Source organism: Muscardinus avellanarius (genome assembly GCF_963383645.1).
Source record: "Muscardinus avellanarius genome assembly, chromosome: 13".
NCBI lineage: Eukaryota > Metazoa > Chordata > Mammalia > Rodentia > Gliridae > Muscardinus > Muscardinus avellanarius.
In genome coordinates, this window is record NC_137799.1 from 25404741 (window position 1) to 25476829 (window position 72089).

At 41.4% G+C, this 72089-nt stretch overlaps 1 protein-coding gene and 1 pseudogene across 2 annotated transcripts; one reads left to right on the forward strand and one right to left on the reverse strand.

Moving 5' to 3' along the window:
* Positions 1–14056: 14056 nt before the first annotated feature.
* On the forward strand, positions 14057–41026 carry TXNDC8 (thioredoxin domain containing 8; the record flags this gene model as incomplete). Its single annotated transcript, XM_080709423.1, has 4 exons — positions 14057–14176; positions 23423–23482; positions 26604–26669; positions 40964–41026. 4 exons carry the CDS (start codon positions 14057–14059, stop codon positions 41024–41026), a joined length of 309 nt encoding a protein of 102 aa, XP_080565549.1.
* A 22721-nt stretch (positions 41027–63747) lies between these two features.
* LOC308271953 (zinc finger protein 639-like) lies at positions 63748–65127 on the reverse strand (annotated as a pseudogene). The gene has a single exon. The product of its transcript is annotated as a zinc finger protein 639-like (transcript).
* Between the last annotated feature and the right edge of the window lie 6962 nt (positions 65128–72089).

The following is a 72089-nucleotide window of genomic DNA, read 5'->3' on the forward strand; positions in this document are numbered from 1 at the left end:
CATCTAAAAAAACAACTAGGTTTCACTCAAGATATTGGGAACGTGTGTAGTGCTGTGTGCTGGTCACCAGGCTCGACTGTGGCGGCAATGGGCATTCTTCCTCATCAGCGGGGTGTCAGGAGCCAGCATGATGGGCACAGGGTGACTGCAGGGGTGTGAGCAGCTGACAGTGGCAGGTTTCAAAGTGACTTTGCAGCATATGTTACGGAGATATTTTGTATGAAGGACGGAAGTGGAAGGGGCAAGAAGGGGTTTGGATTGGGCTTCTCGCCCTGAGGTTAGGGAATACCTTTGAGGGAACATCACTAAAATATGGGCAGGAGGCCTTCCATCTTATTTTTTTTCTTTTGGTGGTACTGGAGGTGGAACCCAGGGGCTTTCTACCTCCAGGCTATACTCCCAGACCTATTTTATATTTTATTTGGAAACAGGGTCTCTTAAGCCAGCTGTGGCTGGCTTCAAACCTCTGCGATCTTCCTGTCCCGCCTCCCAAGGGCGGGGATTATAAGCGTGCACCACCACGCCCGACTACCTGGTTCTTTATACCCACACCTATACCCACAGATACCCACACTTCTCACTGTGTTTCTTTTATTGCTTTTGAGACAAAATTAATTAACTTCTTTGGAAAATCTTCCATGTATATGTGTGTGTTTGCACAAGAGGGAATGTGGTCATTTTGTTCAATAGCATGGGAAAGAGAGAGTACATCCCTAGGTCACTGTCATACAGTTTTACTCTAAGGAATGGATAATGAAGGAATCTAATCAGGGAGAGTCCCCAGTTGGAGAAGGCATCCAATGGGCCAAAGGTTAGGCGTGCGTTGCCTGGTTGAGAGAGGATGCTGAGGATGGGGCTTTGGCCATGCTGTAACCCTTTTGCTTTTTGATGTGGATGCTTGGTTCGTACTTGATCTTAATATTTAAGTCATATGCAAGTGTGCCTTCGAGTTCCATTTTCCAGCCCCCTTACTGCTCGTTAACAGGAGTGAACTGCAGAGCACTCTCAGCCCCTTTTATTAGACTCCAGAAGTAAAGAGGATGGCCACTGCCTGGTATTATAATTTATCTGCTATTCTTGAGACTGTGATTGGAGGGCGTCAAACCTGGAGGAGGAGGTATTCACTCCTGGAGGGAGAAAGGGCCAGAGGCAATTGTCAGAACTCTAGCTGTCACTCTTCACTAACCACAGCGTTACCCTGAGTAAGTCTCCCATTCTCTGAGCCTTATTTTATTTATTTATTTATTTTTTTGGTGGTACTGGGGTTCCTGGAAGCCCTTCTACCTCTGGGCTACACTCCCAGACCTATTTTTATATTTTTATTTAGAAACAGGGTCTCCTAAACCAGTGCGCGCGGCTGGCTTCGAACCTGCGCGATCCTCCTGTCTCCGCCTCCCAAGCGCGGGGATTACAAGCATGCGCCACCACGCCCGGCGTGAGCCTTATCTTTAAAATCTGAAAATGAAGGCAGGCCCTGGTCCTTAACGATCTGAAGGACTTTCCTAAAGTACGTTCTTCCTCTGGTTGTAAGGGAGCTGACTAGTGTGCTGACCTAGGGAAGGGCACATTTCCTGATTGAGAAATAGAAGCTGAAGGTAATCATGCCAAGAGAAAAGGGAAGACAGATCCTATCTGCGGTAGGAAGACAGAGGAGGCTGCCCGGGTGGAGTGCAGACTCTGCTGCCAGGGAAGGCAGGCCCACAGCACATGCCTCTGTGATCACCAGGGAGCTTGATGACAGCGGACGGTGGGTGGAGAAGTAGCTTAAGTGTGTGAAAGCGGTGAGTCCTTTGGGTCCAGACCAACCGTAAAGAGTACAGCTCCCTCACCCACACAAGATTTCTATAGAATTTAACAGATCCTCCAGAAGACTGTGCTGGGCAGCTAGGCTTCACCAGGGAATGAACTTCTTACCATGAGGCCTTGCGACTGCTCTGCAGGGAAGTGATTCTGTGGAGTAGGAGAAGGTCCCTGAATCAGGAGTCTCTTGGATTAATCTCCTAATTTCATTTGGGAAAATGTTTGGAAGTGACCAAGGACTCAAAAGCAACAACAACAAAATTCTTTGATGATCAAATGTCATTGCCTTTGTTGGAAAATGTTTTTAATGGGAAAAGACTACACAAACTCCGAAAGAGACAAGGCCACACGTTCTACTTCACAACTCAATCACCACCAGCCAGGACAGGGCATTGATCAGAGAGAATAAGTCATTTAAAAGATATTGTTGATTGGTAAAAAATATTTTCAAAGCACATTTGAGCTGGATGCTTATATAGCATACTCGTTATTTAGTAAATATCTGTAGGCGTGCAGGAAAAACTAGAAAGATACTACATTGACAAGCTAGCAATGTATTGACTAGCAATGTTTGTTGCTTTTCTCTGAGTAAAGGGTTCATTTTTCTTGTTCTTGTTTTTTTGTTTTGTTTTTTTTTAATCTTTTTTATTGGTGCACTGTATTCATACATCATAATGGGATAAAAATAATACTTTTGTAGACATACATGCACACATCACCCAGTTAGCCCCACCCAATCCCCACCCCGTTCCCTCCCCATCCCTCCTTCCCATGCTTGGCTTAGTGGTTGACATCTAGTATTATAGCAATTTATCCAATATTAACGTTGATAATCTCACATAATAGTTTCATTTGTCTGATACCAAGCTTTTGATGACTTAAAGATAACATTTCAATATTTCTTTTTGCTTTCTTTCTTACCAGAGAATATTTCTTTCTTTTTCTTTTTTAAGGTGAAACTATCATATATTTATTTATTTATTTTTCACAAAAAATCTATCCTAATATGGAATATGGACTCTAGATACCCAAAATGATCTCGAAAAAGAACAAAGCTAGAAGATGTATATTTTCTGATTTCAAACCATATAAAGCTATAATAATTGAAACAGTGTAGTACTGTTATAAAGGCTGATATATAAACCATTGGAGTTAAATAAAAGCCTAGAGATAAATTCTTCCATATATTGTCAAGTTATTTTTGACAAGGTTTCCACAAACATTTGGTGGAGGAAATATCTTTTAACTTAATATTGTTGAAAAATAATAATTACATGAAAAAGAATAAAATTGGACCCTTACCTAACATCATATACAAATATTAACTCAAAATATATAAAAGACCTAAATATAAATCTGAAGACTAAAAACTTGTAGAAGAAATTCTGGGTCATAAAACCTCACAACATTGAAATTGGCAGTGATTTCTTGGATATGATTTCAGTGGCACAGGCAACAAAAGGGTAAACAAACTCCCTAAAAAATAAAAAAATATTGTATATCCAAAGACAATGTAAACAGAGTTAAAACTTACTGATAGAATGGGATAAAATATTTCCAAATGTTATATCTGAAGGTATATTAGTATTCCAACTAGAAATCCTAAAAATTAGCAACAATAAAAGCAAACAATACAATTTAGAGATAGGTAAAAGACTAACATAAATAATGAATCTCCACAGATAACCAATCTTAGTTGTCTGTTGGATAGAAAATCTTGTTTCTCTAGTTCTGGTGTGTGTTACCTATTTCTTCTTTGTAGTTAATCTCTTTGAGTATTTTCTCTAGCGCTGGTTTTGAAGACATAAATCCCTTCAGTTTCTGTTTGTCATGGAAGTTTCTTATTTCCCCATCTAATTTGATAGAAAGTTTTGCTGGGTAGGAAATTTTTGGCTGGAAGTTGTTTTCTTTCAGAGTTTGGAATAGGTTACTCCAAGCCCTTCTGGCTCTCATGACTTGGTTTGGGAAGTGTGGAGTGATTCTAATTGGTTTGCCTCTGAATGTCACTTGGCCCTTTCTTTTTGTTGCCTTTAAGATTCTCCACTTGGCTTCCACATTGGTCATTTTGACAATTATGTGGCGTGGGGATCCTCTTCTCCGATCCTGTCTAAAGGGAGTTCTATAAGTTTCCTGGACCTGTGTATTGACCTCTTGCTCTATGTTTGGAAATTTTTCTGCTAATATTTCTTTGAAGATATTACTTATATCTTTGGTTTCACCTTCTTTTCCCTCCTCTATTCCAATTATTCTTAGGTTAGCTCCCTTAAAATGGGCCCATATTTCTTCAATGTTAGATTCCTGCTGTTGGATTTTTTTTTCTAAATTAGAAACTATGCGTTCATTTTTTGAATGATCTTCTTCTAAGATCAAGATTCTATTCTCCATGTGGTCTAGCTGGTTGTTTGTACTTTGAATTGAGGCCTTTACTTCATTAATTGCATCCTTTATCTCTTTTTGGCTCTCTCTGAATTCTTTTCATAACACCTCTATTATTTCTACAGTTATTTTCCTGATTTGATCTTCTAGAAATCTCTGAATTTCTGTGTTATCAGGTTCTGAAGTTGTGGGGTTGTGGGCATTCATTGCTCCATTGTTATTCCTCTTTCCCATGATTTCGGAAGTTTGTGCCTTCTCTGGGTTCTTCCCTTGGGTCACTATGACTTCACTTAAGGTGCTCTGGATCTTGAGTCTGTGGTATCTCAGTCCCCACTACTCCTTTACTAGGTTGTATCGCAGAGTCTCAGACCCTGGGAGTCAATCGAGGCTGCTTTAGACCATGAGGCGTGCCAGGTTGGATGTTCTATGGTCTGATATCTCTGCCACCGCCGCTCCCCCACTGGGTCAAGTCCCTGGTAGTACATTACTGGGATTTCTCCTCCAGGGCCCGCAATTTGACTCACTGTTGTTGAGTGTGCTGATGGAGCTGTAGTGGACTCGGTGAATTAGAGGCTGCTGCTGCCGGTGGCAATATGGCACCGCTGTCATGCCCTCGGCCGTGAGGCTGGCGTGTTTCTTCTTTGTTTTTGAACTCCGCTCTGAGTCCCTGCAAGGTGTGCTGAGTCCAGCCCCTGGGAGCTTTTGATGCTCCCTGCGCCGAGAAATCTGCCAAATTCCTCCCGGCTGTTCCGCAGCTGCTCACCTAGGCTCGCTGTCCGCCACTCCTCTCTGGAGCCTGGTGGGCTGTTGAGTGCGTCGGTCTGTTGCTGTCCGGTCTCATTTTTCTTTTTGTTCTTTTCTGTGTTTCTCAATTTTCCTCTGATAATATATTAATCTTTTAATTAAAATGATACCACATATTGTTTTCAAAAAACTATTTTGTAGCCAGGCGTGGTGGCGCATGCTTGTAATCCCCACGCTTGGGAGGCAGAGACAGGAGGATCGCGCAGGTTCGAAGCCAGCCGCGCTGGCGTAAGAGACCCTGTTTCAAAAATATAAAATAGGTCTGGGAGTGTAGCCCGGAGGAAGAAGGGCTTCCAGGAACCCCAGTCCCACCAAAAAAAAAAAAAAAAAAAAAAAAACAAAACTATTTTGTAACATGCCTGAAGAAAAATAAGCACCTTAAAATTGTTTTCATCCTGAAATGATTTGCCTTTTCTACTAATTACAAGTGCTTTTCTCTAAAATGGTGTGGTGTGTGCCTGTAATCCCAGTACTTGAGAGGCGGAGACAGGAAGATCTCAGCGGTTTTTTGTTGTTGTTTTGTTTTGTTTTGTTTTGCTTTGCTTTGCTTTGCTTTGCTTTGTGGTACTGAGTTTTCAACTCTGAGGCATTCTACCTCTGAGCTACACCCCCAGTCCTATTTTTTTTTATATTTTAAAACAAATTCTCACTAAATTGCAGAGGGTCTCACAAGGTTGCTGAGGCTGGCCGAGAACTGGCTATCCTCCTGTCTCAGCCTTCCAAACACTGGTTTGCAAGCAAGCACCACCATACCTGGCGGCAGTGAGTTTGTGGGGTTACTCTGAAATTAGTCAATAGTGTTACATTTATTCAAAATCAGAGGCTCATAACACTGGCGTTCTCTGACTCTTTCCTGTCCTGTATATCCCTAGGGTAGACAGAGGCTAGGTAAGTATTTATTGAGTCAATACTATTATTTCTACCTTACATGTGGGAAGGGTTTGTCTTCTGCTTGTCTTCTGCTGCATTAATATCCTTGTGCATGAACCTGTAAACATACTAACAACATACTCACTGTAAACATCATCACTGAGTTGCAAAAGGCTCACTAAGTAACTGAGGCTGTCCGTGAACTGTGATCCTCCTGTCTCAGCCTCGCAAATGCTAGGACTACATGCATGCACCACCGCACCCGGCTTAAAGAATATCTTTAAAACATAAAAATAGTGGAAAAATGACAGCATATGTGATCAATAGCTTTTACTTTAAAAATTAATTTCTGCACCTAAAGTAGCATTAATTATTCAAAATTATTAAAAAGAGCATTATTTATATAAAGAACTGCCACTCACAAGTTAACACTCAAACAGTACCCTTAGGGGAAAATGGACAAATACCAACTATTATATTAAAAATTAGAAATATGAGCCAGGCATGGTGGCACACGCTTATAATCCCAGCATTTGGGAGGCTGAGACAGGGCGATTCACAGACAGCCTCAGCTACTACTGACTGAGGCCCTTTGCAACTCAGTGAGAAACTGTTTCAAAATAAAGAATAAAAAATGGGGCTGGCGGTGTCACTCGGAGGTAGAATACCCCTGGGTTCCATCCCCAGTACCGCAAAAAAAAAAAAAAAAAAGAAATATGTTCAGCCAGATTAGTAATAAAAGAAATGTAAATTATGACAAAAGACATGATCAATAGATTTAAACAAAAATTAACTTTTGTACCCCCCAAAATAATTGGTTGTTTAAGACTTTAAAATACAAAGACCCCTTTGTAAGTTTAAAATCAAACAGTTTCTCTAGGGGAAAAATGAATAAATGCTAAATAATTTTCTACTAGGAAATAGAAATATATGCTCAGCCACATTAGTAATTAAATAAATACAAATTAAAACTATAAAATACCCTCTTTTCTATCACCTTAGCAGAAAATGAAATCATAGTAATTAATAATGCTGGTAATGGTATTGTGAGAAGAGCAAGTTTGTGTACTGCTGAGGTGTGTAAATTGGAACACTCAAGAAAAAACTTGGGCATTACACATTCAAACTATTCAAAACAGCTACATTCTTAGGAAATTAGTCAAAGAAAAAGAAGAGTTCCTACCATGACTTATTAGAGAGATATTCATCACAGTGTGTTTGATGACTGTAGGTTGTAAAGAACATAAATTGTCAAAATATAACTAAAACAGGTACCCAAAATAATAGAATGGTATGTAACAACTAAAAACCTCATAGCCCAACCATATTAGATGATGAGAAAATGGCCCTAACATGACATTAAACAGGACCGATGAACACAAAACCATGCAGTAATAGAACAGCAATTCAATTAAGCTAAATTACATATATTTTCCAGTGTGCATGTGCATGGGTATGACTAAGCAAACACCCCCCAAATTTACTAACAGTCTTAGAGACAGTATCCCCAGCTCGTGTTTTTGCTACTTAAGAGTATTCAGCATTTTCCAATGCTTCAAATGTTTACGAGAGTGATCAGAAATATATACTTACCCATAGAGTTTTACAAGAAGCACTGGAGGCTTTGAAACTGACTGGGGACAAGAGAGGCGATACAGAACATAACGAAAACACAGAAATCTTTGAAGAACACAAGCGACGGCTGGATTTTAGCAGAAATTTTTCCTTGCTCTCCATTCTTGGTGATCCCATGTGCCTCAGTTTACCCAAGGGCCTGAGGGAGTCCATTTATGTTTTCCTGGAACGTGTTTGCTATATCATTTTCTAAACCGACCCACCCACAACATCTGCCTCACTCCAAGTGCCTCTGTACAGAAAGACAGGCGTTCTCCTACCCTCCATCTCTACTCCAGCCCTCTTCTGCCTGGAAGATAACGTGTCCATCATCCTCTTCACCAGTCTGTACATCTCACCGTGGTGCACCACACACACAGCCCACAAAAGCCAGGAGCCTGAGTTTCTGTCATGTCGTCAAAATTGCCTATGATGGAAATGATTGCCACAATGCTGAAGAAGTCACAAGTGGAAAACTTGGCCCTGGGCGCATCTTTTTACATACAGAAGTTCCCTGGCTTTCCTAAATGCCTACCGCAGGGGATAAGTGAAGGAAGAGAATGGTCTGTTCTGTGTCTTGGTCTTTATTTCAGTCCTTGAACTTTTGCCTTTCTCCTCCACACTACTCAAGATGTATACTACACAACTTTCCATAGTACCCACCATCATCATGCCTTGAGCCAGTGCCAAGTGCCTTTCTCTTAACAGAACTACTTCCTGCCCTGTCTGAGATTATTAGCCTTTGGCCCAGACATTTCACAGATTTACTTCCCCAGTGTAAAGGGATCACCGAAGGTTATAAATTTCATTATGAAGCCCTATTTCAATGCTGAGATGCCAAATGAATACACTAATATTAAATAAGCATATTTCTTTTCCGACAAATAACTCATTTATGAATGCTACATTTAACTATTTAGTGTCTGAGAAGAGCAGTTGTTAAATTTATTATTAACCTCATAAGGCTGATGTTTACCTAATGTTTACACACAGGAATGGTGATACCAGTGGTTAAAGTGATAAAATACATACTGGGTTGATAACCAGCCCCTCCCCCCTTACCTTATCCCCTTGTCCCACCTCATTGAGGTTAACCCAATCCCTCCCTTAGGACACTCTAGATCTCCCCCAAATCCAGCAAGTAAAAGGGTTGACAGATATACAACTAATGTCTACTCTGATACTCTGATTGCTCAGCACTCAAACCACTCACTTGTAAAATATTTTGAGCGCTATTTCTGCAAGTTATGATGCATCTGACCAATCCATCTGGTTGGTTGGTTGGTTGTTGTTTAATTAAGCCCAGTAGTTTTAAATTTGGGCATGCCACAGAATCCCCTGGAAGGCTTTTTTAAACCTGTACTGCCTGGCTTCACCTTCTCAGGTTCTGATTCAGTGCACCCAGGGAGGAGCCTGGGAATTCGCATTTCTCACCATTCTCAGGTGATGCTAATGCTGCAGATCCATTGGTCCATAGACAACTTTCATTAGAAAGGTGTCTTGAGAGCAGGGTGCTCCACAAGCACCGGTACATGCAAACATCAGAAGGGAATTACTGGATATAGTTTCCTCTTCAATGCCTCTGGGGTGGAGCTTGAAGGTTCTATCAGCTTCACCATGGTGATGCATTTGGGGACATTGACCTTGAATGAAGACAAGGTCCACATTTGACCTTGAATAGTATAATGAAGCCCTCTACCAATGTCCTCTTTTCTCTCTGAATACAATTTTCTTCTTTCCTGTACTATTCTTTTCTTAATTTTTTCACTTTGCCTTCTTTTGCTCTTCTCTTTCATTGTTTCCTCTCACCTGCTTTCTTTTCCTCCCTCCCTCACTTCCTTCCTTCATTTTCTTCCTTCCTTCCTTTTTTCCTTCCTTTTCTTCCTTCCTTCCTTCCTTTCTTTTCTTTGCTTCATACTCTATTTTTACCGTCGATTTTTGGAGATGTGAAATTCCTAACCCAGTCTCAGGACTCCACCCCTGGTTAAATTTAAAACCCAAACAAACAAACAAACAACAACAACAACAACAAAAAGAATGAGACTCCACCCAGTCTGTCCTGGAGCTTCGCCATCCCAACAATGAAATCAGAAATGAGTCTAGGAAAATGCTTGTGAGTTTACATCAGCCAAACAAAGGAGCCGGGCAAGAATGAAGGGAAAACCTGGATGCCTCTTTTCTAGAAAATATTTGGCTAGAAGAATTTTTCCAGCACTAGAAATTTACCCTACTTACTAGGTACTCATTCTAGACAACATAAAGAAAATGCCAGTTTGGGTAAATCTAGCCATTTTCTGGATTTTAATAGCAATTCGTTCCAGTTGGAAATAGACTTCTGTGAGCCACAACCTTGTCCTCTCCCTACCCTTGGGCTAGGCAAGCTTCTTAGCAACAAATTCCATGGACAAGACTACAAGTCCTGACACTAAAGAGCAGAAGTACTAGCCTGGCCTTGCACAACTTCAGGAAGCCAGGACATGGCTGAGGTTGGTTGTCTTTTAGCAGCTGTGTCTAATAGTTAATTATTTCTTTATTTATTATTACTTATTTATTATGTTACTGGGGATTGAAGTCAGAAGTGTTCTATCTCTGAAGATACATCCAGTCCTATTTTATTTTTTTACTTTGAGACAGAATCTCACTAAGTATCGGAGGACCTCACTAAATAGCTGAGGCTGGCTGTGAACCTGTGATCCTCCTGTCTCAGCCTCCCAAATAATAGGATTATAGGCATGTGCCACTGCACCCAGCTCCAAGAGTTAATTTTTATCTACCATCTATCATCTTCCCAAATGCAGAAGAAAGAAGTTAAAGGAAAGCATGTTCTGTTAGAAAGAAGGAAGGTGGAAATGGTAGACATCTTCCTAATGCAGGAAGGAAATGCAATGGTAGACATCTTCCTAATGTAAAAAGAAACTCACTCTAGTTTCGGTTCATCCCATGCTAATTGGCTTCCTAAGGGACCTGCATATTTCAGCTGACCCTGTGTTCCTCCCTATGTGACCAGCTTTGAATTATCAATTAATTCTAGCTAGCATAAAGTTCCCAAACATGCTAAAACTTGATCATCTCATCTGCACAGTGGACACAACCAACTGAATACTTACAAGATAATATAGACGAGAGCGATGCCTACAACCCACCCTCACTCTGAAGCAGTTGACCTCACTTGTGGCAAATTTGCTTCCAGGATACATTTGTGCTTGTCAGCACTCGGGGGTGCTCCCGGTTTCCGATGGGTAGAGGCAGAGAAGCTGTTCCATGAGGCACAAGATACTCCCTCCCCATAACCCACGGTTATCGGCCCAAAATGTCAGCTCACATGAAAAAAATGTTCAGTCTTTGTCAATATCCATCTTTCCTTCTTGAGTAGAAATGAGAGAGATGATGGAGAAATACATGAAGATGAAAATCTTCAACATACAACCATGAATAAAGTTCCTGGTTGAAACAGCAGAAGCACCATAACTGGGGTTTTCAAACTCCAGCGTCAGCGGGGGCCTACACGAGTAATAGAAATGAGTAAAGTGCCTGGGGACAAATAAGTCAAAAATCGGGACAAAACCATTATTAAAAAGACTTCAAATATCATTTATGGTAGTCAAAGAAAAAGAGCTGCATGCCCACAACAAAAAACAGCCTCTTGCAATTCAAAGACTCCTCTTCTAGTTCTCAAAGCAATAGATGAGGAGGAGGATGAGAGAAAAACTGGAAAGAGGAGTTGTTCCCTCCAGGGCCAGCTATTTCTCTCTCCACCTAACAACTATCATCAACACACAACCAGTGATCCAGAAGCTAGATATATGAAAAAACTAGAAAATGAGATTTTTCTGGGGCTTTTCTATTATTTATCATGTTTTTCTTTTGTGTATCGCTCTAAAGATTTGAAGGATGTTGGTCATGGCCATGCTCGGGTTTTTCCTGACAATAACCTCCCCAAACTGGAAATTATCAACCACAGGTTTTGACAAACTCTGTTTTTGTATGACCTTCCAGCTAAGAGTGATTTTTAGATTCTTTTAAAGGTTGTAAAAACAAAACACATGCAACAAAAACTGTATGTGTCCCATAAAATATTATCTGACCCTTTGCAGAGAAGTTTTGCCAAATCAATCTCAAATGAGTGCATCACAAAGAAATTTCTTTACCTTTTTTTTTTTTTTTTTTTTTTTTGTGTGTGTGTGTGTGTTTGTGGTAATGGGGATGGAACCCAGGGTCATCCTACCTCTGAGCTGCATCCCCAGCCATATTTTTTTATTCTTTATTTTTTGAAACAGGGTCTCAGTTGCAAAGAGCCTCACTAAATAGCTGAGGCTGTCCATAAACTGTGATCCTCTGGTTTCCACCTCCCGAATGCTGGGATTACAAGTGTGCACCACCACGCCCAGCTTTCTTTACCTTTTAAATAGAGCAAAATAACAAAAGCAGGGTATCTATGACTCATGAATTTACAAGAAACCTATTATGGGATTAAGGCTTCAGCATTTTTCTCAACAACAAAATAGTTTCTTTGAATTCCTAAATGAAGTTATCTTTTATCTGTTTAATATTATGCCAGTTACCTCCCATTTGGTGCTTTGGAGTGAAGGCTGGAGAAAGAAGGAGGCTGTATGGAAATTAGTCATAAAAGACCAAAGCATAACAGGCCCCCCCCCTTTTTTTTGGTGGTACTGGGGTTCCTGGAAGCCCCTCTACCTCTGGGCTACACTCCCAGACCTTTTTTTTTTTTTTTTGGAAACAGGATCTCTTAAGCCAGTGCGGCTGGCTTCTAACCTGAGAGATCCTCCTGTCTCCGCCTCCCAAGCGCAGGGATTACAAGTGTGCGCCACCACGCCCAGCTAACAGGCCCATTATTGATTGTGCCGTCAAAGCCCTTAGTTTGCTGGTTCTTGGCTGGGCACAGTTAACTGAGTAGTCAGGGAAATACAGTGAAGCTAGATCCATGGTCTGCCTAAGCTCTGAGTTCTGAGGTGGCATCTTCAGTGATGTCATAGAGAAGCTGTCCTTATATTCCGGGCAGGATCCTACAGTTAGTAAGAGACAGCTTCGGAAAATCCACCTGAACCATCAGAGCGCTTCATCCGCAATTCCGGGGGTCAATCATGGTGCATATCATCAAGGACACGGCAAGTCACTTATTCGCTTCTTAGAATACTTCAGAACAGACTTGATAAACTTTAAGAATTATTTCCTCCACCCACTATTCCTTCTTTGCTCTGGAGCAAGGGGAGATTTTAAAATTCTTGCTTCTCACGTTAATACTTGAGGGATAGTACCTTCTACAGAGGTGGCCAAGGGACAACCTCATCAAACCTGTTTCTTCCTCCCTGATTCTTATTTCTTGCTCTGATTCCAGCTGGGCCCAGGCCAGCTCCTGACATCTCCTGCCCCAGGGTTTCTACCTCAATTGTACCTGGAAAATTGTACAGAACTGAGAGTCCACATCTTTTCTTCATCTTAGGAAAGAGCAGAGACCTCAGTCACACTAAAGGAATCAAGCAGAGGCCATATTTTTATAGAGCCACTCTCCAGTCTAATGTTACTGTCGCACAAATCTAAATCTGTACAGCAAGCAGAGATAACTCTTTAAAATGAAGAAAATTGCCTCTAAAAGGCAGATGAAGGGTCTATCTTGTTTTAGGGGTGCTGTGGGTGTTAGAATCTAGATCTGCTTACCTCCAGGCCTTAGCAGATGAGGGTTGGGGGCTGCAGGGAGCAAGGTGGTCTGATGACTGAGCCTCACATTCTCTAGCACCTTCAGATTTAGACTTTGGCTGTTTTCCCTGAAATATGGTTGTATTTAAGGTCACAAGAATGACAATGACCAGATTAAAAGAAGGCATTGCCATGTAACTTTTTCTTTCTCTTTGTTACTGGGAATTGAACCCAGGAGTGATCTATCTCCGAACTATACCCACAGCCCTATTTTATGTTTTATTTTGAAACAGCGATTTGCTAAGTTTGCTGAGGGCCTTGCTAAGTTGCTGAGATCGGCCTCTAACCTACAGTCCGGCTGTCTCAGCCTCCCAAGTACTGAGATTACAGGTGTGTGTCACTACACCCTGCTAGGCCCCTGTTTTGTTTTTGTTTGTTTGTTTGTTTTTTACTTTTTTAGAGGATTTTTATTTCCACTTGGAAATAAAACAAACATTCATATCTTTGGTAAACTAAGAAAATAAAAACTTTAAAGTCTAGTCTTTGTATTTTTTAGAGAAAACTAAGAGAAAATAACACTAATAGGCCCCTGTTTTTAAAAACCAAGTGTCTATATCCACTTTCAGAAAGTAACTCATCCTCACCTTCTACTCTCATTTCTCCTTGGCCAATCTTAGTTTCTTCTCAAACATAATCACTACTACCAACCTCTTTCACCAACCCATTTTGTGACCAGACTTCTAATTTTGTGTGTGTGGATTTATTATTGTTTATGTGCTCTTACAAAGAGATACATCTGACCTCACACACATTTAGAAAAGGTTGGGTTGGCTGAGAACAATGGGGTAGGCTCCTGGCTAAGGTTTTAAGACCTACCCTGTCATTTTCTTCTCTGCGAGGCTCAGTGAGGTCAGCAACTACACCCATTTCCTCATTCATGTTCTGGTTTCAGAATGAATGGAAAACGTTTTTGAAAGCCGCTGGACACAAACTTGTGGTGGTTGAATTTTCAGCAAAGTGGTGTGGCCCCTGCAAAAACATGTGTCCTCTTTTTCATGTAAGTATCCCCAGTATCAAGCTCACAGCTCTCGACAGAAATGAGGTCCAAAAAGAGTTTTCTCATCAATTCTCAAAAGTTTGGCACTTAGCCGGGCATGGTGGCGCACACTTGTAATTCCAGCATTTGGGAGACTGAGACGGGAGGATCACAGTTCACGGACAGCCTCAGCTACTAAGCGAGGCCCTTTGAAACTGAGTGAGACTCTGTTTTGAAATTAGAAAGAATAGAAAAAAATAGGGCTGGGGGTGTCGCTCAGAGGTAGAATACCCCTGGATTCCACTCCTGGTGCCACAAAAACAAAAACAGAAGTTTGGCATTTATGAGCTATAGAGTTTTAAAACATCCTGATAACCCCAAAGATAATACTTCTGAGATCTCAGCTAGGAATAGTGCTGCACACCTGTAATCCTAGTACTTGGGAGGCTAAGACAGGAGGATTGCAGGTTTTAGGCCAGCCTCAGCAACTTAGTGAGGCCCTCAGCAACTTAATGAGAACCTGTTTCTTTTCTTTTTTTTTTTTTATTGGTGCACTGTATTCATACATCATAGTGGGATGAGAGCCTGTTTCAAGATAAAAATTAAGATAGGTCTGGGAGTGTAGCTTAAAGGTAGAATGCCCCTAGGTTCAATCCTTAGTACTGCAACAATAACAATTCTGGGATTTTAGTAGATGTCACAAGGTTTATACTACTTGTCTATAGATAATTCAACAAGAAACATCAAGATGTGCAGAAGAGTCAAATTGTACAACTAGATAATCACATTTTAACAATGGCATGTTGCCAGTGCTCCAGAGTCTATAACTGTCAAATACTGAAAGAGATCACAGATAAACATATTTTTAGCTATAAGAGAAAACACATTTCCAAGTTTGTCAGCTCTATTATGAGAACAAATCCTAAATATTTTATAAGGACATTCTTTCATTTTCTCTATAGCTTTTTTTGAAATATTAGCTTGTAGACAAAAAATTACACATATTTAATGTATATAATTGATGAGTTTGGACATAAGCAAATACCCAGGCTACCACAATCAGAATAATGAACTATTACTTCCCAAAGCTTCTTCCTGTGGCTTTACTTTTTTGACAACACTTGACATGAAGTCTACCCTTTTAAGAAATTGCAAAGGCCAGGTGTGGTAGTGCACATTGTAATCTTAGTACTTGGGAGGCTGAGACAGCAAGATCACAGGTTCGAGGACACCCTTTGCAAGTAGTGAGACTCTCTTCAAACTAGTAAGACCCTGTTTCAATAATAAAACTAAAACAGGGCTGGGGGTGTATCTCAGAGATAGAATGTTCCTGGATTCAATTCCCAGCACCACAAAAATAAAAAGGAAAGAAAGAAAATTCAAATATGGCGGCTCATACTTAGGAGACTAAGACAAGAGGAACACAGATTCAAAGCCAGCCTCGGCATCTTAGTGAGGCCCTCAGCAACCTAGTGAGACCTTATTTCCAAATAAAAAATAAAATTGGGCTGGAGGTGTAACTTGGAGGTAAAAATGCCTTTGGGTTCAATCTCCAGTACCAAAAAAAAAAAATAATAGGAAGGAAGGGAAGGAGGGAGAGAGGAAGGAAGGAAGGAAGGAGGGAGGGAGAGAGGGGGGAGGGAGGGAGGAAGGAAGGAGGGAGGGAGGAAGGAAGGAAAGAAGGAAGGAAGGAGGGAGGAAAGAGGGAGGAAGACTGTTAAGTGCATAGCATCATAGTGTTAACTATAAATGCTACCTTGTACAAATCTCTAGAATTCATCTCCTGTAATAGTAACTTTACAACAATTGAACAACATCCTATTTTCTCTTCCTATTTCTCCTCCCTCACATCCATGTCCTGGTTTTATAAGTTTTACTCTTCTAGATACTTCATATAAGTGAAACTGTATAATGTTTGTTCTCTTTCATGGGCTTATTTCACTTGATATAATGTCTTCCAGGTCCACTTATGTTGTTGCCAATGGTAGGCAAATCATGCCTTACACATTCCTGTTCTTTTACTTGGTAAATATTCTAGTAAAATGTTCTACTTTCTGTAATTGTATATTTGTGTGCAGACCTTTTTTACATACACATTGGTTCATGTTTTTATAGTGCCTTCAAATTAAAATTTTAATGTCTGTGCAATGTTTCATCTAATTTCTCTCTTGCATCACTTAAAAACCTTAATCATTTTATTTTTTTTAAACTATGCAACAGAAAGGATCTTGAGACATTTTCATTATTGTGTAAAAGTTTCATATTTTCATGTGGTCACTTTCATGAAATTATTTTTTCCTTCAAATATAAAGAAATTTTCAGTGGGGCTCATGGTGCAAGCCCATAATCCCAGCAACTCAGGAGGTGAAAACAGGAGGATTGTTAAATTTGAGACCAAATTGGGCAACTCAGTTCCTGTCTTAATGTTAAAAATTAAAAGAACAGGGGTTGTAGCTCATTGATAGAGTGCCCCTGGGTTACATCTGTAACCAGGAAAAAAAAAAAAAAAAAAAAGGAGAAGTTTAAATCCTTCTATGAAACTGAAAATGTTCTGGTCTATTTTCAACAAAGTTTCTAATATTTTTCCTTTTTTGATTTAAACTCTTGACTCCACCTGAATAAATTCTAACCACAGTTACAACCTTTGCCATTTAGCCAGAAGTGACTTATATTCAAATAGAGAAATTGGCTACATGATGACTCAACGCTTTACTAGGCCCCAAATTTTTTGAATATCCAGAGTGAACACCTTTACTTTTTAACATTTCCACAACTATCATCTTAATTTTTATTGTAGAGATTAATACATTTTCCTGTGATATTTCCACATATGTATATATATATGTCATAAAGTGATCATGTCCATCAATCTCTTTTTTATCATCACCCTGCACCTACCCCCCAGGGGACCCTTCCTTGTCCCTAGTAATCCTACTTCTACTCTCAGATCAACTTTTTGTTTTTCTGTTTTACTTTCCACAAAAGAGAGAGGTTATGAGAAACTTGATTTTTTTTGGTACTAGAGATTGAACCCCCAGCCCTATTTTTTATTTTGAAATAGGGTCTCACTAAGTTGCAGAGGGCCTAAGTAGCTCAGGCTGGGCAGGAACCTGCAATACTCCTGCTTTAACCTCCTAAGTACTGGGATTACAAGCGTGCATCACCACGCCCAGCAGAAACTTGAATTTCTGTGTCTGGCTTATTTTACTTAACATGATGTCTTCCAGTTCCAGCCATTTTGCTGCAAATAACAGGGTTTCATTTCTTATGGCTAAATAAGATTCGTGTGTGTGTGTGTGTGTGTGTGTGTGTGTGTGTGTGTGTGTGACTGTACCATATTTTCTTTATCTATCTATTGGTGGGCACCTAGGCTGACTCTATATCTATATTGTGAAAAGTATGCCTTCTTGTATTGATAATGTTTGATTCCTTCCTATTTCCTATTTGCATATTATTATGGTTTGAATTTAGAATATCCCTAGACCTCATGCCATAGGCAAGGCAGCCATGTTGGAGGCAGGGCCTGGTTGCTGAGGAGGGGTCTCTGGGGGTGTGGCCTTACACTATATTTGTTCCATCTCTCTCTCGCTCTCTCTCCTTTGGCCTCCATGATGTGGGATCAGAGTCCCCCTGTCACCTGCTCTGGGCTCTGCAGACTTCATTCAGCCTAATGTGGACTGAAACCTGAAATCTCCAGAACCATGAGCAAATAAATCTTCCTTCCTCTAAGCTGTGGTCATCAGGATTTTTGAGTCACAGCAGTGAGGATACTGTTTGAAACATGGATCTACTCTTCCAGTGGGATTTATTCTTTCACATGCTTTCATTACGGTATTTAACTTTCTTCTACTTCTGAATGTAGAATTCCCTTAAGCATTTTTGTAAGTTTGTAGGACTGGTCTAATGGTAAAGAATTATTTTGGTTAGTTATTTTAGCGCGCGCGCGCGCGCGTGTGTGTGTGTGTGTGTGTGTGTGTGTGTGTGTGTGTTACTGGGGATTGAACCCAGAGGCATTCTACCTTAAACCTTCACCCCTTACCCCTATTTTATGTCTTATTTGGAAAAAGGGTTTCATTCGTTTGATGAGAGTCTCACTACTTCTGAGGCTGTTCTCAAATCTGCAACCCTCCTGCCTCAGCCTCCCAAGTACTAAGATTATAGGCATGCACCACCATGCCCTGCCATTAGCTGATCTTTGAAGGTCTTTATTTCTCCTTAGATTCCGAAAGATACCCTTGCTGAGTATAGCAATCGTAATTAGCAGTTACTTTCTTTTAGGACTTGAAATGTATCACCCCATGTCAGCCTAGCCGTTAGAATTTCTATTGAAAATTCTCATGTTAGTCTAACAGATTTGCCTTTAAATGTGACTTGGTTTTCTTTCTGGCAAAGTTTTAAATTCTTGGGTTTGTCTTTAAATGTGACTTGGTTTTCTTTCTGGCAGAGTTTTAAATTGTCTTGTACTTTTTTTTTTTATAATTTTTTTTGCGGGTCTGGGGATGGAACCCAGGGGGATTTGACCTCTGAGCTACATCCCCTGCCCTATTTTTTATTCTTTATTTTGAAACCAGGTCTCATTGAGTTGCAGAGGGCCTCACTAAGCACCTGAGGCTGTCTGTGAACCGGGATCCTCCAGGTCTCAGCCTCCCGAATGCTGGGATTACAAGCGTGCGCCACCACGCTCGGCTAAATTGTCTTCTACTTTTGACAGTTTGACTATAATATGTCATGGTGAAGCTCTTTTCTGGCCATGTCTTTAGGAGTTCTATAAGCCTCCTGTACCTGGATATCCATACCTTTCCCAAGATTTGGGAAATTTGTTGCTATTATTTTATTTAATCGGTTTTTTTTTTTTTTTTTTTTTTGGTGGTACTGGGGTTCCTGGAAGCCCTTCTACCTCCGGGCTACACTCCCAGACCTATTTTTTACATTTTTTTATTTGGAAACAGGGTCTCCTAAGCCAGCGCGGGCGGCTGGCTTCGAACCTGCGCGATCCTCCTGTCTTTGCCTCCCAAGCGCGGGGATTACAAGCGTGTGCCACCACGCCCGGCCTATTTAATAGGTTTTGAATGTCCTTAACCTTTATTTCTTCCCCTTCAGATATGCTAATAATGTGGATGTTTGATCTTTTAATGGTGTCCCCGAGATCTTGAACGCTCTTTTCATTCTCATTTTGTTGTTTCTGTCTGGATATAATCTTCCAAGAAACCCATCTTCCAGCTCTGATATTCTTTCTCCTACTTGATCTGGTCTGTTGATAAGGCTTTCCATTGAATTTTTCTGACTTATTGAACTTGCCATTTACAAGATTTCTGACTGATTCTTTTTCAAAATTTCTGCCTCTTTCCTAAATTTTCATTCATATTCTGCATTTTTATCTTATTTCATTTAACCATTAACCTGTATTCTCTTGAATTTCATTGAGGTTTTTAACTCATTTTCTAAAATTCTTTGTCACCATTTCGTTGACTTCAGTAACTGTGAAATCTGTTACTGGAGAGTTAGTTATGAGGTTCAGGAAGTATCATATTATCTTGCTTTTTTCATATTCTATATTGAAATTCACACATCCGTTGGGACGGATACCTCTGCCACTTTTATAGTATAGCCTTCTTAGTAAACGGGTTTCTCTTGACGATGTGTCTTACTGTATAGGCGTGTGCCATACTGAGCTTATTTCCGGCTGTGCACCATTATCTCCCTGGAGAGTCTTTGGCTGTGATCAGTGAGTTCAGGCCAAATGTGTATTGTACCAGAGTTGGAGAGCCCCCGTCTCTGTGGGGACACTCTAACCACTCAGCAGAGTGTGTGGAGTGCACTGCTGTGCTTACTCCCACTGTTCAATGGTGGTCCCTATTAGGAGACAGGGGTCTCCACAGGCACTGCTAATGTTGGTTGTAACTTCAATGGGTTTCTGCTACTACTCACTCTAGTTGTAACAAAGGGCTCGAAGCACTCACTTTCCAGTTAGACACTGGTGTAGGTCAGGTGCTTCATGAGGAATATTGGGGGCTGGAATCACTCCCCCCACAAGAGGGAACATTTCAGTATCAGACAGGTTTTCATTCTGATACTCAAAACATTTAAAAAAAAAAACATTCTGCCTGACTTTGTCATATAAATAGCAAGCACTCAGGTGCTGGAGTATCCATCTACTCCAACGCCAAGTAGTTAAAACTGATCAAATTTCAACAGCCAAAAAGAAGTATCTTCATCAAGTAAATGGAATCTAAGTCCTGTTAACCTCTGCCTCCTTCCTGCCTTTAGGCCCTCAGGTGGTAACGACTCTGCTGCTGCTGTATCTAGGCTTGTGCAGCTCCCCCTGCACCTGTCCTCACCTTTGTAAGGTAGTTATAGCTACTCCCCATGTAATAAACCTCTCAGCGTATTCCAGTTTGTAATCTGTTTCTTGCTAGAGCCCAGACTTAACAAACACACCTTCTAAATAAACTGCGGTGCATCCATACATGAAATACTATTCATATGTTTAAACAAATTAAGTATACCTGTATGTAATGGTGGAATTCTCTCCAGGACAACATTTTATTAAATAAAAAGAGCACAATATAGAAAAATGCATATAGACATAGTATAGTCCCATTTAAACAGAGACACATATGTATTCATATAAATATGTGTGTATATATAAACATTTTTGTGTGTGGTACTGGGGGTGGAACCCAGGGGCTTTTCTACCTCCGGGCTATACTCCCAGACCTATTTTATACTTTATTTGGAAACAGGGTCTCACTAAGTTGCTGAGAGCCTCATCTACTCAGTAGATGAGGCTGGCTTCGAACCTGTGCGATCCTCCTGTCTCAGCCTCCCAAGTATGCGCCGCCACGCCCGGCTTATATATAAACATTTATATAACACATATATATGCAGACAAAGGGGAGCAGAAGGGTGCATATCAAACAAGGGTTTTTTTTCTGTGAATGAATGAAAATTGGTAAGTATTATGACTGGAAGAATTTCATGTTTTGCTCTCATTTTTCTTGTAATGCTTGACCTTTGGCAAAAGAACATATTCATGTATTCTGTGTAATGTTTATCTCAAATCACAGCACGTGCAGGGGGTAGAGAAAAGGTTCCACTCAGAAGGAGGGGCAATGAGAGGCCCCGTGGGGGGGGAAAAACAATGGGCATGGATTGGGCCCCAGATGAGGGAGCTACATCTGCCACATCTTCACTGGGCATCCAGAGCTGGTGTCCAGGCCTGGATTCCTAAGTCTGGCTCTGCTGATGTCTCCTGAGAACCACCTCCCAGGACCCCCCCTTGCTGCCCCGCAGGAACACACAAACTCAAAGCAGCTTCTGTCTCATGTCTGCCTTTCGAGACATGCATACAGGCATGTATATGTCTCATTGCTAAAACAAATGTGCATCCGGACTCCGAATGCAAGGGAATCTGAAGAATCTTTTCTTTCTTTCTTTCTTTTTTTAACTTTCCAAAATCTGCAGGAAAGAAGAAATGGAATTTAGCTAGCTAAATCGTTACTCAAGGGGGAGAAGGAGAGAATCTAAAACATTTCAGACACACACACAAAATAAGTTTACTACCCAGAGAATCTTTATTAAAAAAATTGCTAAAGGATGTATTGCAACAGGAATAAAATGAGTCATAAAAATATGGGTTTAAAGAAAGGATTTAAAACTTTAAGTCTTTGATTTGGGGTACTGGGAATTGAACTCAGGGATATTCTACCTCCAAGCTGCATCTTCAGCCCTTTTTATTATTTTGAAACATGGTCTTGCTAAGTTGATAAGGATCTCTCTAAGATTCTGAAGCTGACCTTAAACTGGTGAATCTCTTGTCTCTGCCTCTCAAGTACTGGGGTTATAGGCATGCATCACCATGCTCAGCTTAAAACTTTATGTCTTAGTTAAGCTTATAGTTTCATTTGACCTCGTCTTTAATGATTGAGTGTCAGCAAATTTTTCCTTTAAAGACGTAATAGTAAATATTGTCAGGTTTGTGGGCCCTCTAGTCTCTGTCCCAGCTACTCAACTTTGCTATTGTAAGATAAAAGCCAATGACAACACAAATACAGACAGTTCCAATAAAACTTTATTGAAGGAGCTGTATTTAGCTACAGGGAGTACTTTGGGGACCCTAGACTAACAGGGTCAGCAGGCATAAACCTTCAAAAGCACATTTCTAGAAAAGGAGAGATCTTAAATTCATGCAGAAATTGAGCAGCCTTATCACAGAAGGCCAAGCAGTCTGCAAGGCTAACCTACAATATATATATATTGGAAATAGAATAAGATGAGGTTCAGGAAGGACCCTGAGACCCAGTCAGGAAGTTTATGTTATAACTTAATAAGTTGCCAGGGACAGTGAAACATAGAATTTCGATAAGGATTTTGTCATGATCAAATGTAGGTTTTAGAAAAAAAGAACATTCTTGCAGTGTTGGGGATCAAACCCAGGGCCCCCAAAATGGCATCTGAAGACCACAGAAGACAACTCCCTTGACCTTGATCCCAGGTAAAAGTTTCTATCCCTCCCTCACCCCGCAGGTAAGCCCAGCCCATTTCACTATTTCCTTCTTTGTGTCTTTTTCTAACCTTGAGATGTTAATCTCACATTTGGTTCTTTAGACTCAGCTTCTGCCTGGATCCTTTCTTGACCTTGGCATCACCTGGCACTGGGCTTGGAGTTTCAAGTTCTAGGCAGTGGTAAAATGCCCTACTTAAGCTGCTCAGCTCTCTTTGACAAGCTTTCTGCTCATTCCTTGTTTTTGCCAGAAGATAATGTTCTAATATGTGTTTTAACAGTAGGGAGTGGTAGTACAGGTTTGTAATCCCAGCATTTGGGAGGCTGAGACAGGAGGATCACAGTTCTCGGACAGTCTCAGCTACTTAGGCTCTTTTGAAACTCAGTGAGAGCCTGTTTCAAAATAAAGAATAAAAGCCTGGCGTGGTGGCACACGCTTATAATCCCAGCACTTGGGGAGGCTAAGGTAGGAGGATCATACAGGTTCGAAGCCAGCCTCAGCTACTGAGTGAGGCTCTCAGCAACTTAGTGAGACCCTGTTTCCAAATAAAGTATAAAATAGGTCTGGGAGTATAGCCCGGAGGTAGAAAAGCTCCTGGGTTCCACCCCCCCAGTACCACACACACACACACAAAAAGAATAAAAATTAGGGCCAGGGGTAGAAAGTCCCTGGGTTCTATCCCCAGTACCACAAAAGTAAAATAAAATAAAATAAAATAGTAAGACAAAGCTAATGGGGACATTTCTGTTCTTTTATTTTGAAGGCAATGGCTCTGCAATACCAAAATGTAATGTTTGCTAATGTGGATGTGGACGATTCTCGGGTAAGAATCTTCAATCCTCCCTGTGGATACTCAAAACCCCAGTGCAATGTAATTGAGCAGCACTGTCTTTGTGACTACACGATCAATGTAAAATCGAGTAGAATTTCATGATTTTTTCCAATAAACTATAGTAAATTTTCCCATAATGTTCTTGTAAGCCTTGTATTACTTTTTCTAAAAAGTTGCTTCCCCTTCCCCATCACAAACTGTGCCAGGCCTCACTAATCAATCTCAACATTTTTTACCACTTGCTCTCAACTCTACCCCTGAGTCCTCTTCAGCAGAGATACTCCAAGCCCGTCAGTTGACTGTGTTGAAAATTATCTCATTTCTACTTTGCAGTAAATTTTTATTTTTTCTATAACCAAACTCCATCCATTAGAGACATTTTAATATATCTTGCTTTCCTCTTGCTGTATCTTACAATTTTTGTGAGTTTTCTTAAATATCACAAATAATTCCAAGATATCCTTCTCTCATGTTCCAAGAGCCATCCTTCTTCATTCCACCCAAAATAATCAGCCTCATATTCTCAATACAAATGTGACTTATTTATATATATAATGTCTCTATGAGATTATTCTTCCGAACATTTGTTAATTTTTAATATGGAAATTTTCCATCACTATAACAAAATACCTGAGATAATCAGCTTATGAAGAGAAAATTGTTTTTTGCCCATAGTTTTGGAGCATCTGGTCCATGATAGATTGGCCCCATTGTTTTGGGCCTATGCTGAGGCGGCACATCATGGCAAGAGAGCATGTAGGAGCAAAGCTGCTAACCACGTTGTCAGGAAGTTAAATAGAGAAAGAGGTAGGGACCAGGGTCCCATAATCCCCTTCAAGGGGATTACAGATCTCCCACTAGACTCCGCCTCTTAAAGGTACCATCACCTCCCCGTAGCCCTACTCCAGGGATCAAGCCTTCAACATGTGGGCTTTGGGCAATGTTCAACATCCAAACTATAACTGTCACAACAACAAGTAGCTTAGAGATGCATTAGATTGAATTTAAGCTTTAGAATGAAAAGCAATCTGTTGTTCACCATTCAGCCCTTTAATGGTTTAAACTTACAGAGGTTAGAGATCTATAAAATATGTAAGATATATGGCATGGTGCCTAGAATATAATAGGAGTTCCATTTCTCTATTTCATTCACACTTCATTTAAGTGTGACATTTAATTGCTTTTGCTGCTGAATCATGCACTATGAATTCAGAATACACAGCTAGGAACATTGTCCCTTTGTCTGTTTCTATGTCCACAAAGTTGTGCAACCATCTCTGCAATCCGTTTTAGAACATTTTTTATCATTCCAAAAAGAAACACTTTGCTTTTTGTCAGTCACACCCAGACTCCTCCATCCCCTAACCCCAACCACAAATCTACATACTGTCTATGTATCTGATTACTCATATAAATAAAATCACAGGATACATGGTCTTTAGTGACTGGCTTTTTTCACACAGCATGCTTTTAAGGTTCATTCACCTTATGGAATGTATTAGTATTTCACTCAGTTGTATTGCTGAATGGTATTTCACTGTATAGATAAACCACCTTTTATTTATGCATTCATCCATTGGGGAAGATTTAGGTTGTTTGTACCCACTGGCTATTGTGGACCATATTGGTATAAACATTCATGTACAAGTTTCTAAGTGAACAGAAGCTTTCACTTCTCTTGTTATAAATCTAGAAGTGGGATTGCTAAATCACAAGGTAACTCTACATTAAACTGTTTGAGGAACTGGCAGACAGTTTTTCAAGGCAACCATATCATTTTATAGTCTCACCAACACAGTTCTGATTCTCCACACTTTTGTTAGCATGTGCTATTGTCTGTCTTTTTTTTTTCTTTTTTTTTTTTTTTTTCAGTACTGGGATGGAACCCAGCAGCATTGTACCTCTGGGCTACATCCCCAGCCCAATTTTTCTTTTAGTCCTTTTATTTTTGAAACAGGGTCTCACTGAGTTGCAAAGTGCCTCACTAAGTGGCTGAGGCTATCCACGAACCTCAGTCCTCCGGTCTCAGCCTCCTGAATGCTGGGATTACACGCATGTGCCACCACACCTGGCTGTCTGTCTTTTTTATTACAGTTTTTTTTTTGTCTTTTAATGTTAAGCAAAACTACACTTTTCTAGTAATAATTTACTAGTTGTCATTGCTGTGGTCTTTAGTGTGTGTGTGTGTGTGTGTGTGTGTGTGTGTGTGTGTGTGTGTGTGTGTGTGTTGGAGTGGGGAAAGAGATTTAGTTGCATAAAATGATAGATATATTAAAAAGATATGTCCAAGCCAGGCGTGGTGGTGCACACTTATAATCCCTGCACTTGGGAGGCGGAGACAGGAGGATTGTGCAGGTCCGAAGCCAGCCCCGCTGGCTTAAGAGACCCTGTTTTCAAATAAAAATATAAAAAATAGGTGTCTGTGAGTGTAGCCTGGAGGTGGAGGTGGAAGGGTTTCCAGGAACCCCAGTACCACCACCAAAAAAAAAAAAAAAGAGATGTCCATTTTTTTTACTCCTAAGCAAAAGGGGGGAAAATCCCCGCCACTTGTAAACCGTTTGGAATGGATTAAAAGTATTGGGATTCTGGTCTATTTTCTTGGCTTTGTGTTCCAAATATTTTACAAAGAAAGATGATCTGTAGGGAGGGTAGAGATCTTAAAATAAAGAATTTGTGAGTCTTTCCTAAAATGCTAGAACAGTACATTCTCCCATGTCTTACATGTCACTTATGGGTCTGGTCATCTTTTCCTACTTTTGTAGTAGGCTCTTTCCATGCTGGTTCGCTGGGGCTCCTCTGCAGTCTTTCTGAGGGGTGCTTTTCCCAGCACTCACTTAGCCACTAGGCATCCGTTCTGTCTTGGTCTCCATCTCTAGCCCCCATCCTATAGCTCAGGAGTGAAAAAGCCTAGCAGTACTGCAGTGGCCACTTCCCACTGGGACATTTCTGGAGACTCTGAGGATGCGTTAGGGAAGTTCTCAGCAGGAGAGTCTATAGTGACGGGTTCTCCTGGACCTTGAGACACACCCCCCGAGAAGTCACCAAGGGGCATGTTTGGTGCAGATAGAGGACAAAAGAGCCGTGACTTCATGCCACTTCTTCTCTTTCTCAGGAATTGGCTGAAACCTGTCATGTCAAAGCTGTACCCACATTTCAGATGTTCAAGAAAATGCAGAAGGTACGTTTCTATGGAAACCAGCCATATTGAATTAGAGAATAGAAACATCAGAACCAAAAAATGAAAAAAAAAAGAAAGCCTGGAATATCCTAGTCAGAAGAAAGAGCAGAATTTAATCTTTCCACTTTGCAATATAATAATTAATTTTGACCTTATATGCTGGCAAGGGGTAAAAACATATACTAGACAGTAAATTTCCCCATTTAGACCATTGGAGGCATCCAAATCCATCAGAATGATCCCACTATCACTCCTACCCTCAGCAGAACCATCAAAAAAGGATCTTCCAAAGAATGACATGATGAAATTCTCACCTAAATGTGTGTACGTTGTTAATAACACTTGGAGAAATGTTAATCAGAAACTATCACAAGGCAATAGCCTCATGGTTGCATATACAAGACTTGGGTTCAGATCCCCACAGGGTACCAGGTCTCTTACTTCATCTCCTTCAGTTTCCTTAATTTCTCTGTGCCCTAGTTTCCCTGTCTGCAAAAACACAGATCATGATAAAGGTTTCCCTCAAAGGGGTGTTGTGGAAGTTAAATACATTAACATAACTAAAGTGTTAGATCCATCCTGGAATGAAGTGCTTAACACAAGAGGTTAGCTGTCATCTTGAAGATATAAATGGAACAAAATATCTTAAATATTCTGCACATGATGAAAGTAAAGGTCTTCTCTGTGGCCAGGGGCATTAACAATCATGCATACATTGTGAAATGTCATTTTGAGAGAAATTTAAGAGACACAAAATATTAGCTCCCTCTTACACAATTACCTAATTCCTGGGAACTTATGCTATAGCACTCCCTCAAGAAAAAAATAAACAACCAATAATTCTAGCATTACTTCTAACTTTTAAAATGGAAGCAATCTAAATGGCTTTTTAGGTGAATGGTCATGTCAATTATGATACATCTCTGAGTAGCTAATTAAAAATAATTATAAGAAATATATGCAAAGAAAAAACTTTATTCTTAAGTTTTATAAAGATTAGGCCTGCCATGTGAAAGATGAAGGTATCTGGCTGCTAGCCTATATAATTTTATTTTCAGTTTCTATTTGTATGTGTTTGCTATAATATAGTCAGTGCAATAGTTTTCACTTATTTTTAAAAATAACATTACAGTGTTCCCTCTTCTGCATTTTTACTTGAATATTAAAGCCATTTAATAGAAGTATCCTTAACTTACCCCACCTACATGTCAGACTGCTTATATATAGTCTTTTATTACCTTCTCTCTCATCTCAGACCTGAGGATGTGTCCTTTTAAAGTGGATTCCACTCAGATGCACCCTGATCGCATCCCCTCCCTTCTGCCCCAGGCCTCTTTCCATTAGTCACTCTCTTTCATATCTGGAGTGTGGGCAGCTGTTTTTGCCATCCAACATCCAGTCCCCATTCTCTATTTGCAGTAGTCTGATTTCCTTCCAAGGAATCATGCCCTTTTTCATCTTAGTCCATGTGCTTCCTTAAGGCTTCTTCTCCAGGCTTAAACCAATCAGTAAACTCATCCCTGTCAGGAGTGGGCCCTTGACTCTAGTCAATCCAATCCCAAACAATCTAGAATTAATTCCAGGGCTTTGCTTAAGCAGGTAGGTGAAAATCTCCTCTTCTGCACTGAATTTAAATTTGGGAAGAGATGGGACTGAAGCTGCCACAGCTAGTCTGTCACCCTGTGGAAATCTGAAAATGGAGCCATCATTTAGAGGACAGCAGCAGATTCAAGCCAAGAGCAACAGTGGCAGTCACTGAACTTTGAGTTTACCCATGCCTGAAGCCCAACTTATTCCACAGATCCCTCGATTATAGAAACTTCAAGTTGGTTTTTCTGTTACTTGCAACCAAACACTTTCTAACAAATATATTTGCTGTTCTCTCAGACTTCTCTCCATCATTTCATGAAAGAGTAGAATATGTTTACTATTTTTTATTTTTATTCCCTCATATATTTACCCTCTTTAAAGTCACCAAGTATTTTTATGCATCATATTTAAATAGCTATTTCTCATTCCTTGTACTTCATGGTTACACAGAAGCACTATTAACTTTCTAGTTTCTATATTCTAGAAACTTATTCCTTTGGTTTCTATCATGATCCCTCCCTCAAGCTCTCGTCAGAGTTGTCTCCTCTGGATTCAAACATAAGTGTTTTCTAAGGCTCTAGCCTCTTCTGCCTTCCCTCCTTCAGCAATTTCATTCCTATTCCTACTTCCAACTATAAATACTGTTCACTTAGACAACTGCAATAGCCCTCTTTACCCCCAAGCTTTGACTTTATAGCTTTGTTCCCTTCTTCAAATAGATTCTTGCATGGCTCCATGTAGGTCACTCCTTTTTGAAAAATAGGATGTCCCTCCCTCTTCATTGCCTACAAAATCAAAGCCAAACCCACGTATTCAAGTCTGACATTCAAATGTTTCCATAACTTTGACGCAAACGACTGTGCCATGCTTTTTCCTTTTTAACTCAGATCATATATTTTCTCCTACTATTCCTAACCCCTGGAGTAGTTCCTTGAAGGCCCAGTATCTAGAAGAATTGTAGGCGGATTTTTAAAAAAATCACCAAGTATGTGATGAATTGGTAAGCCAATGAGTGAGTGAGTAAGTGTGTGTGTGTGTGTGTGTGTGTGTGTGTGTGTGTGTGTGTGTGTGTGTTTCACCTGCATCTCACTGCTAGCTCCACCTCCCCTCCAGTTCTGTCCTGTACCCATCTGACTCAGGGTCAGTTTCTCTCTAGCTCAGTAGTTCTCTGGTTCCATTGATATTGCTCGGCTGGCTGCTGTCACCCGATAGTTTTCCTTCCATTTTATGATGGCAGAAGACTGAGTTCTCAAATTAATATATGTCTGGACTCTTGAGCAAATATAAGCCATGCTTTTGAGGAAAGGTTTGGCCCTGTCTTCAACTCTGTATGAAAGTGAAAAAAACCTCATTAAGACAAATAGAGGGTACTCTTACAATTATATCTTAACTGATACCTCTTTATTATTAGTAGTAGTAGTAGTAGTAATAGTAGTAGTAGTAGTACATTGTAATTATACATCGTGATATAGTTCAGGTGATACAAGCATACATGCATAAGGCACTCTCTAAGCCCTCCCTCATTTCTGAGTCCACTCTCTCTCCCTCCCCACATTCCCGTGCACAATACTGGATTAGCATTGATAAGTTTGTGTATGTACATCATGTCCATTGAGGTATTTTCCTCTTCAAGGCTTCCTGCCCCTTCCTACCTCCCTGGGTAAGGTCCCCTCCCTCAATCCACTAAGGTTTCTCCTTTTTTGTCTAGAGTCCTTCCCGTATTCGAGTTTCTCCCTAGTTTCCAGATATGAGCAAAAACATTCAACCTTTTACTTTTTGTGACTGACTAATCTCACTTAGCATAATCTTCTCCAGATCCATCCCTTTCCCTGAAAATGACATAATTTTGTTCTTCTTTATGGCCAAGTAGAATTCCATTGAATGTATATCCCATAATTTTGTAATCCATTCATCTGTTGATGAATATCTTGACTGGTTTCATAGTTTGGCAATTATGAATTGTGCAGCTATAAACATCTGCATACATTAATATGGTAGTCTGGTTTCAATTATTTTGAGTAGATACCCAGGAGTGGCATAGCTGGGTCCTATGGTACAATTCCCATTCTTCTGAGGATCCTCCATACTGTTTTCCAAAATGGTTGCACTAACTGGTATCTCTTGTGTGTGTATGTATATGGGGCAGGGTGCTGGAAATGAAACCCAGAATACTTCTACCTCTAGGATACACCCCCAACCTATTTTATATTTTATTTAAAAACTGAGTCTCATTAAGTTGCTGAGAGGAGCTTGTATCTTGAACTGATGGGAAAAAAGGCCTATGCTCTGGGAATCACTAAGTGTATTAGCTTTCCATTACTATAGCAGACATCTGAGATCATCAACTCAAGTTCATTTGGGGTCATGGTATTGGAAGTTTCTGTCCATGACCAGTTAATTCTGTTGCTTTTGAGCCTGTAGTGAAGCCACTCATCAATGTAGAGAGCACATGGCAAAGCAAAACTGTTTTCCATGTGGCCAGGGAGCAAAAGAGTGTAAGATGACAGGTCAGGGTACCACAGTCCCCTTCAAGGGCACGCCCCCAAGGACCTGACGACCTTCCATTGGCTCCCAGCCCCTAACCTCTCCATGGAGACCTCCTGAGGAGCGAGCCTTTATCACATGGACCTTTGGAGACACTGAAGATCCAAACAGTCACACTCAGGATCTCAAATTGGAATTTACTGCTAGATAACTACTAGAAAATAAAATTAACTCACTTGCCACTGAGCTGATCAGCCTCCATATATCTTAATTCCAGGGTTACACGGTAAATCTCTGACTATAACATGACTAGCTATAACCCAAGATGTTTTCTTGGGAATTAAATTTCTCATTGAACATTATTAACTTAGCATTCATGGTTATAGTGGTTTTTCTTTTTTTAGTTTACAACCATTTATATCACAATGTACAAATGACTTTAAAAAAACTCTAAGTTTTGTTTGTACATGTAACCACATCTCCTGACATTTTCATACATGGATCAATTTATATATAATTTGAAAATCTCCAGAAGACCTGTGTGGTGGTACATGCCTATAATCTCAGTACTTAGGAGGCTGAGACAGGAGGATCAAGGTTCAAGGACAGTCTCAGTCACCTAGAAAGTCTCTCAGCAATCTAGCAAAACCTTTTTTCAAAAACAAAACATAAAAAGGGCTAAGAGTATATCTCACAGGTAGAATGCCCCTGAGTTCAATATGAAAGAAGGAAAGGAGGGAAGGAGGGAGATAATTCCAGGAAAAAAATGTAATGCTTATTCTATTTGAAAAAAAAAATCAATTTCTTATGCAAAAGCAAGGGTCAAAGGAGGAGAGGAGGAGATGGTAAAGACAGAATTACGAACCTTTACCTCATTTCTAGAATTTTGTATCTGAGAAGCCCTCTAAGGTAGTGGGATCCCTTCCTCTACCACTGCTTCCAGAGCTGCAGTTAAACAATGGCACCTCATGACTCCCCCAGGTTCTACACAGTGGTCTGCAAAGTCTTAAGCGTAAGAGAAGGTTTAGGCTGGTCAGGCAAAAACATTTATTTGTGTGAATTTCCTTCTTTTCTCAATAGAACAGACAAGGAAAGTGCTCCCCGATAACCACTGTCTTCCAGGGGACAGAGAAATTTAAATTCACTTATTTGAGACCACATCCATAAATGTGCTCCACCCTTCTATCCAGAAGAGCACAACTGGAAACTGACTTATTGAAGCAATTAAGTACTACTTACTTATCTATTATTTTTTAAGTGAATAAAAGCCCTAAAAGCCATTTTCTTTTAAGGATTGTTCCAAGAAATGTCCTTACATTTCTGGTAAAATATCTGGCAAAGAGCCACTGTCTATTATGCCCTTTCAAATGTGCATGATACAAAAAGCCTTATGATATTTTCCCCTAGAAGAATAGTCACAGCCCTTGAACTTATAATCTGCTTCCTTGGATTAATTTTTTTAAAAATATGGAATCTTTTGGGTTTCTCTTTGCCATCGCTGCTAAGAATTTCAGGATTACCTTCTCTACTCAAATCAGTAAACTTCCTCACTTGCAACTTCCTGACCTCCCCACAATACACCAGCCTTCTGCTGCCATTATTTTATTTTGGCTTTGATTCTCTCTCATTTCAATTTTTTTTTTTTTTTTTTGGTACTAGGGATTGAACCCAGGGGAGTCTACCTCCAAACTGCAACCCCAGCCCTATTTTTTTTTTTATTCTTTATTTTGAAACAGAGTCTCACTAAGTAGCTGAGACAGGCTGCAAACCTGTGATCTTCTTGTCTCGGCCTCCCAAGTACTGGGATTACAAGTGTGTGCCACCACACCTGACTCAATTTTTAAAGTATATATTATAAATAAAATAAAACTTAAAAAAAAAAAAGTGAAGCCATGTACAATGACCCGTGGGAGTTCATGAGCATTCCTGGATTACTGGAAGTTTTTGTGAACAGGTTGGATGAATCGCTGGCAGAGGTGTGACATAAGTAACACCATTTTGGGCCAAAGGAGAGAACTAAAGCAACTTCCAGGTAATAAGGTGGGCTTATTCCTTCCTGTTGTCTTCCTTAGGACACCACACCGTGTTCCAAGAAGATTCGTTGGCATATTGGTTCATTCCTATAGTATCTGCCAGATGGGGTACCCAAACTCTGGGTTGCTTTTTGTACCCAAAATATTATGCAGTATTTTAAGTAAGATAGTGTCCCTTTCTGGGAGTGAGGAGTGTTTGTAACATAAAGGAATATTTTACTACACCACCAGCCATGGCAGCAGGAAACTCAAGATGCCAACAATAAGACCAGGTGCACAGCATCAGTCCTGATGTTTATGCAAAGCAAGGTGACAAGCCAGTGTGGCATGGGGCATCACCCCAGGTACCGCCAAAAGAGTCATCCATCACCAACACCACACTTGGAGAGCCAGGCTCCCAGGAGCTGATAGAGGGCCAGTCAGGATTCCCATGGACATACAAAGAGGAGGCAACTACCAGCTGTGTTTGTTCTTTTCTCACAAGGAGTCATGCAGATCATCAAAATATCACCTTCACTATAAGTAATTGTGCTGCCTAGCGGTCGCTGAAGACATGGCCAGGACCTGTGTCAAAAGACTTCCTGCAGTTCTCTTGAAGCTTTTGCCTTGAGTTGATCCACGTGGTAGAGAATCTGGGGGCTGCCGAGGAGAAGCTCATTGTCCAGAGGGAAGAGGCATTGCTGCTGGTACAACTGTCAAGACTCAAATGCAAGGAAAGGTGTAATGACCTTCCAGACCCATCTGTAGAAGGCGGGCCTGGACACTTCCTATGTGCTGTCCAGGAGGACTGGGAGGAGAGTGTAGAGCAGAGCATCCTGTCACCGAGTAGAGCATCCCCAAAAGAGAGAGTGCGGCCGTGGACACATTCCTTCGTTTAGACTTAGCAGATACAGTCGGTTCTGAACTTGGGGAAAGTAAGGGGAGGGATTTTTTTTTTTTTTAAGAGCATGTTTCTCAGTTTTGGGCATCTGAGCAGATTTTTCCAGTGGAAATCTGACAGAGGTATATGCCATTGAAGGAAACCTTCCGTAAAGCCATGCTTATCCCTGAGAACAAAGTTCCATCCCACAAAATGACATCTTCTCTGGCTAGAGTCCAAACCACTTTTCTTGTTTTCAATGTGACTAAAGATGAATTTCCACAACACTAGCCCCACGCCCCTTTCCTTCTGTGACTAACCACACTGGACCGAGAACCTAACCCTCGAGCAGCTGCCAGTGCCCTTTCAACAACTTCAGTTGGTAGCGCGGAGTAAGAATCTCCAGTCCACAGCCTGGAGGGCCAAATCCAACTCTTCACCTATTTTGTAAATAAGGCCCATTTGTTTACATTTATGCTACAACAGCAAGTCTGAATACCCTGTAAGCCTCAAATAGGTTTTATCTGGCCCTTCAAGGAAAAAGTCTGTTGGCCCTTAACCTGGAAGAAGAAAAACACTTTTGTCATTATTTCTGTCTCCAGTGCTCAGAAAAATCAGATATGTAAGCACTTTCCTAATCAAGGATAAGAAAAAGAAAGTGAATTAGCGTTTTGCCGATATCATGATAAGAGCAAGTTGAAAGGATGGCTAGTATTGACAAGGGGGGGAAATTAGTAGATTATTGCTATCAGCTCTTTTCTTGCGTTTGACTGTGTATATTCTCAAGTTGCCTTCTCTATATGAAGTAGCTCAACTCCAAAAGCCTTAATTGGCCCTGGGTTTTGTGAAAGCCAACTGGAAGCATTCAAATACCTGCAAGGTGAAGTGGACGGTTCTGGGAAAGAGATTCGTGGGGTGGAGTCAGAAAAAGCCCATTAAAGATCAGTCCACTGATGCTGGAGATGCTTTTAAAACTACTCTAGTTAGACCTGTCTTTTCCATCTTGTTTATACCAGCTAGTGCCTTAGTGCAACCTTCTTTTAAAAGAAAAAGAAGGTATTATGATAAGTTATGAAATTGCAAGTGCAAGGATTTCTGCCGCCATCCCCCAAAATATGTGGGTTGGTGGTTTGTGTGGCTTCGTTTGCTGTCAGTGCTGCAGACGCTCCTGGCTTTGCCGCTGTTGTTTCTCAGCAAGTAAAAATGTCTGGAAAACTGATGAGCTCAATTTGGACCACACAGCTGGACCAAATGTAACTTCAGAATTCACCCAACCCAAATTGCATAGCCTCTGGCCAGGGCTTTATTATCATTATTCTCTGAGGATCTCATTAGTCAGACTCTGAACTTGACTTTTTTTTTCCCCCCCTTTGGTACTGAGGATTGAACCCAGGGATATTCTACTCCAACCCTTTTTATTATTATTTTTAAACAGGGTGCTGATAAGTTGCCTAAGACTCTTGCTAAGTTGTTGAGGATGGCCTTGAGCCTGTGATCCTCCTGTCTCAGCCTCCCAAGTCCTGGGATTATAGGCATGCACCACCATGCTTTAATTTTTACTCAGAAATGCATTCATTCAGAGGGAATCACCGTCTCCAGCCCCTCTGCATTTTCCTAGCAACTGTAATAGACTTTTTGTAAGTGCTTGGATGTCTTTGACATATGAAAAAACTGTCTCCAGTTATACGTAGAAGATAGGTAAATGGCAAGAGAGCAGTAATTTAATTGCTTATGTTTGAAAGTGACTATGATAAAAAGTGGGTTTTTTTAACCTTATTGTTGGGCCTGGATTATTTTTTATTCATGCATAGCCTCCCTTTGTTCCACTGATCTTTGGACACTGGAACTTCTAATTTTCCCATTGGACCCTGGATGTTCATTAGCGGTCATCAGTAGGGGGCAGCTGTGCCTAAAAATGAAGGCGTTGAAAAAAGAGAAGTAAACTCACTTGAGGATGCTTCTGATCTGAGTGTGCTTTTGAGAGGCCCAGCCCAGCATCAGCTTAACGTGAGAAAACACTGCAGAGAGAATTCATAGGGTAACTGTCTTGCTTACACAGTCAACCCTAAATATTTATGTGTCTCCCATTCTTGGATTCAACTCACCATGGATCAAAAAAACCATTAGGGGAAAAGTGCATTTGTACTAAATAAGCACAAACATTTTTCCCAATGCCATCATTCCCTAAATACAGAATAACAACGACTTACATTTTGTTTAGATTGTATTAGGTATTATAAGTAATCTAAAGATAATCTAATTATATGAAAGTATCTGCATAGGTTATATACAAATATCATCCCATTTTTATGTAAGGGTCTTAGACATCTGTGGATTTTGCTGTCCGTGGGGTACCTGGAACCAGTCCCCCACCAATACAACTGCATATCTGTTCAAAAGATAACTACTTATAAAATAAACTCTTACCAATAACTGTTCCTCATTCATTACCTCTGTCTATTAAGCTCCTGTGTGTGCAAATCCCAGTACTAGGTAGGGAGATGCAAACGTAACATTTTTCTTTGGTAAACTAGACAAAGAAAGAATAATACATTCAATACCTAATCCCTGAAATTTAACACCATCCAGAGTCTTGGACTCAGACATCAGTATCTAGAAATGAGAATAGCAAAACTTGGGCTTAAAACTATCAATAAGCTGGGCATGCTGGTGCACTCTTGTAATCCCAGCATTTGGGAGGCCAAGACCTGAGGACTGCGGTTCGCGGACAGCCTCAGCTACTTAGTGAGGCCCTCCGCAACTTAGACCCAGTTTACAAATAAAGGATAAAAAACAGGGCAGGGGGTGTAGCTCAGAGGTCGAATGCCCCTGCGTTCCATCCCCAGACCCGCAAAAATAATAAAAAAGAGAAAAAAAGAACTATCATCGATAGACTGCCTACTCTTCTAGAAGCTTCTAAACTAGGTGCTAAAAATATGGAGATAAAATTAAGGTCCAGTTTCTGTCCTTGGTCTGGTGGATAACACAAATGAAAAAAAAATCAATTATTTGATAATAGAATGTACAGAGCACTATGGAGTCATAAAGAAAAGATTCAGAGAAACTTTCATGAGCTAATGTCACACCATCACAAAGGAAAGATAAGGTTAGAGTTTTAGAACAGCGTGGATGAGCTCCTGATAGATTTGTCTGCTTTGTTCACGGTAAGTCCAGCTCATAGAAGGCACTCATTACATATAGGTCTTAAAAAAATATATAGTATAGGTTGAGAATCTCGAATTCCAAAGTCCAAAATCTGAAACTTTCTGAGTCCCAACATGCTGCCACAAATAAAATGGCTTAATGATATATACAAACTGTTTCATACACAAAATTATTTAAAATACTGCATATATTACCTCCAGGCTTTGTGCATTTTATTTTTAGCCTTAGATCCCATCTGCAAGATATCTCAGTAGGTATCTGCATACATTTCAAACTCTTAAATTTTGGGACACTTCCTAACCCTAGTATTCCAGATGAGGCACACTCAGCCTATGTTTGCTAAGAGAGCAAGATGAGTCCAACTCTGAAGTGTTTCGAAGGCTGCAGAGCTTATGGCGGGGGGCGACAGTGGGGTAGGCAGGACAAAGTCAAGGGGATCTTGTAGGAAGCTCGGATTCTGTGGTGATAGGGAAATGTTGAAGAAGTTTACAAAGAAGTATGGTAAGCATAGGTGTGTGGCTTTGAGCTTCAGGGAGGAAAGGGGACCAATCTCAGTAGCACCCAAATGGAGAGGGAGACAAGTTACATAGCTGTTACTAGGTTCCAGGTGAACGCTGACCAAGGCAAAGTCAGTGGAATTAGGTAGCAAATTTAATGTCTCCAGAAGCTACCAGAATGACTGGTGAGAAAAAAGAAAGAAATTGGCAATATCAAGTGTCGTCAAGGATCGTAGTGTCAAGTGTCGTAGAGGACCTAGAATACTCGTCATAGAGCATAACTTGAAATTATATGGAATGTACTTTGTGTATGTGTCTGGCATTGGGGATTGAACCCACCCAGGTGTATTTTATCTCTGACCTATACCACCAGCTTTTTTTTTTCCAGATTGAACCCAGAGGCATTCTACCACTGAACTACACCCCCAGCCTTATTTTTTCATTCTTTATTTTAAAACAGGGTCTCACTAAGTTGCGGATAGCCTCATTAAGTAGCTGAGGCTGGCCACGAACCTGTGATCTTCCTGGCTCAGCCTCCACAATACTAAGATTACAAGTATGCACTACCATGCCTGGCTACACCACCAGCTCTTTTTTTATTTTTGTTTTGAAACAGAACCTCTGGTGGTTGCTGAAAGTCTCAGTTATGTTGCTGAGGCTGTCCTCGAACCTGTGATCCTCCTGTCTCAGCTTCCCAAATACTGAATTATAGGCACATACCACCATGCTTGGCTGACATATACTTTTAAAAACTGTTGGGTAATCCAGGCATGGTGGCTCATGTTTGTAATCCTAGTACTCGGGAGACTGAGACAGGAGGATCACGGGCTCACAGCCAGCCTCAGTTACTTAATGAGGTCCTCTGCAATTTAGTGAGACCCTGTTTCAAAATAAATGATAAAGCCGGGCGTGGTGGCGCACGCTTGTAATCCCCACGCTTGGGAGGCAGAGACAGGAGGATCGCGCAGGTTCGAAGCCAGCCGCGCTGGCGTAAGAGACCCTGTTTCAAAAATATAAAATAGGTCTGGGAGTGTAGCCCGGAGGTAGAAGGGCTTCCAGGAACCCCAGTACCACCAAAAAAATAAAAAATAAAAAAATGATAAAAATAAGACTGGAGGTGTCCCTCAGAGGTAGAATGCCCCTGGGCTCCATCCCTAGTACTGCCAAAAAAAAAAAAAAAAAAAAACTGTTGGGTAGCTTCTACTAAAGTAGAACCCCACAACTTAACTTTCAGATATACAATAAGAATAAGTTCTTGTATGTCCTCAAGAATGTCCCCACAAAGATACAGACAAGAATGTCCTGACAGCACAATCTGTCACAGCAAAAATGGATAAACTGTGTTAGATTGATGCTATAGAATAGAAAGAAAAACACTGAAAAGTAAACGTACCGCGGCCACACCAATTTCTCATGAACACCATGCTGAGCCAAATTAGCAAGACAACTAGTACACAAACTAAAATTCCACCGGCAAAACTCATAAATAGGCAAAGCTGACTTATTGGGCAGGATTCAGAATGGAGGTTGCCCGGGGACCTGGGGTGCCGCTGGGGCAGTGGCAGTGGGGAGGGGGCGTGGGTGTCTTGATCTGGATTGTGGCTGAACAATGTGATTTTTTGGTAATAACTCTCCAAGCCCCGGGCTTATAATTTGTGCACTCTTCTGAATATATCTGCATTATGTGGCTTTGGTTTCCTGGCTCAAAGGACAGCAGGGGTGACAGCGTCCTGAGTTAGAGTAGTTGGATCTAGAAGGAAAAGGAGTCACACTCCACAGTGGCCAGGGCTTTTCCTGCACCTGTGGTTCTGGCTGCCCCGACGGGTGTCCGGGTGACCAAGCACAGGCATGTCACAACCCCATGATCATAGACATCCCCGCCTCCGGGAAATGCCCCCCCCTGGGGGGGGCTGTTCCCTCCCAGAGCTTGCACCATTCCATCATGAGAAGTAGTTTCCTCCAAGAAAAGGACATCTTTAGAAGTCCCCAAACACTGTCTTGAACTCCACACTAGTCTTTTCAGTGGGAGACAGGATAAGATAAGCAAACAAAATCAGATTCTTTAAGGTCATCACCATGCAGATAATAAAAATATCTTCTTGCAGACCACCAGGAGTCCAGAGGACTGTCTAAAATTCCATGGTGGTAGCCATAGGACATAGACACACTTTGGGAGCTGCTCATACTTTTCTTACAGTACCTGTCCTCTGCTGAGATGGTCCTGCCTGTGCCTCCCCTTGTATTGAGCTACTTTTGTATCAGAAAACTAGAGTACAAAGATGTGGGAGGGTCATTGGACTGAAGACACAAGAGAAGGCTAAATAGGAGCCACTGTTCCCACATAATGATGCCCGCTCTTTCTGTTCCCATGGGAAAACGAGAGGGCGAGTGAGGTGGACCCCACCTTCTCACACGCTGTATTCACTCCAGCTGTGCTTAGCAAAAAGGGACAGAGTGCCTTTACGACCAGATTACAAAACTCATGTCCCAGAGCAACCACCCAGCTGCCATTTGACCGTTAGGAAAGAGGACCTTTTGCAAATTCTTTCTGACACTTCCCTCCCTTGGGCAAAGCCAAGAGAAATTGTCAATAGGGAGATGGTTACAAACCAGGCAACTCAGACAAATCATGAAATTCTGCACCCGCACATAGGTAACTCTATTCTCAAGAATCAAAAGAACAATTTGCTGTTTTAGAAGTGGACCGGAGGTCGATCAGGTAAGTGAAATGGGGTCAAAATGAGTCTGAGCCTGGGGTTTACGTCCAGCTGTCAGGATGAAGGCTGCCACATGAAGAAGCAGGATCATTAGATGTGGGAAGAGTTACTTCTCTCCAGCACATTGAGCACATTGAAAAGTTCTAGACTTTCCCAACCCCTACTCCAACATCCTCACACCATTACTAGTGCCAAAGGCCACCACCCCATTGGAAACTCAAGTCTTCACCCAGTCCCAACCTTAGTTTACCTCTACTCTCCCTTTTCTCCAACCACCTAATATAATTAGTGCTGAAGTGATTATGAGTAGTAAGGGTCTTTGGCTTTTATTTTTCATCAAATGTAAGGTGCTTATTTAAAAAATATACCACGAATTCTTATATTACTAAAAAGTATTCCAAGTAAAATATAACATACCCTTCAATGTAAAATGCATACTGTTTCAGTGATGTAAAATTTTGAAAAGGAAATTTGCCTCTGATAATTGATTATCCGGCTGTGATTCAAATGGGCTTCTTAGAATCAATTATTCAATTATTATCAATTACCCAATTATAGCAAAAGTCAGGAAGTGGGAAGTCACAGGACCACTGGATTTCAGAAGACTGTATATAAATTAGAAGATATCAATACCAATATAAAAACATTATGAGAAGTGTTGATATTGGGTTTTATCATTTCCAATACCATTGTATGTTTTAGGTCTTATGTTCAGGGTTATTATGGAGAGTTACAGACATGTGATAAAATATAAGCATAAGCAATTTTGAAAGGGTGACAAATATTAAAATACAAATTTAATGTGTTTAATGTACATTAATATTCATCATCTTAAAGATTATAGAAATGCAAAGGAATAATTTTACAATCAGACACTAAACTCCTCAAAGCCGGTATCTTTGCAAGAGTTGAACCAATCAATGTTTTTACCTTTGTGTATTTGAAACAGATTTTCGAATTTTGTGGAGCTGATGCTAAAAAATTGGAAGCGAAGATTCAAGAACTAATGTAAGCTGCTCTCTGAAACAAAATACACTTAAGAACATTTTCAAAGGCAGTAGCAAATGTGTTTGTGTGTTTTTTCAGTTTGTTTGTGGCAGTACTGGGAATTGAACCAAGAGGTGTTCTACCTACAAGCTATACTCCCAGCCCTTTTCTAACATTTTCTAACTTTTTTTTTTTTTTTCCGGGAGTCTCCCTATGTTGCTGAGTTGTCTTCAAACCTGTGATCCTCTTGTGTCAGTCTACCAAGTACTGGGATTATGGGCATGGGCCACCACACATGGCTGTGTTTGTGTTTTTACTTCCAGCAAAAATGGGAGTGTGCCATCAATCTCTCTTCTATGCTTTACTGGGGAAAACCATATTATAATCTCACTACCATATTGCTTAAAACTATTGCAATATCAAAATTGTGTCATTTCCATTCTCTAAGTTTGGCCTTTACACTCACTCATGTTCCTGTGACCTTCACTGCTGAGGCCCTGCACAGCTAATACTAGGTTTTCCAGAGATTGCCAAAGATGCGATTCTTTACAGTGATCAAAGAACAAATGAATGCGTTCTTGACCTGGTGCAAACAGGGAAATTGCCAGTGGAGCAATGTTTGTGGCACAAATACTTCTCCAGTTCATCGTTTTATATTTGAACTGGGTCATTTTTCTCTCCTCTGCCTTTCTAAAATTCTCCTCTGAAATTTTTAAATCCCACAAAAAAAGAAAAGAAATTGCTCTTACCATTTATAATGTTAAAAAAATTGAGATAGACATTGGGATCCCAGAGAAGATAGCTCCTTCTTATCCTGACTGTACTGACTGTGCCCACCATTAGGTCACCTCCAGATGAACCCTGGGGTGATAGGGTAGAGCCAGCTTTCCCTAGACAATGACTGAGACTGTCACCACGCACGTACCAAAGTGCTTAGCTAGAATCCTTTGAACCAGCCGGGCGTGGTGGTGCACGTTTGTAATCCCAGCATTCGGGAGGCTGAGACAGGAGGATCACGATCTGTGGACAGCCTCAGCTACTTAGGCCCTTCGCAACTCAGTGAGACCCTGTTTCAAAATAAAGAAAAAGAATAGGGCTGAGGTTGTAGCTCGGAGGTCGAATGCCCCTGGGTTCCATTCAGATCCGCAAAAAATAAGTAAATCCTTTGAACCATAAAGTAGGGGAAAACAGCACATGCGTATTTAAACAAATCTATTATTCATTTAATGGATATTTATTTAGCACCTACTCTATACCAAACACTGTTGTAGACATTTAAAAATAAAACAATTGATGGAATCCATTAGAATGGAGGGGAGGGTTCTGTGAAGCCAAAGAATTCCTGAGTATTTCTGACCTCTGCCTGTCCCTTTTCACCTGAAGCATCTTTTCTGTTGCTACAAGTACCTGTTCCTCATTTTCTGGTCTTCTAGCCAGGATGTAATCCCTGCCAAAAATTCCCAATGACACATCATTTCCTTCACCAAAGAGACAAGCCAGATTATTCCACATGAGAGACTCTAGGCAGGAAACAGGATAACAGCACAAAAGATATTTTACTTCTACTAGAAGGGCAGGAGAGAGGGGGAAAGAATCCCAGAAAATAACAAGAGGTTGTACATACTTAAACCCCAAATATTATGTCCCTGCCAAAATAAACTTTTAAAATAAATTGACAGTTTTAAAAGGAAACTGGACTGATAAAAGGCCATATACACAGCTAAGCCTACATATGTAAAGATTAGGTGCTAAGTAATAGGCATAAGCTTTTGCCTTCATCCCGTTGGTTGACCTGCGCGATGATCCTGCAAGGAACATCGTGCTGGACAGTAGAAACAGCTGGCTCTCTGGGAGGAGAAAGTCGTGGTTTGTAGCCGTTGCCACTTTCTGTGGTGTAAAGACTTGATAGATTTCAAGCTGCTAATGGCGTGACTGAATGTGAAATTGGGAGAATATACGCTCTCATAAACTGGTAAGATGCAGCACACCATGGTACACAAGGGAGTTTCTGTGTGTGTGTGTGTGTGTGTGTGTGTGTGTGTGTGTGTGTGTGTGCTGGAGATTGAACTCAGGGCCTGCAGCATGCCAGGCATGCAATCTACCAGTGAACCACAACCCCAGCCCAGAAAGTACTTTATTCATTCATTCAATCATTCATTCATTTAGTGCTAGGCATTAAACCCAGGTTCTACCTTGGTACTAGACTCCTAGCCCTTTATATTTTGAAATAGAATCTGTACCAGTATTGGGAATGGCCTAGGAAGATTTGAGAAAACCTTATTATATTTTAAAAATTGGTGAAAGGCCTTGGTTTCTGCAAAAAAAAAAAGGGGGGGGGCAGGCAACTATTCCAATGTAAATTAACCTAATTAAAGGTAATTAGCAAGTCCACAAGAGAGGGGAACTAGGACTTCTCATCCTCGTTCTTTTTTTTTTTTTTTTGGTGGTACTGGGGTTCCTGGAAGCCCTTCTGACTCTGGGCTGCACTCCCAGACCTATTTTATACTTTTTTATGTGGAAACAGGGTCTCTTAAGCCAGCGCGGCTGGCTTCGAACCTGCACGATCCTCCTGTCTCCGCCTCCCAAGTGCGGGGATTACAAACAACGCCAGGCTCCTCATCCTCATTCTAAAGACGGGTTTACATAATAATTGGATAGTCTAGCTAGGATGGGAGGAGGGGGTCGACCTTCGACCGTGACCTTCATGAAAAGAGACACCTAGGTGGGAAAGTACACCTTAGCGGGAAAGTAAGGGGAGGTACCTTACAGGGTAAGGGGAGGTACCTTCCAGGGACCTTTACTACATCAGAATTACATGAACAAGATGGAGGGTGTCGTGTATAAGAAGTCTGTTTCGTGTTTTGTATTTCGGTGAATTCGTTCGAACCATCCCCCATGCCACTCTTGAATGGCATGGGGCTGTAACTGTCTTCTGTATTTCTATCTTTTTAATAAACTTTAAATCTTCAGCAAGAGTCTGGGCTAATGTTTATTTATCCTTAGCTCAGGACAAGAACCTGCGCTTTTTATCTATTTCTGGCTTTTTTTGTGTGTGGTTTGAGGGAAATTGTGTCCGGGACCCTAACAGGAGTCCCCGGGGAGTTTCCCCAAACCCGTAACAGAATCTAAGTTGCTGAAGGTCTCACTAAGTTGCTGAGGCTGTCCTCAAACCTGCAATCCTCCCATCTCAGACTCCTCAAGTACTAGGATTATAGACACGAGCTACCACACCCAGCGCTACATTTATCCTCATTTTCTTACATAGGAGAAAACAGACACAAAGTTGTTAAATAACTTTATCAAATCTGCCCAGAAGAATTTGTATTACATTCAGGTTATATAATTGCCAAAGATAAGACCAAGGATTTATGAAGCATAGTATAGCTGAGCATATATACTAGTGCCATGCTTCTCTTAAATTTTACCAGGCACACTCACTGCTTAGCAAAGGTAAGGGTCCAAAAACTTCACATCAAAACCATCCAATAGCAAGCAAAGAAATAGAAAAAGCAATAGAAATTCTGCCATCAAAAGCAGGGCGTGGTGACGCACACTTGTAATCCCAGCATTTGGGAGGCTGAGACAAGAGGATCAAGGTCCAAGGACAGCCTCAGCTACTTAGGCACTCTGCAAATCAGTGAGACCTGGTTTCAAAATAAAGAATAAAAATAGGGCAAGGGGTGTAGCTCGGAGGTCAAATGCCCCTGGGTTCCACCCCCAGACCCGCAAAAAATAAATAAAATGGGGCCAGGGGACGGGAGAGGGTCACTCAGAGGTAGAATGCCCCTGGGCTCCATCTCCAGTAAAAAAAAAAAAAAAAGAAAAAAGAAAAAGAAAAGAAAGAAATTCTGTGATCAAAGAAAAGCCTAGGTCCAGGTGCGTTTCCAGCTGAATTCTATAAGACTTTTAGAAAAGAACTAAACACATTGGCCGGGCGTGGTGGCGCACGCTTGTAATCCCCGCGCTTGGGAGGCAGAGACAGGAGGATCGCGCAGGTTCGAAGCCAGCCGCGCGCGCTGGCTTAGGAGACCCTGTTTCTAAATAAAAATATAAAAATAGGTCTGGGAGTGTAGCCCAGAGGTAGAAGGGCTTCCAGGAACCCCAGTACCACAAAAAAAAAAAAAAGAAAAGAACTAAACACAATACTTCACAAGTTTTTCTGTGAAATCAAAAGCAAAGGAATTATTTCAAACTCCTTCTATGAGGCCTGTATCACATGAATACCAAAACCAACTAAAGATATCTTAAGAAAATTACAGACCAATATGAACATATATGCAAAATTTATAAACAAAATATTACATAACCAAAACTTCAACTCAAGCTGGGCATGGTGGTGCTCAACTGTGATCCCAGCTCCTTGAAGGCTGAGGCAGGAGAACATCAAGTGCAAGGCCAGCCTGGGCAACCTGGCAAAACTGTCTTAAATGCTTACTTTTAGCTGGGCATGGTGGCACACGCTTGTAATCCCAGCACTTGGGAGGATGAGACAGGAGGATCACACAGGTTCGAAGCCAGCCTCAGCTACTTAGTGAGGCTCTCAGCAACTTAGTGAGACCCTGTTTCCAAATAAAATATAAAATAGGCCTGGGAGTGTAGCCCGGAGGTAGAAAAGCCCCTGGGTTCCACCCCCAGTACCACAATAAATAAATAAATAAATAAATAAATAAATACTTATTTTTGAGCTTGCATTTATGTTTTAAAAGGTGCCAAGGGTACACTTTTGCATGAAATCTAAGATGTTTTTTTAAAAAAAACTTTTCACAGAAATAATTCTTTGTCATTACTTACATGTGTATACATTTTTGTATGTTAATTTATGAATTATTTTTTCAGTAAAAAATAACACATTCAAGAAAAAAATGGAGCTGGGCATGGTGGCTACTGCTTGTAATCCCATCATTTGGGAGACTGAAACGGGAGGATCATGGTTTACAGGCAGCCTCAGCTCCTACTTAGTGAGACCCTTTGGAATGCAATGAGACCCTATTTCAACATAAAGGATAAAAAAATAGGGCTGGGGGTGTAGCTTGGAGGTAGAATGCCCCTGGGTTCTATCCCCAGTATCACAAAAAGAAAGAAAACAGATAGAAAGAAAGAAAAGAAAGAAAGAAAGCAAGCAAGCAAGCTTTTAAAAGGCTGGAGATATCACTCAGTGGTACAGTCACACAGGAGGCCCTGGGTTCAATCTCAAATATTAAAAGAAAAAGAAAACGAAAATAGATGTTCCTGTCTGCCGCCCTCATTTTACTGAGTGTGACCTGGGAGTGTGGCTCACTGCTGAAGCACTTGCTGAGCACAGGCACAGGGTTTGACTGGGTTCAACCCCCAGCACAGTAAAAGAAAAAGAGGGGGAAATAAGGTTATGCTGTATGAAAAGTGTAATTCTCAGCCGGGTGTGATGGTGCACGCTTGTAATCCCAGCATTTGGGAGGCTGAGACAGGAGGATTTGGGTTCACAGACAGCCTCAGCTCCTACTTAGTGAGGCCCTTTGCAACTCAGTGAGACCCTATTTCAAAATAAAGAATAAAAAGTAGGGCTGGGGGTGTGGCTAGGGGATAGAATGCCCCTGGGTTCCATCCCCAGTACCGCAAAAAAAAAAAAAAAAAAAGAAAAAGAAAAAAGAAAAGTGTAATTCTCAAAATCAGACTCAGACTTGGCAATTAGCATAGCTCAGGAGCAGAGCACTTGCGAAGAGAGCATGTGCAAAAGGTCTTGGGTTTGATCCCTTAGCAATAAAAAAAAAAAAAAAAAAAAAAAAAAAGCAGCGCTGGGCGTGGTGGTGCACGCTTGTGATTCCCGCGCTTGGGAGGCAGAGAGGAGGATCGTGCGGGTTCGAAACCAGCCGCACTGGCCTAAGAGACCCTGTTCCCAAATAAAAAATATAAAAATAGGTCTGGGAGTGTAGCCCGGAGGTAGAAGGGTTCAAAAAAAAAAAAAAAAAAGCATCTTCTGGGTTTCCCAAAAAAAGTTTTTTTTTTCCTTTTTAAACAAATATCATAAGTATATTTGCTGATTCTTCGCATCTTGCCAGCCCAAATCCCTGCCCCAGGGGTGCGGCTAGAAACCTTATTGGGCGAGGAGACTCGGGTGTTGCTTTTAGGGGTCTGCCTGCTTGTCTCAAGCCTGACCTTCCTTTCTCACCAGCCTGACCTTGCCACAGAGACAAGGGTGGAAGTTTCTATGACCTGAACCTGTCTCTCCCACCTGTTCTCCATGCCTGCCCTTCCTCCAGGCCCAGGTGATATCTGAGTGAGGCTCCAACACAGGCCAAGCCAGAGAGAAGCCTGGAGCGAGCTGCTCTGGATGGCCAGGCTGTTGAAGGGCTTTGTGGTCAGGGACCTGTGGACCAGAGCACAGCCTCCGGGCCTAGGCCGGCCCAGGCATAAGTACAGGTAAGTGAGCGTGTCTGGTACTTGAAGCGCCCCCCCCCCCAGTTCCCCAGCACAGGCCAGCAGAGGAAGGATGGCTTGAAAATTATCCAATGGAAAGGTCAGTTTATATGCAGGTTTAACGTTGTCAGTGTGTATAAGGTCTTAGTCCATTTTGTGTTGCTGTAGCAGAATGACACAGGCTGGTAATTTATAAAAAAAATATTTTTATTTCCCATTGTCCTAGAGGCTAGGAAGTCCATAGCTACATGCTGGCATGTTATCCCTCAATGGAAGGCAAAGGGAGAGAGGAAGGAAGGAGAGAGAGAGAGGAGAGAGAGAGAGAGAGAGAGAGAGAGAGAGAGAGAGAGAGAGAGAGAGAGAGAAAGTGAAACTCATTCTTAAAAGAAATCCACTCACTGGACTTGGTGGCACCCTTATAATCCCAGACCTTGGGAGACTGAGACAGGAAGCTTGCAGGTTTGAGGATAGCCTCCACCACTTAGCAAAACCCTCAGCAACTTAACAAGAGTCTGTTTCAAAACAAAAATAGAGCCGGTCCTGGGGGCGCAGGCTTGTAATCCCCGCACTTGGGAGGTGGAGACAGGAGGATCGCGCAGGTTGGAAGCCAGCTGCACTGGCTTAAGAGACCCTGTTTCCAAACAAAAGTATATATATAAAAAAAAAAGTCTGGGTGTGTAGCCCGGAGGTAGAAAGGCTTCCAGGAACCCCAGTACCACCAAAAAACTTAATAATAATAATACAAAGGGCTGGGGGTGTCACCCGTTAAAGATCCCTCCTCTCCACACTGTCACATTGGGAAATAAGTTCCCAGTGTATAAACTTTAGGGGACACATTCAAATAGCATGAAGTGTGTGCAAGTTAGATGAAAGTCAGAAACGTGTGCTCCAAACCAGCTCTCATAACCGGCCGGAAAGAGCAGCCTTGAAATCATGGGTAGAGAGGAGGAGGAACGGGTGAAGAGATTCCCTGTCCAGATGTGGCAGATGTCCTAGTCTCACTCCTTTGCCTCAGGCGTCCCTCGGTCTCCACATGTTGGAGCAGGCAGATGTTTCCCTTTCTCCATTGTTATTTCAGCCCTGCCTTCCATGTGAACCAACCGCAGAGCCCAAGAGAATTCCCTGCAAACTAAAGGCTGCTCCATCTCACGGTCTTAGTGTGACCTCATTTGCCTAAAAGTAGGAGGTTCCATGCTATAGTATGGCCTTTCTATTCTGATAAGAAAAGACAAAGAGATGTAATTTAACTTCTGCCTAATCTAAGGCTTGTTTATTTACTTACTTATTTATTTATTTTTATTTTTTATTTTTGGAAACAGGGTCTCTTAAGCCAGAGCAGCTGGCTTCGAACCTGCACAATCCTCCTGTCTCCGCCTCCCAAGCGCAGGGATTACAAGCGTGCGCCACCATGCCCGGCTTAAAATATACTTCTTATAGGTTCTGATGAGTCAAGGACCTCGTCTTTTTTAGGGATGGTCTGGTATAGGGCATCTTAAAATGAGGATCTGGAACCAGAAGTATCAGCACTGCCTGGGATCTTATTAGAAATGTACATATCAAGCCGGGCATGGTAGCACATGCTTGTAATCCCAGTACTTGGAAAGCTGAGACAAGAGGATCTCAGGTTGATAGCCAGCCTCAGCAACTTAATGAGACACTGTTTCAAAATAAAAAATAAAATAGGGTTGGAGGTGTAACTCAGAGGTAGAAGGCCTTTGGATTCAATCCCCAATACCAAAATGAAGAAAGACAGAAAGAACAGAAGAGCAGAAGGAAGGAAGGAAAGAAGGAAGGAAGGAAGGAAGGAAGGAAGGGAGAGAGGAAGGAAAGGAAAACATATCTGACCCTGTCCAGACATTGGGAATCTGAAGCTTTGTGGGGTGGGGATTGGGGGATACACAGAACTCCAAGTGATCCTGATGTACACGCACACTTGAATTTCACTGGTCAAGTCCATCAGCGGAGTGATTAAGCATGTCACCGAGGCATTGAAACAGAAGAGTAGTGACACAAACAACTTAAAATCCTTTTAATAAACAAGAATCCCAGACAAACAACCAGAAAAATAGCTACCAAGATGGGCATGGTAGCATATGCCTGTAGTACCGGTACTTGGGAGGCTAAAACAGGAGGATCAAAGGTTGAAAGTCAGCCTCAACAATTTAGCAAGACCCTCAGGAACTTAGCAAGATCCTGTTTCAAAGAAATTTCAAGAGCTGAGGATGAATCTCAGAGGGAGAATGACCCTGGGTTCAATCCCTAGTACCAAAAAAAAAAATTTTTTTTTATCAAAGTTTAGCAATCAGTCTTTGTGTGTGTGTGTGTGTGTGTGTGGTACTGGGGTTCCTGGAAGCCCTTCTACCTCTGGGCTACACTCCCAGACCTATTTTTATATTTTATTTGGAAACAGGGTCTCTTAAGCCAGCATGGCTGGCTTCGAACCTGCACGATCCTCCTGTCTCCGCCTCCTTAGTGTGGGGATTACAAACGTGTGCCACCACGCCTGGCCAGCAATCAATCTTTTACCCATCTATTTGCTAACATTTTCTTTTCCAAAGGGGCACACACACACACACACACACACACACATCACACACCCTATGAGATTATCAATATTGTTCTCATTGTAGAGAAGATATGGAAGTTTAAAGAGATCAGGTACCTTCTGAGGCCATGCAGCTAGAGAATGATTGAACCCAAGCTGAAACACGAGAGTGCTGAAGAAAAATCTGACAAAAGTCTCTCAAAGCAAAGAAAATTTGCTTCAGTCAGTTTGTTTAATGGCGCCTGATTCTGACCCATGCAGCCTGTAATATAGAAACTGAATTTGAGAAAATTTGCCTGGTCTTCTCCCCAGGGGTGTTTCCCAAAATCTGTGATTCTCCTAATGGTAAACTGTGTCATAGGTATTCACTATTAAAAAGAAGAAGAAGAAATCCTGAGTCTTTTTTTTTTTCTTTAATCAAGTTTTTAAGGCAAATATTTGGGGTTTGCACATTAGGTACAGAAAAGCATTCATTTCACTATTTCCCTTCCTTCCTTCCTGCCTGCCTGCCTGCCTGCCTCCCTCCCTCCCTTCCCTCTTTTCTCTGGTGCTGGGTTTGGAGCCCAGGGCCTCACACACACTGAGCATGAGCCCTCCTATTGAGATACAACCCTGACCCCCAGGGTCAGGGGCTTTTAAGAAATTTACAACAGCATAGGAATGAGAGGTCAGAGACGAGCAGACAAGGAATGAGAGTTGAAGCAATGCGCTGCGATGCTACAGAGCTGCTGACCCCTGCTCATTGCCACTCAAGAGGAGGGGCTTTTCTCCAGAAAACTCTTCCATCCACACTGAGAAGGCCAGAAGGAATTCACCAGCAGGTCAGAAAGTGGCCTCTGCCAGAATCCCTAACCCCAACCTTTCAAACCTAGGCAGTCATGGCATACCACTTTCATTATCACCTAATTTGCTCACTTTTTGTATATAAATACTTTTTATGTTAGTGTGTGTGTGTGTGTGTGTGTGTGTGTGTGTTACTGGGGATGGAACCCAGAGGTGCTTTACCATGTAGCTATATCTCAGCCCTTTTCAATTTTTGTTTTATTTATTTATTTATTTATTTATTTATGTATTTATTTATTTATTTATTTATTGGTGGTACTGGCGTTCCTAGAAAACCTTCTACCTCCAGGTTACACTCCCAGACATATATATATATATATTTGGAAGCAGGGTCTCTTAAGCCAGCGCGGCTGGCTTCGAACCTGCGCGATCCACCTGTCTCCACCTCCCAAGCCCAGGGATTACAAGCATGCGCCACCACGCCCAGCTTCAATTTTTGTTTTAAAATGATGTCTCAGCCAGGCATGGTGGTACATGCCTGTAATCCCAGTATTTGGAAGGCTGAGACAGGAGGATTACAAGTTTGTGGCCAGCCTTTGAAATTTAGCAAGGTCCTCTGCAACTTATTGAGACTCTGTTTTAAAAGAAAATAAATAAATAAAATATAATTGGAACTGTAGCTTAGAGGTAGAATGACCCTGGGTTCAGTCCCCAGTTCCGCACCCACACACAGAAAATGTCTAAATTACCAAGGCTGGCCTCCAGCTTGCGATCCTCCTGTTTAAGCCTCCCGAGTAGCTGGGATTACAGATATGTACCACCTTGCCTGACTTATACAACTTTTTATTACCATGTCTTAAATAGAAAGCGAGTGTTGTTATCAGAAGTAGACGAAAACTTTAAAAGTAAATACATTAAAAACAGCATGATGCTGGGCATGGTGGCACATGCTTGTAATCCCAGTGTTTGTGAGGCTGAGACAGGAGGATCGCACAGGTTTGAAGCCAGCCTCAGCTACTGAGTGAGGCTTCCAGCAACTTAGTGAGACCCTGTTTCCAAATAAAGTATAAAATAGGTCTGGGAGTATATCCTGGAGGTAGAAAAGCCCCTGGGTTCCACCCCCAGTACCACAAAAAGAAAAAAATGACCTTTTACTTTCGACACTAATTTGATATGGAAGATTCGGAGTCTTAGTGTATGCCCTCCAGAGCTTCTCTCCCTTCCTCCCTTGAACCGCCCATTCCTCTCCCTCTAGAAGGATGAGCTTTATGAGGGAGGTGTTAAAGAGAATATAAAAAGAAATCAAGCCAGGCGTGGTGGTGCACACTTGTAATCCCCGCACTTGGGAGGCGAAGACAGGAGGATCACAAAGGTTTGAAGCCAGACGCGCTGGCTTAAGAGACCTTGTTTCCAAATAAAAAAGTATAAAATAGGTCTGGGAGCATAGCCCGGAGGTAGACGGGTTTCCAGAAACCCCAGTACCACAAAAGGAGAAGGAGAAGGAGAAGGAGAAAGAGAAGGAGAAGGAGAAGTAGAAGTAGAAGGAGAAGCAAAGAAAAAAGAAATCAAGAAGTGGACATAAGAAAACTCTAGTTTTTGCTCAGTTTTTCTGAAAACCTAAAACCACTGTAAATAAATAGTCTTAATTTTTTAAATGTACATGTGAAATTAAAATTAGAGCTTTTGATTGTTTTTAAAGAAATTCACATTGTCCCGAGTAGGTCAGAGTTACTAATACTTGAATTCCCATACTATTTCAAGTCATCAGAAATTATCTGAAATTAACCTCTTACAGTGTAATCACAACCCAAATTTTGTAAAACACCACTTAGCCAAAGTTTGATTATGCTTGAGAAAAAATCAGAAGTGTCAGATTCTTCAGCTGGTTTCCTCTTGATGGCAGGACAAAGTTTCAAGTCATTCATCTTTCTGCCAAACCCCTTCTTGATCTGGCTCTCCCACTGATTTTTCCCATCATCCTACTGCCTGTGCACCCCAAGCACTCTCAAACTCTAGGCTCTTCCCTGCATCTCGAACTTTCTTCCCCCATCTCTGCCTGTCACATCTTACTTGTCCTTTAAAATCACCCAAAAGACTCCTCATTCCTTCAAGTCGGCCACCACAGTTCTTGTGTGAAGCCTCCCAAGCTCTTCCAGACAGGGCAAAGTGTCCTTTCCCTTGTATGTATAGAGAGCCACGTGCCTACATCTATTGGAGCGGCCATCTTTCCGTTGGGTTTCCACATTTGCCTAGAACTGCCTAGTAATATTTCAATCTCAGTTAAGTAAAGAATAATTTTTAATTTAAGCATGTCCTGTGCAATATTTACCAGGTCTCCTGTATTTTTATTTCTAAGTCCGGCACCCTTCTGTCTTCACCTAAGACTCAGCTTCCTAAAGACAAAAGCTGTGCTTTGCTTCTCTGTATGCATAGTGCTGTTATGGTCAGATATAGAATGTCCCCTAAAGAGCTCACGGTTGATAGAGTTAAGTCATGAGGACTGTAGTCTTATTAGTAGATGAATCCATTGGATTGACCTGGATGGTAACCTAGACCAGTAGAGTGTGGCTGGAGAAGGTGACCATGTGGTCTTAGGGACTGTGCTTGTGTCTTTGCATCCCCTGGCTTGCTGGCTCCAGGACCCAGGGCGTGAGAGTGGAGCTTTGTGTGCTCTTTCTCCACTTCTTGCCATGATTCCCTGAACCTCAGACCCTGGCCTCACATGGACTGAATGAACCCAGAGTCTCTAAGAAACTGTGAGCAAATAAATATTCCTTCCTCTGAGTTGTGTGGTCAGTTGTTCTGGTTTATAACAATAAGAATGCTGACTGAGAAGTGCCTAGGACATGACCAAGCACTTAATAGAGGCTGTAAATAGTGGTTAGTTTAATAAGTTACGTAAATGACTATACATAGAATTTCACATAGGGTTTCAACTACAATCAGGAATCCATTTCTATTTCTCCCTAGAAATGAAGATAGAAATGGAAGGAAAAGCTGGGCGTGGTGGCGCACGCTTGTAATCCCCACGCTTGGGAGGCTGAGACAGGAGGATCGCGCAGGTTCAAAGCCAGCCTCAGCTGGCTTAAGAGATCCTGTTTCCAAATAAAATATAAAATAGGTCTGGGAGTGTAGTCCGGAGATAGAAGGCCCCTGGGTTTTATCCCCAGTACCACAAAAGAAAGAAAGAAAGAAAGAAAGAAAGAAAGAAAGAAAGAAAGAAAGAAAGAAAGAGAAAAGAAGAAATGGAAGGAAAAAACAGTGTGCTCAGATTTAATGTATTCTATAATTTACATTCTATAAACTGGTGCTGTAGGAAGGAGCTAAGTTGTCTGCATTATTCTCTGTCTTGTCTATAACCCATATATAATAACAACTCACACATTGCATAGTTTCTATACACTTTACAAGTCTGCGATCTGCTCCCACACAGATCACATTATGAAGGTGAGAACTTACCAAGCACAATAAATAGCAGCAGCAGCAGCAGCAGCAGCAGCCAGGAATGAATCTACTCCATGTTGGGACTGGCTCTGTCTCTATTAATCAAGTCAGCAATTAATCACTGCATTTGGCTTCACAGCTTTCCCGTGGGGCCAGTGTGCAGTAATGGAAGAATCACAGGCTCTGAAGTCAGGCAGACCTGGGTGTGCAGCTGTGACTCAGCTACTGCCACGCTGGAGGCCTCCCTGGGGCTCAGTTTTCTCTTCTGTAGACCAGGTTATAATGGCCACCTCCACGAAGTCATTGAGAGTATCAAATGGATGGGATGAAGTGCTCTGTGTGGTACCTGCCCATAACAGGTGTTCAAGGGCAGTAATGATGAAGGTGATGAGGACAATTGTATTTTCATTTCTGCCTTCCCTGCCAGATTATAATCTTTGAACACATTAACTTTCCTCTTTCTCATTTTCTTTCTTCCTTCCTCTTTCCCTTCATTCCTTCCTCTTCCCTTTTGTATTTTCTAACAGCCTATAGTATGAAGTACAATAAAGAATAGCTAATCAGTAAGGTGTAGTGCCACAGGCCTGTAATTCGGTACTTGGGAGGCTAAGACAGGAAGATTACAAGTTCAAGACCAGTGTCAGTAACTTAGTAAGGCCAGCCTCAGCAACTTGGAAAAAACTTGTTTAAAAAATAAATAAGCCGGGCATGGTGGCGCACGCTTGTAATCCCCGCGCTTGGGAGGCTGAGACAGGAGGATCACACAGGTTCGAAGCCAGCCTCAGCTACTTAGTGAGGCTCTCAGCAACTTAGTGAGACCCTGTTTCCAAATAAAATATAAAAATGGGTCTGGGAGTATAGCCCAGAGGTAGAAAGCCTCTGGGTTCCACCCCCAGTACCACCAATAAATAAATAAATAAATAAATAAATAAATAAATAAATAAAGTTGGGAGCATAACTCAGAGATAGAATATCCTTGGGTTCAATCCTCAGTACCACAAAATAAATAAATGATAGATGATAGATAGATAGAGAGATGATAGATAGATGGCCAATCAGCCTTTAGACAGCCAAAGAAACTGAAGTCTTAAAAATGCTCAGGATTGGCCGGGCGTGGTGGCGTACGCTTGTAATCCCCATGCTTGGGAGGTGGAGACAGGAGGATCGCGCAGGTTTGAAGCCAGCCGTGCTGGATTAAGAGACCCTGTTTCCAAAAATTAAAAAAATATAAAATAGGTCTGGGAGTATAGCCTGGAGGAAGAAGGGCTTCCTTCCAGGAACCCCAGTACCACCAAAAAAAAAAAAAAAATGCTCAGGATTGCCAGGTATGCTGATGTGTTCTTGTAATCTTAGTACTTGAGAGGCTGAGACTGGAGGATTGGAGGTTCAAAGATGGCCTCAGCAATTTAGCAAGGCTCTCAGCAACCTAGTGACACCTTGTTTCCCAATAAGAAATAAAATCCATCTGGGAATATAGCTGGGAGGTAGAATGCCTCTGCATTCAATTCTCAGTGCCCCCCCACACACACACACACACAATTTGGGAATGCTCTAACTTCTTTCCCACCCCTGAACCTCTTTTACATGCTATTTTCTCTTTCTGGGCTGCTATTCCATGCCCTTATTGCCTATTTCCCTTTAGCACAAAGGACTCTTTTTCCAGGCAGCCTTCCTTGATTTTCCAGATTAGAAAAGAGCCCCTCCTTTAACATTTTAATAGCACCATCATTATGGTTAGGTATAGAATGTCCCTGAAGAACTCATGTATTAATGTGCAGAATTGACACACTTAAGTAATGAGGGTTTTAATATCATCAGTGGATAAATAAATCCATTGTGATGGATGTACTGGGTGGTAACTGAGGCCAGTGGGCTGTGGCTGGAGAAGGTGGGTCCTTGGGGATGTGGCCTTGGGGATTGTGCTGTTGTCTTTGAATCCCCTTGCTTTCTTGTGCTCTCTGCTCTGGCCTCCAAGATGTGAGAGCAGAGCCTTAACTCGCTCTAGCTCTTGCTTTCAGTCTCCATGATGTGAGAGCAGAGCCCTTTCTCCCTCCCTCCCAGTCTCTCTCCTTCCCACGGTCATTCTCTGTCATCTGTAGACCCAAGTCTCACAAGGACTGACCCCTAAGTCCCCCAAAATGTAAGCAAAGCTTCCTTCCTCTAAGCTGTGTGGTCAGCCATTTGGGATTACAGCAGTGAGAATGCTGACTGAGACAACCATGTGGCTCTCTTGTCTTTTTTGCACAGTCGCCACCTTACATTTATTCCCGAGGGACCTGGAGGGAAACGCACAGGAATGCTGTGTGCATGTATGTTTCTGTCACTCTGACCTCACTATGATGCATAATTACAATGCACCAATTAAAAAAGAAGATTTAGAAAATAGAAGAAACTTGCATGATAAAGAAAATGTGCCATCAGTCCTGTTAGTCAGTTTTTGGTGTTACTGGATTTCTATCATCTTCATCCATTCCCTAGTATCCTGCTTCTAATGCCAAGCTTTGCTTAATTAAAATATATAAAAAGATATGGAGCCCAGCCACAGACTGACAGTTCTTGGATTACAGAAGGCTTTCTGGACTCCAGTGTTTCAAATAGCACCTCAGAGGATTTTCATCCCAGGTCTATAGACTAGAGTGAGATTCAGAATGTATATGATATGACCTTTGACAAAATGGCAGGAAGGTGATTGTAATGGAAGAGGTGAGATGTAGAATGATCACATTATTAGAGACATTAGATCAGTTTCAAGACAGACATAAGACTTGGGAATCTGGGAAATGATTCCATGAAAACTGTCCGTGGTTGTGAATCCCTTGAAAATCTTTTTCTATCCCAGGAGCATGTGCGCTTCAGTTGGAAGGCCATGATATCATCTATATCAGAATGCATTGGTTTTTGTTGCTGGGAAACAACTTGATATAAACTTAGCACTTACAACCCTACCTGTTCATTATCTCACTACCAATCCACAGAAACTATGAGGTCGAGTGGTATGAGTTCAGGGCATCGTGGCAGGAAACAGAAAAAGAGAGAGAGCAAGGGCTCTACTCTCACATCATGGAAGCTGGGCGCATAAGAACAAGTGAGCAAGGGGATTCAAAGACAAAAGCTCAGTCCCTAAGGCCACACCCTCAGGGACCCACCTTCCCCAGCTACACCCCAGTGGCCTCGGTTACCACCCAGTGAATCCACTACAATGGATTTATCTGCTGATGAGATTACAACTCTTAGGACTTAACTACATCAACTCTGAGCATTAAAACATAAGCTCTTCAGGGAGCATTCTATAGATAACCCCAACACTGCCCAAGGGATCCGTGCAGTGTTTTGAGGTAGAATTGACTCAGGGATTTGAATGGGTAAACAGATAAACTCATTGTCTACACCGGAGGCTGTTTCTAGCTTTTCTCTACTCTTATATCCAGCAGTGACTATGAGTAGGTTGTAAATGCATAAAGAACAAAGCCAATGTCTTCTTTATCTTTTCTAATTTAATTACAAATCTTAGTGCTAATCCCTATTTATACATGTGTTTATAACCAAGCAGCTTTATCTTCCCAGTATAAACAGACTCTAAGAGTAATCAAGTATTTGCTTCTTGTAGCTTATGGTAATGAGTTGTTTTTTTTATTGTTTCTACACACAGACATAGACATGGGCACTCCTGCCTCTTGCCATGTGGTGTAGTGTGTCACTTAGCAGCTCTCCCAGCAAGAAGTCCATCACCAGAGCGGAGACCAGCAGCACTGTGCTATCGAAAACGCCAATACTGTGAGCAAACTGAACTTTGACTTATAAGGTAGCCTGCCTCAATTCTTTGTTATGGTGATAAGAAGCTAATAAATACATACATATAATATGCATATATATTATATACACACACATACATTCATAAATATATACATACACGCAGCACAAACATGAAGGTAGGAAAACACCCATTTTTCTTTTCCTAGATCAAAAATCCAAGGTGTCTGCTAGTGACTCTCAACCTCGACTGCACTTGCTAACTACAGGTGAGTCCAACGGGTCACCCTCAAGAGCTCCCTGTGCTAATGGACAAAACCCAGCAGTGGCCAGGGCCTTCTATAACTGGTGTTTGAAATCACATCACAGTGGCTCCTTGTGAGCTCAGAGCAAGAAATGGCCAAGTCACGGCTGGTGAAACCAGTGGGTGTTTCCTGTTTTACCCTCAAGACCTTTTCCACTTTGATAATAAAAATAAGAAGACAGGCATGACGGTACCTATCTGTAATCCTAGTGCTTGGGAGGCTGAGGCAGTAGGAGCGCAGGTTCAAGGCCAGCCTTATAAATTTAGAAAGGCCTTTGGCAACCTCTAGAGACCCTGTTTCAAAATAAAAAGATCAAGCTGGGTGTGGTGACACATGCTTGTAATCACAGCATTTGGGAGGCTGAGACAGTAGGATCTGCATTTGCAACCAGCCTCATATACTTAATGAGGCCCTCTGCAACTTAGTGAGACCCTATTTCAAAATAAAGAATAAAATATAGAGCTGGGGGTATAGCTCAGAGGTAGAATGCCCCTGGGTTCCATCCCTAGTACCACAAAAAAAAAAAAAAAAATATATATATATATATATATATATATATATATATATATATATATATAATTAAATAAAATAAAAAATAAAAAGGTCTGGGGGTGTTGGTCAGAAGTAGAATGCCCCTGGGTTCCATCCCCATACCACAAATATATATATATATATATATATATATATATATTTTTTTTTTTTTAATTAAATAAAATTAAAAAATTAAAAGGTCTGGGGGTGTGGGTCAGAGGTAGAATGCCCCTGGGTTCCATCCCCAGTACTGCAAAAAAACATTAAATAAATAAAATAAAAAAATAAAAAGGTCTGGGGTGTGGGTCAGAGGTAGAATGCCCCTGGGTTCCATTCCTACCAAATAGAAAGAGGAGGTGGAGGAGGAAAAGGAGTCCAGAAGCTTTTGGTTTCAGTGGGTGTTGGAGATTGATATTTACTTGTTTAGAAATTGAAACTTGTAGGGTACTTCAATGGCCTTTTAATTTTGAACCTCCAATCTGTAACATTAATTTTAAACACCTCAACATAGCTATTCTCAGGGTATTCGATGCCTTTTTCAATCAACTTGGAATGGCTGGAATCAAAGGACAGCAGCACTTCACTCTTATCCTGATCATGGAGTGAAATGCTCGTTTCCCTGGACACGAGGCCACGTGGCCAACATCTATGGGGCTGAGAGGAAAGGAACGTTCTTTATCACCCTACAGCCCTCATCAGATTCCTCATCAGAGACCCTTGTAATTCCAGTACTTGGGAAGCTGGGCCAGGAAGATCACAGGTTCAAGACCAGCTGTAGCAACTTCGTGAAGCCTCCACAACTTAGTGATACCTTATCTCAAAAGAAAAGAATGAAATAGGACTGAGGGTGCAGCTCAGAGGTAGAATTCCCTAGGTTCCATCCCTAGTCTCTCTGCTCTCTGTCTCTCTCTTTCTCTGTCAGCCTCTCTCTCTCTCTCTCTCTCTCTCTCTCTCTCTCTCTCTCTCTCTCTCTCACTCACACACACACACACACACACACACACACACACACACACACACACGAAATCCAGAAGGCAATGGGTTGATAATATTCAAAGAGATTCAACCAGGTGTCTATGGTCAACAAGTGTCCTTCCCATAAAAGAAGGAAGTGGAGGTGTTTCCAGGTGCCTTGGTCTTTTCATGATGCTGTTACCCCAAACCTCAGGCCCTCTGGAACTTAGGGAGACTCTGTTTCCAAATAAAAGTAAAATATGGGGTAGAATGCCCCAATGTTCAATCCCCAGTATCACCAAAAAAAAGGAAGTCAGGAAGGAATTTTCTCATATTTCTGGAGTCTGGAGAGTTCAGGTCAAGGCAACAGGAGATGATGTATAAAGAGGGCTGCTTTCTCCTTATATGGAACCCTGTTGCTATTTCTTCATATGGTAGAAGGGGACCTTTACTTTTTCCTTCTTTTTATGTGTGTGTGTGTGTGTGTGTGTGTGTGTGTGTGTGTGTGTCGTACACACATGCACATGTGTGTATATGTATAGTACTGGAGATTGAATATAGGGCCTCACCCATGTTATGTAAGTACTCTACTGCTAGGCTACACCCCAAGCCTTTTTTATTTTCTTTATTTTTTTATTTTACTGAGACAGGGAATCACTATGTTGCTCTGGCTAGCCTCATACTTGTGACTCCCCTGCCTTTGCCTCCCAAGTAACAAGGATTATATATATAAATGTGTGTGTGTGTGTGTGTGTGTGTGTGTGTGTGTGTGTGTTCGGTTCTGGGTTGAAACCAGGGCCTTGTGCTGTGACACAGTGGTCTTTTCTAAAGCCACACATCCCATCCATGAAGTCAGAGCTGCAAGCCTAACACCTGCCTAATGGTCCTGACTCTCAATACTATTCAACATGTCAATAACCCTAGTACTTGGGAGGCTGGGGCAGGAGGATCACAAGATGGAGGCCAGTGTACATTAACTTAGCAAAACTGATTTAAAATAAAAAGTTAAAAGGGATGGGGCCTGGTTCAGTGGTAGAGTGCCACTGGGTTCCATCTCTAGTTCTAGAAAAAGAAAAGAGAAAAAAAGAAAAAGAGAGAGTAAAGGAAAAAATTAATAAAGGAAGGAAGGAAGCAAGGAAAGAAAGAAAGAGAAAGAGAAAGAAAGAGAGAAAGAAAGAAAAGGAAGAAAATTGGCTCATCAGCAAATTTACAAAATACAGTAGATCTTTGTTTTCTGTGAGGCTTTTTCAATGGGGCAGCAGTGGGTTCTGACTCCCCACTAGAATATCAGCCCCAGGTCGAAGGCAGGTTTTGTCTGCGTGTTCACTACTGTAAACCCAGTGCCTGGAACAGTGTCCTGCACCTTGTAGACACTCCCTACCTGGAGGTGAAGAAGTGAATGCACAATTCCACCAATATTTATTAGACTTAATAAAGGCGGGTTGGGAGGAGTTACCCTGTGGAGGCCATGACTCGTAGCTGAGTCAGCTGCAAATGAGGCTCTGAGCCTCTCCTCTCCCTCTTGTCTATGACAGTCTTCTAAATACCCCCAGTTTTATGAAGTAATTTTAATAGAAACGAACTTAAGAAGTTGAAATTATCTCATTAATTATACTCAGCGTCAATTGTAATTGCTTATTGATCCAACATTGCTCATGGATCATCTGGCAACAGTGAGGGAAAAGCAGTGTCAGTTGTTCGGGCTTGCTTCTGCCTGCTGACTAAAGGGGGGAGCATCCTCCCTCCCTCGGAAAGCCTGAGCAGTTTTTATTTGGTGCAAAAAGAGATAGTTGGCTGGGCATGGTGGTGCACGCTTGTAATCCCCGCGCTTGGGAGGCGGAGACAGGAGGATCATGTAGGTGCAAAGCCAGCCATGCTGGATTAAGAGACTTTGTTTCCAAATAAAAAGTATAAAATAGGTCAGGGAGTGTAGCCTGGAAGTAGAAGGGTTTCCAGGAACCCCAGTACCACCAAAAAGAGAGAGAGAGAGAGATAGTTGGCACCCAGGGGCCTTCAGACCCCTCTGCTCCACATTCTTGCCCTGTAGATTCTACTGCACGGATGTAAGCTTCTTCCTTGGAAGCTGATTCTATTGTCTGTTTCAGTCTGCTGATAATGCCAGTTTTACAAAATGGACAAGAGCACAGGCTGAAGTCGGACTGTCACCGTGTGAATTGCAGCTCTTCTACTTACTAACGGCATGACCTTGAGCATGTCACTTAACCTTTTCGTGTTCCAGTTTTATACTCGGTAAAATAAGCCTAATAACGGCACTCACACCATTCAATTTTAGTAAGGATTGAAGAAATGAGCAGCGCTTGTACACAGTAAATGCTATAAAAGTGTTAAATAAGTAAACCGCATACACCTTGGTTCCCAAGGAGTGTTTTAAAATAATTGATTATATGAGTTTAGGCCCATGACAGAAGTTACTATAAACAGGTTTATGTATATTCACACATGCCTCGTGAAGACAAAATAAAACAATGTAACTCCTACATAAAGGCTTCATTTTGCTCAAGGATTGTTTGGTGCAACTTCTTGGCTAAGGTGTTGGTAGCATGCAACAGAAACTCCTAGAAGGACTCCTAGAAGATGTTCCCTTTTTAATGCTCTCCTAGAGATATGAATTCTTGGGAGAGAGTTAGAGTGAACCTGAAGCCGCATGCCCACCTTTGAGGCTTAGAGGTAGGGAGCAGATGCAGTAGCTGGATGGCTGGTCTCAATGGGATTTCAGGGCATGGTGAAGAAAAGGGTGGAAAAGAGGATGCCAGTAGCAAATAAGGCAGGCATGGTCTCCATGCAGGTCACAGCAGCAGCTGCCCACCATGTGAAGGAAGACGACAGGGAGTGCAGTGCACTCTAAAATATTGTTTATGTTTGTGCTGTAGGCCTTTCCAGAAGCTTAAATATGTTTCTCTCCTCAGAGGGTACTTGTTCCCTGAGAGGCTGCCTCATCCTCTGGGCATTCATGCAAAAAGAGCAAGAATCTGGCAATATTTATAAACTGCTTCTCTCCCTGGCTTAATGAAGCAGATCTCTAGCTGTTTGTGTTGCATTCATTTAAATACTAATCTTTGCCTCAAAATTTCATAACAGGAATAATTTCTAATTGAATCAAAACAACATTATGCTAAACTTTCGGGACTCAATAAGTGATAAGCTTACAAAGGACGCCTCACATATTCATGAGTTCTGTATTCAGCTGGGTAGATTTTTGGCTGGATGTACCAGAACACAACTTGAAATAGTGAAAGCCAAGTCAAAATGTTCACATGGCTGGCCATTCTGATGTAGGACGGGCTTTGGGGAGCTGGACCCAGCAGTTCCAGCTCTGTTCTCAGAAATTCCCATGATTTGTTCTGCCTTTATTTTCTCTCTTTGTTCTCATCTCAAGCAGGAAGCAAGATGGCGGTGGGATTTGCAGTATTCACTAGTACACAAAACAATATCTGGAGGAAAATGAGATTGTGTTTTTATGCAGGTGTCAGATGTAAACTAACTTTCCTGAACTCCCATCCTGTGCTCAGTCTGAAGTAATCTTGCCCAAAGCAATGGCATCTGCTAACTGGCTAAGGTTTGGGTTTTCAAAATATTCCTTGGCAAAGAAAATTATTTTTAAATACTACAGTTAATATGTAACTATATACTGAGAAATGTAGTAATGCCAAGAAAAATGAATAATAAAAATCTTACATATTAAAGGCAAATCTAGCTGGGCGTGGTGGCACACACTTGTAATCCCAGCATTTGAGAGGCTGAGACAGGAGGATCGTGGTTCGCGGACAGCCTCAGCTACTTAGGCCCTTTGCAACTCAGTGAGATCCTTTTTCAAAATAAAGAATAAAAAATAGGGCTGGAGGTATAGCTTGGAGGTAGAATGCCCCTGGGTTCCATCCCCAGTACCGTAAAATAAATAAATAAATTAATAAATAATAAAGGCAAATCTCATAAGTTGTGTTTAATATTATCCATATTCACATCTCTAAAAAAGTTGGATTTATTATTTTACATGAACACTATGGAAGTTAAAGAGAAAAATCAAGTTGTCTCATGGACTGGAGGGTGACTTATTAATTCCCTTTCATTTCCAGACCTCATAACACAGTCACTACATTTATGAGATAAGTCAGTCAAATGCTTGAAATCCGGATGAATTTTAAGATCATTAGTTTGTCCTATTGAATATTCACAATAGTAACATAACTAAGTCCCTTCATGAATTTAAATGCTTGCAATTTTCTAGCATACTTGGAAAGCCCTTCCCACAGTCACCACAAACATAAAAAAAAAATTTTAGTAAGTTCAATAGCAACATGCCAGCTAACATTTGTATGAAGTCTACTCCGAAAACCACATGCTTGACATACAAAGAAGTTTTTATATTTGTCAAAGGTAATTTTGCTTAAGAGGCCGTACCATCTATGTTCTCCATTGATATATTCACAACTTAATTCTATTAATTTACGTGCATGCTCATTTACCATGTGGCTCTGCAAGTCTTCTGGATCATTAGTTTCATGTTCACTGAACTGACACAAGTATGGTTTATCACAACTGTGCCCCTGGAGATGCATGCAGAGCTCCCCGCTTCAGAAGAACCGCATGTCACAGTTTACACCAACAGAGGTGGTTGCTGAGTCGCTGTCTGCAAGGTGATGGCTGAGGTTTTAAAATAACGATCGTCCTGTAGTTGAAGTATTACGAATGTAGGGATCGTCCTCGTGCAGTCTGGCATGCGGGATCAGAAGTACGTTGGTAGAGAAGCTTCCCTTGCGTCCACAACAGACATTTGAATCGATACGTTTAAGCTTCAGGATCATATACTGCTTTAGGTCAAGAAAATATTTACTATTGAATTCACCACGTCCACATTTATGGAAGCCACTGCTATTAGCTCTTAGTAAAGGCCATTTCTGCTGGGCAGTCACATTCAAAGCTTGGCTTTTCTCGATAATTTTAACAAAGTTTAGCTGCTGGCTCTTTATTAGTTTTGTCATGGATGCTTTCCAGGAAGTTGATTTCAGTCTTTGCATTGCAATCCTCAGGAATCCCATACACATCTCCAGCAACTGGGATGTCTTGGGCAGTGTGGACTTCTATAGTACTTTCCCCTGGAGCTCAATGCTTGACCCATTCGGGTGGGTCGCACTCCTCATCACAAATTTCATCATCAGCAGATTTTTCTGCAGAAGAGAGAGTGTAGTCTAGAATTTTAAGTCCAGGACTGGAAATCAGGTAGCTCTGGTTTCTGTTTCTGGCCCTGATTCTATCTGCAAATTCTGGCAAGTCATTTGATGTCTCGGAATCAGATTCATGATCCTTGTTAAAATATTTGAAGTCTGGCTGTCTCATAGAACAGGTACCAGAACAAGATCAGAAGAAAATGCTACTGAATCTATCTGCAATTCTGCTTATTCTGGAGGAAGTCTGGATAACGGTTAAGGGTATAAAATCTTCCTTTTTCTTTTTTTAGGATGTTCATTCATATCTTTTCAACTTTGCTAAAATTCTTAATGCTGCAGTGAGGAAAAATGAATGATGGGGAGGTTTTCACAGATGGTAAAGAAAAGAAAAGGCTCAGTCTTACGAATAAAGAAACAGACAGACTGAAAGTCAATGAAGAAGTGGCAGAGCCAGAGAAAGAATGCACATCTTCCATCTCCTGAGCATCGAATACTAACTACATTGAGCAAATCTTTATTGGGAAGCACTGCCACCAGCAAGTTACATCTTGCCTGCAGTTCTTAGTCCTGGTTCTCAGTCATCAATTGAAGGAGGAGAAGATATTCACCAAAACAAAAACGAAAACGAAAAACTTCAGTGGAGGAAGCAAAGGCCATCACTCCAGAAAACAAAGTCAGGTTTCAGCTCAAAGATGCTGTCCTGCTTTTCCGACCCTCCTCTGACAGAAGATGCTCCCTGTGCTCAAGTCCGTGCAGTGGTCCGGCACCCAGCCTCCTGCTTCTCCCCACATTCACTGGTCCCGGGCTGGCCTGTGCACTCTAGGCCCAGTATGCCAGCCCCAAGTCCCCAAAGAGACTTATTTGAATTGTGTCTGGCTTCCAATTCACAGGCCACCAAGCAATGACAAACAGGAGGAATGTATGTTACAGAAAATTATTGTACGCTTTGGTCCCTCTCTACCCCCAATATCTGAACGTCACTACTGCCCCACCTCTATCTTTGAGAAATTTTTAAGATTTAGTGGGCCAGCTGTGGTGGCACATGCTAGTAATCCCAGTACGTGGGAGGCTGAGACAGGAGGATTGCAGGTTTGAAGCCAGCTCCACAATTTAGTATGGCTCTCAGAAACTTAGCCAGATGCTGTTTCCAAACAGGGCCAGGGGTATAGCTCGAAGGTAGAATGTGCCTGGGTTCAATCCCCGGCACCACACACACACACACATACACACACATACACACACACACACACACAGCAAGGAAAGACAAAGGCCATTTCTAAGTAACAGTGCCAGACACCATGAGCTTTCTGACTTCCCTTACAGATGGGGCAGTGGCTCGGACAGATGCTCCTCTGATCACACATAGGTTCATTTTAGAATGAGTCAATGAGCCAGGGGCCACCTAGGGAGTCCATCTGAGTGGCACGTGGTGGCTAGTCTCCAAGAACAGCAGTGGCAGAGGCAATGGGACCGTCATCACAGGGTTACAAGATTCCACTTGAAAACACAGGAGGCCCAGTTAAATTGGGACTTCAGATAAATAACAAATAATTTTCCGTATAATCTTTGTAGTATAAATATGCCTCCAAATATTACATAGGACATAGTTACCCTAAAAAGCATCATCCCTTATTATCTGAAATGCCAACATAGCTAACCGTTGTATGTGACAGCCCTTACCCAATGGTGTCCAGTGTCCAGGGGCAGCCCGGGGCTGGTGGCAATGGCAGGAGGCTTAGCTGTCCATGCTGCTACCCACCCCTCCCTTTCTTCTGCTTAGTTTCCAAACCAAGCTCTGCATCACTCCCAGAAATTCTGTAACATCATCCCATAAACTTCTGTTGCTAGCACTTATGGACTCTGGTCTTAGAAACCTCAACATTCATTAAAAAAAAAAAAGTTGAACCTCAAGTGTCAAAGCCATTATAAACCACAAATGCAGAGAGGGACATTTTTTTTTTTTTCAAAGCAAAAGTATCCTGGCGCTACCTTGTGTAGTCTGGGCCTTAGAAGCATGGAGTCTGTTTTTGCTGCGTCAGTGGTTGAAGGAAATTCAAGCAATGCTTCCTGCTTCAGCTAAGCTAAGTGCAAAATGTAAACAATTCTGAAATGTTGGGTGACATGAAAATTAAGGACTGAAAAATTATGGAATGGATAAAACCTTCCCCTAACTAGGATTTTTCCTTTTCTTTGGCCTATCCTGACTAATAAAACATACTTCTCATATACAATAACTTCACTACACTTCAGTTTAAAAATATCAATACATCAAACTATTACTGGAGCCAGCCCCATCTCTGAAATTGCCTTTCTTTTTTTTTTTTTTTTTTTTTTTTGCGGTACTGGGGATGTAACCCAGGAGCATTCTACCTCTGAACTATACTCCAGCCCTATTTTTTATTCTTTATTTGGAAACAGGGTCTCACTAAGTTGCAGAGGGCCTCACTAAGTAGCTGAGGCTATCTGTGAACAGCGATCCTCAAGTTTCAGCCTCCCAAATGCTGGAATTACAAGCGTGTGCCACCACCACACCCAGCTCAACTGTTTTTAGGTGGAAATTGTTAAAAGTTTAAAAAATGTAGCATCCAGGTGGGACCTCACCAAGTGCTGGTATGTATGTCCCTATCACTCTGAATTTCATTATATGATTACAATGCACCAATAAAAGTACACTTTATATAAAAAAGACAGCAATACTACATCTTTACTCTGCCAAGTCAAATAAACATAATCTGAAGCTAAAAAATGCAAAAATTATATCTGTTTGAATTCTATAAATAAGTCTTCAAAAATATTATTTCACAGAATACTACCCTCAGCTCAGGACTGAATGAAATAAACCTCCTGGCTTGTTCATTTCTGTCTGGCCAGGGAAGTGTTCGCCTCTGTGTTTTAGTTATCAGGTTTCTCCAGGAGAGTCAATGATTTTCTATAGGTGTTACCCCTGAAAATGACTCAGCGATAACAATTTCCCATAAACTGCAAAGGTGATAAACTTCCTGTAAGTTGTAAATGTGATATTGAAGGGGAAAAACAGTGTTTCCACAGTTATTTAGGGACTGCATTAAGAAAATAACTGGTACTATATATTGTGCCATTTTATTGTTAGGAAAATTAGGTAGTAGTTTCTGGAATCTTTGAGAAATAAAACAAAGCCAGGCAAGATGGCACACTCTGTAATTGCAGTAGTTAGGAGGTGGAGACAGGAAGATCACAAGCTCAAAGCCAGCTTCAGTGACTTAGTGAGACTTTGACTCAAAATAAAAGGGGATGTGGTGCATGTGGAGGGGGTGTAGCTCAGTGGTAGAGCACCCCTCCTGCACAAGGAAATAATAAAACAGAAAGGAGCCTGAAGTTAGTAGTGATGAAATCCCTATTCTTTAGTCCCCGTATTTCTACAAGATTTTGTTTTCAAGAAGATTTGATTATGGCCACACATCTAATTACAGTCTCAATCCAACATCTTTAAGAACAAATCTGCTACTTTGACCTTTGTGGGACTGCCGCACCCTGTGTCTTCCCAGTTATTTCCAAGTTCTTGAAAGGAGATGGGGCTGTGGTCAGTTACCTCTGCTAAAGCCTCCAAAGTGGGAAAGTGCTTGAAGAAGGAAAGTGTGAGGTGCCCAGAGGCAGCAAGTGTAGGCGGAAAGGGACATGAGATGCGGTCATGGAACAGGTGGCCTCTGGCATTGTGACCATGGCCAGCATTCAAGTTTTATTCAACAATAATCATCAAGTACAGCCGATGTGCTCAGATTTATAACCTGCTCTGTGAAGAACAGATTATGGGGGTGTGAACATAGTTGAAGAGAGATAAGCTATGACGATATGGTCATGGTTTAGGTAAAAGATGAAGTGGTTGGAATGAGGCAGATGCCGTAGAAGTAGAAATCAAGAAGTGTGGATTGGAGGAAAACATTTTTGGTGTAGAATTAGCACTATGTGTATATATATATATATATATATATATATGTGTGTGTGTGTGTGTGTGTGTGTATGTGTATATATACACATATATATACACAAATACATATATATATTTTTTGTTTGTTTGTTTTGGCACTACCTCCAAGCTACATCTCCCAGCCCTTTGTTTTGTTTTGAAAAAAGGCTTTTGCTATGTTACTAAGGTGTCCTTGAACCTGGGATCCTCCTGTCTCAGCCTCCTAAGCACTGGGATCACAGGTACCCACACTGGGTTATTAGTGCAATATATGGATGTATTATATCTGACAAACATTATTGGCAAACTTTTCCCACCAAAACCCATTATTCTTCTTCTATAATACACAGAATTCTTGCTTTTTACTGGGGAACTTGGCTACCTAGAACAAAGATTACATTTCCCAGTCTCTCCTACAGCTAGATGCAGCCATATAACTAAGTTTTAATCAGTGATAGGGGTGTGATATGTGCAACGTATCCATAAAGAAAGAAGACATATTCATAAAGAAAGAGGAAAGGCCCCTGTGTCTTCCTCATGGGCTTTATGTCTGGAGCTGTCTCTTAAACTATGAAGATAAGCAATTGGGGTAGATTGCTTGCACAGCTGCCCCAGTGATGCATCCAGTTCCCATATGTGCATCCCCATAACTATATCTTCTTCCATGGGGGTGGAGTCTATTTCCCCGTCCCTAGAAACGGGAGCAGAACTGATGTTGTGGTACTTATTTACCTCAACCTCAGGGGCCTGGTAGTTTTCACCCTCATCCTCATCCAACACTGCCATGACACTTCCATGTAAAAAACTTGGAGGAGCCGGGTGTGGTGGCGCACGCTTGTAATCCCCGTGCTTGGGAGGTGGAGACAGGAGGATCGCGCAGGTTTGAAGCCAGCCCTGCTGGCTTAAGAGACCCTGTTTCCAAATAAAAATATAAAAATAGGTCTGGGAGTGTAACCCGGAGGTAGAAGGGTTTCCAGGAACCCCAGTACCACCAAAAAAAAAAAAAAAAAAAAAAAAACTTGGAGGATGAAGAAACTGCCACTGGGTAAGAAGTCATGCAGAGGAGACACGGTGTGCTAGCCAACAGCCTACATGAACTATACCAAACACAAAACCAGATTATTTATTTATATTTAAGTTTTATAATCTTATGTTGTGTGTGTGTGTGTGTGTGTGTGTGTGTGTGTGTGTGTGTCCTTTGCTGAAAAAGGCTCAAAGACTGAACCTGTTCACCTGGGAGGGGAGTTATGACAGAACCTACACTTCAGGAACATGTGTATGCTCGCAGTGATAAACAGAAGCTAAAGTCCAGTCTAGTGTAAAGATCCAGTGACAGGACTTTACATCTTGGCTTGTGCCACCTCAACTGCATCCTCAGAGTGCCCACCATCAGCAACAATTTTGAATGTACTTCTTGAAGCACTTAACTACATCTTTGTAGTCAACTGATTTCTAAATAGTTTCAGGATTCAAAATCCTGGACAGCCATGTATTTCGACTGGACATTTACATTTTCTTTTTCTAAATGATTTTATCAGTGCATTGCAATTATATATCACAGTGAGGTTCAATGTGATAAAAATATACATGTACACAGCTATTTGTGTATTTCTTTCTAGATCTCACCCTGCTCTTACCTCCTTCTTCCTTACACAAGTTAGTAAAATTGGTAGTAATACCTTCACATACAGCCCTAGTATTATTTGAACTGTTTCTTTTGTCAATTCTCTCTCTCCTTCCTCTCTCTCTCTCTTTCTTTTCATTTATATATGTAAATGTAAATTATATATGATCAGGCTCTGATCAGTGAAAAGTGTGGGGGGAGACCTATGCTTAACACTAGAGCCAACTAGTAGGATCTCTAGGATCACCAGAGACCACCCAATCATGGTGAATGGGAAGAAATCAGACCAGACCAGCCCTAGCTGTGGAGAACAGAGATTCTTACACTGAGTCTGGTCTTAGAGGCATATGCCACCTATGGAGGCAGGGAGAGACCAAGACTCCACATCTGTGGAAAGCATAGAAGGTGACCTGCACTTAACACTAGATCCAGCTGCACTGATACCAGCCATCTGCATAGACTGAGAAAAATTCAAGGACCAGGCTTGCAGCAGGAAAGGTGCGGGTGGCACTCGGTGTTTGCACAGATACTGCAGAGGCCCAGTCGGCTGAATATTCATTTATTCGTAGAGTTGCATTAATTTGTTATAGGTGTTGTTTTGGTTTTTTGTTCTTTTTGAATGTGTGTATGCCTTTTGTTTTACTCTCTTCCCAAACCCTCTCCCAAGCTTCTTTCCTTATATATACCTACTGTCTTCTCTCTGTCCCTTTTCTTTATTTTTTGTTTTTTTTCCTCTCTTCTTTCTCTCCTTTGTCTTGTATTAAATCTACTTCATATCACTAAAGCAGAATCTCTACATTGGTTTCTGGAATACTACTACCTACTCACTCTCTCTAATCTCTAATATATACTACCTCACCAAACTCATTCATTCTCTTCAATCCTATCTGAGGCTTTACCCTATTCCTGCATTTACGACTTTGCTTCCCTCTTCACTCAATCTTCATTGTTCAATACAGTACAACCTGCCCTTGGATATACCACATGACACCTAGAGACTGAGAGAAATCTATCAAAATCAACAGATACAAACTTCTGAAATCATGAGAAGAAGGAATAACAAGGAAGAAATGAACTCCCAAAACACCACAATAACACAACCTGACAACACAGAATTGCAGAGATCTCCAGAAGGTCAAATCAGGAATGTAACTGTAGAAATAATAGAGGACCTTTGAAAATAATTAGAGTATGAAAAAAATAAAGGATGCAATCATTGAAGTGAATGCATTAATTCAAACTATAAAAAATTGACTAGACAACATGGAGAATATAAACTTGCTCCAAAATCAAACTCATAGTATATAACTATGAGTTTAAAGAGTATATAACTATGAGTTTATAGTAAAAAACAATTTGACAGCATGAATTGGGCATTGAAGAAATATGGGCCCATTTTAAAAGAGCTAACCTAAGAATAATTGGCATAGAAGAGGGAAATAAGGTTAAAACAAAGGAATCAACAATCTTTTCAAAGAAGTAATATCAGAAAATTTTCCAAACATAGAGCAAGAGGTCGATACACAGGTACAGGAAACTTATAGAACCCTCTTTTGACAAGATCAGAGAAAGGGTTCCCCACGCCACATAATAGTCAAACTGACCAACATAGGAGCCAATGAGAGAATCT